The sequence below is a fragment of the Dermacentor silvarum genome, chromosome 2 (assembly GCF_013339745.2).
Source record: "Dermacentor silvarum isolate Dsil-2018 chromosome 2, BIME_Dsil_1.4, whole genome shotgun sequence".
Classification (NCBI taxonomy): Eukaryota; Metazoa; Arthropoda; class Arachnida; order Ixodida; family Ixodidae; genus Dermacentor; species Dermacentor silvarum.
The window spans coordinates 157,075,991-157,136,938 of record NC_051155.1 but is presented as its reverse complement, the minus strand read 5'-3'; the positions used below and the strand labels follow the sequence as shown (position 1 = coordinate 157,136,938).

General features: G+C 46.5%; 3 protein-coding genes across 3 annotated transcripts; 2 read left to right on the top strand and 1 right to left on the bottom strand.

Annotated features, from left to right (window-relative positions):
* Positions 1 to 6,989: 6,989 nt before the first annotated feature.
* LOC119441148 (cuticle protein 16.8) lies at positions 6,990 to 10,394 on the top strand. Its single transcript, XM_049663119.1, has 3 exons — positions 6,990 to 7,111; positions 7,245 to 7,301; positions 9,739 to 10,394. The coding sequence occupies exons 1-3, from the start codon at positions 7,100 to 7,102 to the stop codon at positions 10,210 to 10,212; spliced, it is 543 nt and encodes a 180-aa protein (XP_049519076.1). The 5' UTR covers positions 6,990 to 7,099; the 3' UTR covers positions 10,213 to 10,394.
* A 15,150-nt stretch (positions 10,395 to 25,544) lies between these two features.
* Positions 25,545 to 30,008, top strand: LOC119441147 (cuticle protein 16.8). The gene is made up of 3 exons (XM_037705828.2): positions 25,545 to 25,740; positions 25,876 to 25,932; positions 28,562 to 30,008. The coding sequence occupies exons 1-3, from the start codon at positions 25,729 to 25,731 to the stop codon at positions 29,105 to 29,107; spliced, it is 615 nt and encodes a 204-aa protein (XP_037561756.1). The 5' UTR covers positions 25,545 to 25,728; the 3' UTR covers positions 29,108 to 30,008.
* Positions 30,009 to 48,766: 18,758 nt separating this feature from the next.
* Positions 48,767 to 50,546, bottom strand: LOC119441963 (cuticle protein 10.9). Its single transcript, XM_037706644.2, has 3 exons — positions 50,295 to 50,546; positions 50,095 to 50,154; positions 48,767 to 49,378 (listed from the first exon to the last, which is right to left on the bottom strand). The coding sequence occupies exons 1-3, from the start codon at positions 50,511 to 50,513 to the stop codon at positions 49,091 to 49,093; spliced, it is 567 nt and encodes a 188-aa protein (XP_037562572.2). The 5' UTR covers positions 50,514 to 50,546; the 3' UTR covers positions 48,767 to 49,090.
* Between the last annotated feature and the right edge of the window lie 10,402 nt (positions 50,547 to 60,948).

Below are 60,948 nucleotides of genomic sequence, written 5' to 3'. Positions count from 1 at the left end.
AAATCCTGAGTGGTAGCTTACCACTGTCGTTGAAAAGAAAAGTGTACAATTATTGCATTCGACCTGTGCTAACATATGGATCAGAAACTTGGAGGTTAACAAAGAAGCTCGTGAACAAGTTAAGGACCGCACAAAGAGCGATTGAACGAAAAATGTTATATCTAACGTTAAGAGATCGGAAGAGGGCGGTGTGAATTAGAGCACTGCATGGGGTCGGGCTTACCCGAAAGCCCGGGCCCGGCCCGGCCCGTGGGCCGGGCCGGGCCGGGTAGAGGTGTTTTTTCACGGGCTCGGGCCGGGCTCGGGCATGGCGTGTGCTTTTTGACCCGGGCCTGGGCCGGGCTCGGGCTTTCTGCGAGTTATTCTCAGGCTTCTCAACTCTGAAAAACATGTATTTTTTCGGTATGTATGTATGTTTCGAGTCGGGCTCGGGCCGGGCTCGGGCTTAAGGTAAAGTGGTGGCGGGCCGGGCCGGGCGGGTAACGTAGATTATTTCCGGGCCCGGGCCGGGCTCGGGTCTGGCCATAAAAGTTTTGATCGGGCTCGGGCGGGCTGCCCAATGTAAAAACGGGCCCGGGCCGGGCCCGGGCCGCAAAAATCGGCCCGTGCAGTGCTCTAGTGTGGATCCGAGAGCAAACGGGGATAGCCGATATTCTAGCTGACATTAAGAGGAAAAGACGGAGCTGGACAGGCCATGTAATGCGCAGGATGGATTAGCGATGGACCATTAGAGTTACAGAATGGATACCGAAAGAAGGGAAACGCAGTTGAGGACAGTAGAAACTAGGTGGGTTGATGAAGTTAGGAAATTTGCAGGAGCAAGTTGGAATCAGTTAGCGCAAGACAGGGGCAATTGGAGATCACAGGGAGAGGCCTTCGTCCTGCAGTGGACCTAAATATAGGCTGATGATGATGATCATGATGACGTGCTAGAGTGGCTGCTTTCTCTTCCGTGCCCCTTCCATTCTATGCTGAATGTAGAGCCCTGCAATTAGCAGATTGGGGCTGCGCAAGTGACGCACAGTCCTTGTGTGTATGGGTAGTAACACAAATATTGCACCTTAGAAGGCCGCTGCATTGTTTTGCTGTTCGTCCTTGACACTGGCATCTCAAACACTGCGTTGCTGATCCTGCGTATGCCAAAACAGGGTAGCTACAGAACCCAAGAGACATTTGCTTCGGCATAGGGAAGCCTCTTGAAAAATCGACAATCACAGAACACCACCAACAATCTTAAACTTCCTCCTTAGTAATAAGGAACGTAAGAAACTTGCCTTCTCGGTGAAATGATACTTTGCGCTTCAACATACTAATGCTGCTCCTGATCAGAGTACTCGAGAACAACATCCTGATTTTTTTCGTACTTGGCTGAGTTCGATTATCGAACCCACTCTTGAAAACCCATACCTGGGAATTGGTTGCGGGGAGTAGGCGATTAACCATGAAGTGTCTCGACACTTTGACCATAAGATTGCCGTCCATGTGTAGGAGATGTAAGATTAATTTCTCTTGTGCCGATGAATTGACCTTTATGCGAAAACTCAAATATTGGGATTTGGTTTAAAGAAACTTACTGCAGGTAACGTTGGTTTGAAGACAATTGGTAGACCAACAGCTTTCAAATTTCTTCTTGAGTTCACTACCATCAACGGTGCCTTGTCCATGTCGTCTCCGCTGTCCTCTGTGGAGTCATCCATCTCTTTGTCCTGGTATATCCTATTCACCGCCTGCTCTTCTGTTGCGTGATCTACAGAATGGTCATGGCGACTCCCCTCTCCTCCCTTTGGTTGCTTGAAAGATATTAACGAGAGCAGCATAAAGTGTAGCCAATGGCATTAGCCCGTCTTGCAGCTTCTTCGGTGTGCCACGCGTAGCAGGCCGCTTGACGTGCCGTTCTCGCAGGCCGGAGACCAACCATTCGTGGCGTTGGTGTATATATTAGTGTTAACGAAGCACATAACTCCCGCCAAAACATCGTATATTACATCTCGTAGCATGATCACGTTGCTACGCGTCGTCTTCCCCTGAAGTAAACCGGGAATATATGTCCTTGCTTTCTACCTTCCTCTGGTGTTCTCTTAGTCTAGGATATGCGCAACGACCCATCTACCTAATGCATTCGTTCCCACACGACAGCGGCAGCGGATAAACGACGTTAGTGGCGCAGGAAATAAAAGTGTTTCCTTTCTTAACTTCGCTCTGCAGCTTCTTTACTCATAGATGTCTGGCTTTGTAGGGCACTCTAAGACAGATCCTACCTAGCTTAAATGGTGCCGAGAACACCACTCTCAATCCATAGCGGCATGGTCAATTTTCTGAGGTTGTGTGCCCAAATTTGGGGATAGAAAAAGCTGGTGCAATGATTTCTCTGCTCCATTTCTTTGTACTCTAGTCCGCCTCCTGCCTTAACCCACTTTGCCACCATTTTCCAGGTTCTCGTTACTACAAATCCTGGGAAGCCGGCGTTTCGTAATCTTTCTGCTTGGTCAAGAACACTGGCGCGTAATTTTCGGACATATGATTTTGACAGAGCAGCTCGCTAGAACAATACATAGATAACCTAATTAACATAATAATTGCATTCTGGGTTTCACGTGCCGATACCGCGATCTGATTATGAGGCACGCCGTAGTGTGGGACTCCGGAAATTTGAACACGTGGGGACCTTTAACGTCACCCAATGCAAGGTTCACGGACGTTTTTGCATTTCGGCCTCGTCGAAATGCGATCGCTGCGACCTCGTGTTTAGCAACCGCACAGACGCTAAACCACCACGGCGGGTAGCGGATTGTTGTATTGTGCAATGCTATTTGGTAATAATGTAAAAGGGGCTTTGCATTAAAGACAAATATTGACCAGACAGTTAATCCGAATGAAATTGAACTGACATAAAACTGAAGGCTTTGTTTCTTTGGTAGTTGAGCAGCGAAATTAAGTCGCGACCCACTTTCGTTGAAATGGTTACATGAACACTAAAGAAGAACAATAAATCCACTTAGACTGATAAAATATTCTTCGAAAACTCCGTTGTCGTTAAATACACTCTAATAGGGCAATTATTAGATAAGAAAATTAGGCTCAAAGTGATTTTTTTTATTTCGCGCGGAAACCCCAACGTCCTGACTGCAGTATGACGTCACGACTTCTATAGTAAGTTTTCGTATTTGGGCCACGTTGGCTCAGTAAAAGATCGCGAAACTTGCCATATTCAGTCTTGAGCTTCTTTAGAACACAATGTAGTCAATCTTTACCACTAACGAAATAACTGGGACCTATAAGATGCTGACAAAATTTATGACATTACGGTGAGCTGGTGGGGGAACTTTAAGATGGCGTCGCCACTGGCCTTCTTTGTTTTTTGTTTCTTTCTGGCTTACCAAGTGGCTTCTCGCGGTAAAAGTGATGTTTCCGGTATTGTGGGAGGGTAATCTACTAATACAAAAGAAATAATTTTTCTATTAACTGTCCCTTTAAGAATGGCCTTCGTTCGCATGTTGGAACCTAACATTTTTTATTATCGATGCCAAATGTTAGCGGCGGACATTGTTAACCTTTGAGAATACTGGCTAAGGACTTAGTTTCATGGTCGAACTACCAAACAAACAAAATAAGAAATTTTCTATAACTTTCGTTTGAATTTCAGCCAGCTCATGAGACTATTGCAACCGGAACTTATCCCACGCCGTACCACCTTGATAAAATGTATCCAGAAGGAGAGGTCAAGAAAGATTGTCATGCGTGTAATGGCATCATTGGGATCAGACACATGCTCGCGGGATGCCCTGCGATTCTCACCAACCCTGAAGAAGAATGGCTCCATTGGAAGAAGATGCTAGAGAGTTCATCTTTTCAAGATCAGCTACGGGCTGTCCAGAGGGCCCACGATGTCGGTGAAGGGCTGGGCCTAACGGTGCCATCGTGGGAGCGGCCCGCCTCGACTTGAAATAGTCGAGCCTCAGGACTTTTGTAAATAAAAAGTTTTTACACACACACACACATGGGTGCTGGACATACTTTCCTTGAACGAAAAAGCCCCTTTAGCTTTTACTTCGACCCATTCTGAAGCACCATGACACCAAAGTAATGTGTGCGCAGTTCAGCATAGATTCCTAGATGTACGTTGAATTGTAAGCATTTGTGAAACAAAGGTCAGGATGACAACAGAATGACACAGCTGATTCCCACCACTGGAGCGCACGAAGGAGCAAACCTTGTTTCTGTGCCTGACGCAGCCCAGCAACTAAACAAGCAGGCACACCGTATGACATTGGAGAAGTGGGACACACCCGAATTCACCCAGCATCGGTTGCATTCTCTCGACCCATCTGTGCAACTGCGGCTGCTACCTGGACTACCGCGAAGTGAGGAAACAATGCTGTGCCGCTCACGCTTGGGCGTTGCATTCACCAATGCATACACGTGTTTGATTGGAATGGCTGATAGCGCCGAGTGTAATGCCTGCGTTGTCGAGGAGACTATAAAACACCTGCTGTGCTACTGCCCATCATTTAAATATTAAAGACGTTACCTGTACACAGCTCTAAATCAGCTGGATGAAAAAACCATGCACCTTGAACAAGATCTTGGAACCATGACCTCAAACATCGCAGCTACAAAAATGTACAAAAGTACTGCGGCTATTTTTGGAAACTACCGGATTGAGTGACCGTCTGTGATCCTAACTGAGTGACCGTCAGTGATAGAGCAAAAAACAGCTACCACGTCGGCCATGTCCACAGTGGACTTTCCCTTCTCCTAATCTTTCCCTCCCCTTTTCTCTTGCCCCAGTGTAGGGTAGCCAACCGGGTTTAGTCTTTGTTAACCTCCCCGCATTTCATTTATCATTTTCTCTCTACCCCAGTGTAAGGATAACTTGTTCTTGGGCTAGTTTTTTGATACCTGGTGAAGCATTGTACCACAACTAAAAACGTAAACAAAGAACACAAACGAACACAAAGGATGCCAAAGGAGTTCTTTGTGTTCGTTTCTGGTTGTGCTACAATTTCTTGATTTGTGCTACATTATATGATTTGAAATGCCCCGTGATAACAAAAGGGCAATCGACCTCTAGATCGAGTTTTCTTGTGTAAGTTTCCCTGACGGAACTAAGGGGATACTAGTGAGTGTGAGTGATACGTTCTTGAGATCTACGCACAAGATATGCAATAATGGTTGTGGCGTGAGCTCGTTTAAAGAACATTCTAATAAAGCTTCCATCTGAAAAACGCTGGCAAAAAGTGTAGATGAATACACAAGAGACACGGCCGAACTAGCAACTGAAAATTTTATTTTCGTTTTGACACATGTATATATACACAAATAACGAGAACAAGACAAACCATCGTCTTTATGCTTGTTATACCGAAAGTCTGTTTGTAAAACTGAGAAAAACCCTTCAGTGTAAGCACCGTTTCTTTCGCTTTTTCTTTTTCTTTTCCTGTTATTAGAATTGTTGGCGCACTGATACATGATTGCCACGTATCATCTATAAAATAAACATGGCTTCTAAAGTTTAGAACGTTAACTCGTCGTTACCCTTTTTTTATAAAACATTGATTACGTGAATTTCTACAGTGCTTTGGTAAATGGCGTTGTTTAACACGTAAGAACCACGAAGTTGAACTAAATCACCCACATTAGGACACTTTTCTGAAGTATGTCATAGAAATGAACCAAATATGCCACACAGAAATAAAACCTAGCAAGCTTACATGAGCCCCTTGTTTGTTAATAGTGCTGTACTGTCGCAAACAAAATTATGCTCGTGAAGCAGATTAATCTTTCTACTGCTATTTTCAACCTGGCTAAAAAGGGCTTCAGGGTTGTTGGTAACATTTTAAGGATATTTAGGAATGATTGAAATGCAAATTTTGGATCACAATTGTGAAGCCCTGCTTGACTTTTCTTGTTTTTCTTTCGCCTGAAATCACTTCGAAAATAACGGGATAAAGATTGTTACTTCGTCCCCATTGCAAAATACCTCTCTAAGGCATTCGTTTAGTTTAAATAGAAAAGACCCAACACATCTAAGGCTTATTTAATGTTCTTGCATGAACGCAAAACACTTTATATTTAGTCATGCTTATTGTGTTGATCATTTAAAGGTTTAAAACTCTGTACGCTTTCGAAACTGATTTTATCGGTCTAAAATTCAACACCTGTAAGCACTTTATATCGCCGATGATATTAAATACTCTTGTTCATTCAATGTATTGGTAACAAAATTTGCACGCCTTGTAGGCTCGATAGGACTTGTGATGTTCATGTTTTACATAACAAACTGGAATAATACCAACAGGTGGCAGCATCATTAATCCTTGTTTGCACTGTTGTTTACAGAGCCATGTAGTCTAATATAAAGCTCAAACGTAAGGTTAATAGTAACAGAGGTATAAAGCTACAGGTTGCCTCACTTTCAGTAACCACTACCTTTAAGATACCATCCGTGCATTCATGAATTCTAGAATATTCTTAGACATGCCGAGGTGAAGTCTATATCTTCCGCGCCAGTTTCAATGCGAAGCAAGTGCATTCCAACGAACGTTCGCCTCAAACTTTCCCACACGAGTCACAGGGGAAAAGTCGGCGCTCTATACCCAAGCGTTAAAATAACTTGTTTTATGCGTACATTCACTTCATGGCGCCTTAAGATAAAGCAACAATTTATACGACGATAGCTTGAATGCAAAAAAGCTTGACGAATGCATACAGAGAATGTGTAGCAAGGTCGTAGGCATCCTAGAAAATTTTAAAAGGGGGAAAAACTGATTAAAATGATTACGAAAACATTTGATATGCCGATTTTCTCCAGGCAGAGTGTCGCATACTCGTCGCATCACACCCTCACCGCGTCACACCCTAAAATCCCCCCCCCCCCCCCCCAGCGTCACCGAGAGGAGGAGGGAATGTAAAAGTACTGGCAGGCTTGGACGTGCGTATGTACGAGCGACTTGTGAGGAATACCGACGAAGGCTGTACCAGAGCGAACGCGCATGGACAGTGCAATGCGTCGAGACTACTATATAAGGTGCCGGCTCGGCGACAGTAGGCTGCCACTTCGTTTGACCACTTCGGCGAGGGAACCTACCAACCGGTCACCATGTACACCAAGGTGCTCGCTTTCGTATCAAGTTTCAGCATAATACAGTGATGCCATCGGCGACTAGAGCCGGTTAGAAAGACGGCTGCTCACCGGTGAAGTTTCTCCGTCCATTAACGATGCCGTTTGTGTCGCTTCGTTTCAGATCATCTTGTGCTGCCTTTTCGTCTACGCTGCTGCCCAGCAAGCCAGCCTTGACGGCGTAAGTACCCTTTAGCCGCTGCTCCCAACCGTGGCTAGAAAGTTAGCTGGGCACGAGGCTTTTACGGCCAGCGCAGTTAGTGATGGTGCTTTGGATATGTGGAAAAATTATCGCACAATGGTTTGGAAGTTATCAATATCGCTAGAACATATCAATGAATTCTACTTTCGTATATCTCTAATTTCAGACAGGATGTTGAAGCTGTAGTATCAGTAATCCGCGGCAGTTTCCTGAACTTGGAGAGTCCTCACACTAAACAGTGTCTCATGCACGTTTTAGGTAGTTTTTGCTCGTTCCGTGCAACATCCAGCAGCATTACGTGCTTTGCCTGTGTAGTACAACTCCTACATTTAAATGCGCTACTTGCATTTCATTTGATATCATTGGAGCGAAAGAATCCGCTCACTTTTCTTGTCTTGTTTGCTGACGAAAACGAAGGAATGTATTGCATGGCTCTTCGCTAAACATCATTGAACTCCACAGATCAACAGTCGTTCTCCTCTTATTAAACCTAAAAAATCCTAATGGTACGCGAAATTTACCACTTAATATAATCGTCCTTTCAGGCCATATTCTGTATGGAATAGAGTCAAGTTTTCAAAAGGCGAAGTTTTCTGCGACGTCGTCCTTCACGTAGTGCAGGAAAAAATCAACAGAACATTTCGGGTGGATCTGCGGTTTGGCTGCAGTCGGCGCAGCATTATTTAACGTAGGCACGGCCGGTATACAACGTTCTCGGTTCTATAGTGTATGAACAGCGTACGAAGCAATTTTGGGAACTTGTCTTCAGACAATGCAAAAGCTTTGTATACCGAGTCCAGAGAGGAGATGGGCTAAGCGAAGCAAGGGAGAACTCAAAAGCGACTATGCTGTCGGAACTTACGTTTCGTTTTTCTTTGCGTGACTAAAATTAACTGTGAAGAAAAAGCAAGCCACGTGCTGAGGCCAAGAGAACATCTAGCAGCAGTACGTGCTTTGCCTGTGTACCACGACTCCTGCAATTTAAATGCGCACTTGCAACGCACCAGCACAGGATTGCACCCAGCCCGTTATTCCGAAGGCCAGCGACTGAGGATCGCGCGTGGCACCGTTAACGGTACAGAACAGGTCTACTGCAATGCGGCAGTCTTCTTGGAGAGATCGAACGACCACCACGTGGAGAGAACTGTGGCGCGCTGGATACTTGGAACGTGGAGAAAGGACCCGATTTGACGGCGAATGCGAATTTAAAGCTTCCGCTTCTTCGAAAGTAGATTATTCCTACCGATGTATATCAACTGCAGCATCAAGTAGATGGCGTACCCTGTTTTAAAGATTTAGAAGTACTATAATAATATCCCACCTAAAACAGCCAATTATTTTTCAAAATAATTCTTAAAACAGGTACCGCCACCGAATGTTAGGACCGTTTGCATCCCTAAAGGATGCACATTCTACAGCAAGGTTTGACGTGGCCCCTATAGAAAAAGGCGCTGTACTTTGTTGTGCTACGCCGCGCAACATTTATTTGACTTCACTACTGTCCCTTCTCTTGAGAAGCATTCGCTAAGTTTCTGTGTGTTCTATATTTTTTTTGTAATGAGCTTCTCTTGATTACATCACACGCCCCGAACTTTAACTTAGTGTTTTCACTAGCACCTCCAACTGCCGGAGCCCCGTGAACTGAATACTAGCATTTCTTCAGCATTTATGAAGCGCTTGCAATTAACTACAATCCGCCATACACAAGATGAATTTTTTTCACCTTGGGTGCTACATTAGCTGCCTATTATTTTCACATTTAATGGCAGTAAATATCCTTCTGAAATAGAGAAAAATATACGAAAGAAATGAGAAACTCAAGGAGGTTAACTACAACAGAAAATCCGGTGTCTTACCTTACAATGGAAGAACAGAATGAGAAACAGTTTAATTAATGCTTTAACAGCTTTGTTCTGTTCACTACGCTATTCGGTTACACAAAGGACAAAAGCAAAGAAACTGACCACATGTGCGGCACTTTAGCAACTGTTTTTATGCTCTTTAATATATTGGAATAACTTAGTTCGCCAGGTAATGCTGGGAGGCAAGGCTTATTTACCTAATGCATCAAGTGCTTACGTGTGTTTTGTTATAGCTGATGAAGCGGGACAGTTAGACTGCTTTCACTGGCTAATTTCTTTCAGTACGAAAGTAAGCTTTGCCTATATTTATCACATACCTGTGTCAAACATTTACAGCGGAAAAGCAACTATTCCTTCATCAAGTGAGCTATAATAACATCATTAATCAGTAAAATTGTATTAGGATAATTGCACCAAGAAGAGAGAACCAATGACAATGACTTGAACACATATCTGGTACGCTGACAATAAACGAATAAATGATTTTCGCTAGTCCTTGCATAAGTGTGCGGGCGTAAAACAACAAGGGTTTGCTTCTCTATCCACCTTTGCAGCCACCACAGCCATACAGCTTCAGCTACGACAACACCGACGAGTACGGCACCCGCATCTCGCAGCAGGAGACCGGTGATGAGAACAACAACAAGGTCGGCTCCTACAGCTACACCGACCCGAACGGAGTGACCCGTACCGTCAAGTACACCGCCGACGCCGACGGCTTCCATGTTGTGGTCGAGACCAACGAGCCAGGCACTAAGACCTCCAACCCAGCCGACGCCCAGTACGTCGCCAACCCCATCGAGGTCGCCCCAACCCCAGCCGCCGCCGTCGTTGCCCAGAAGCCCGTTGTTGTGCAGGCCGCCACCCCAGTCGTTCACGCCGTGCACGCCGCCCCCTTCGCCGTCCACGCCGCTCCAATCTCTTACGCTACTGCCCACCACGTGACTCCAGTCGCTGTCTCTGCCCACCCAATTGCCATTGCTCACGCTCCACTTACCTACACTCTCGGCCGTGCCAAGAGCGCTTAGGGTGTTTTAGAATGTGCAGAGTAGAAATGTACAGGATTACAGGTGAACGCCCGTTGAATTCTGAAGCAAACGTCAAGGTATTCGAGTCGAACAAGCAGAAGTATTTTTGTTAAATTAGGTTTTCTGTTACTTTTCTTTTTTGAGAGACTTTAAATAAAAACAAACTGTTACACACACGTACTGTATTTTTTACTTGACCTCTGCCAACTCGCCTCAACCCTTGATAAATCCGGGGCTAGGAAATGCTACGTAATGCCCAGCCCAATGTATTGATTCCACTTGTGTAGAGTGACACTCTTAAGGAAACAGGAAGGCGCTGGTTTTCTACTGCTCACCTAAGGAATGAATTTACGAATGTATGTCTACAGCGTTCAATACATTTTTCATAGCGGCAGGCTTAACTTTATTGTATTAAACATCTCATCCCTATATCAACCACGTATTTAAGGAATTTCATCGAATAGCTTCAATGAGTTGCTATGGTAGTATGATTTCGGTGCGTGATTGTCTTGTATTCCTGTTGTGAACAAACGTTTTTTTTTTCCATTGGATGCTGAAAAAAGCAAAATCTTTGATAAGCTCCATGCCAATGAATACATTTCCTGAAAAGTTGTAGGTATAATTATGGAGGAGAGGTCTCTAAATAATTATGAAGGCCTTGCGCATGTATTCGTAACTTTACTCATTTAATTTAAGAAAGAGAGGTCGCATGAAGATGAAGACTTCAAGAGACCAATAGTGGTCGAACGAGTGAAGCCGCAGCATGGAGGACTAATGTTTAGACCACAGAAGTTACCTTAGCCAGCACAAGAACAAGGTTAGTTATGCTAGACAATTTATTGTTGTAAGTGTTCCAAATGATGTGAAACATCACACAAAAATGTACGCGCACTGACTCCGTAATAAAAAAATGAAGCATGTGACCAAGAAAGCGGATTTTCTTTACGCCAACAGCAATGTTAGCTAACACCTGCCACTCCACTACTATTCATGCATAAATCGTTATGACCGCATGCCCTAGTGACAAGTTTCAGTTACGTATGTTCTTTCTACCATTCCACCAGATGCTAGTTCTTTCTCAAAAGTGTTATGAAGTTCTTACTGCGGCATTCAACGCTATGCAAAGCATTTTGCAGGAAGAGGGCTTTTAGTGCTCTTTCAGAGTAAGCCGTGTGTTAACATATGGCGCAACAGTGTTTGTAAGGTGAGCAAGTGTGTGTGTGATGACAACGACATGAGGACGGTTCGACGACGACGGCAGCAACATCACCATGACGACAATGACATCTAAATGACGACGACTACAACGAAATTATGACGACACGCAATAGATATGTAATAGAAGATAACACGCGATGTTTAGAAAAACTGTCAGCCCTTCCACTGGGGCGGAGATGGAAGACCAGTGAAGCTCTACTATGGTGGGAATTATGTATTTCCAATTATTACTATTGAGATGTGATGGTGCAATAGATTATTTGAACTAAAAAATAATTAGAATTATATATGATCAGGTGGTTTTTATTTACTTAGTGCTTTATGGTCGCTACGGTACACCGCCATAGGGTATACGGCAAAGGTTGGAACTTTCTTTATAAACACATCACCAACGTCGCGCGCGTTCGGTGCGAACGCAGGGCAACACCACTGCCCTCGACCACAGTTCTGCGCGTTTTTTGTGTGACCGCACACAACCGCTGTGAAAACGTTGGTGGGAGCAAGCCCGCCAACAGCAGCGAGCGAAGGTTCATGCGGTGTATCACTTCAACGGAAACTGAGCGGCGAAAGCACAGCGCATACAAAGGTAGGAGCCGTGTAGATCGCTTTCAAGATACGGTGCGCGCGGCCGCCCGGCGCCGTGCAAAGTACAAGTTGCTCGCACAGCAGAAGCCGCAACCCCTCCCTCCCGCGCTGCCTTCCCGCTGTCCTCCTTTCGCATGGAAGATTGAGTCGCGAGTTCCCCTTGTGCCCAGTCGCAAGATACGCATTTGGTGCAGCAGCTAAACTTCCTCTCCCCTCCCTCCCTACCCCCCCCCCCCCACCCGTCTAGAGCGCTGCACGGGCTGGGGCTTACCCGAAAGCCCGAGCCCGGCCCGGCCCGTGCGCCGGGTCGGGCCGGGTAGGTATGATGTACAGGTTCTTGTTTCAAAGCAGGTCTCTGAGCAGGTCTCTGAGAAGACCGAATCAAAGGACGAAGCCGTTTGGTGGCACAGCACACAAAAACATTTAATGCAAGCAAGTATGGAAAGCAACCTTATACGTACAACCACACAAGGAAATATTCACAGCATGCTACAACTATAACTCATACCAGCATGATGACAGACTGAGAGTCAAAGCTATCTCTTTGGAGATGGTATAACGAAAACATAACCAGAGACAGGGCTATGGAGTTATGGCTACCGCGTGAGAAAGTTCGGCGCGGATGGGTGGCGGCAAGGCGGCGAGAGAGGCGGCATTCGTCTCACCAACGTTTCGGCGTTGCTGAGCGACGGGCAGGAAACCGGAGCGCAGCAGCTCTGGCTTGTAGAAGGAACGCTGGCGGCGTGGCGGCACGGGCAGTTGGAGGTGGCGTCGTGGCCAGGCAGTTCGGTGCAAACTCAGGCCCGTGGCCCGACTGTTTGCCTTCTGCCTGCGGGCTCACGAGTTCGCCGGCCTCGGGCAGCCATCCGTGGTCGGGTGGAGTGGCGACGTCCGGGAACTGGCTGGCAGGAGACCCCGGCCGGGTGAAGTCGTGGAGGCTCGGGTCCGGAACCCGACGGCCTCTCTTCAGCTCCCAGTCCGGTGGTCCTCCTTCACCCGGCGTCGCTTCCTGGAACTCTCCTCTTCCGCCACTGCCTCGTTTTTCTTCCCTCTGGTCCGTGTGTTACTTTTGAATTGGTTATCTTCGGGCTCTGTGGGCATCGGTAATTGGCCCCCGTGAGCGCCGTGGTCCTTTCCAATTCGGTGGCGCTTGGTTTGTTTGCTTTTCTTTGTGCCGTGGCGCCTCGTGCTTGACGCTCTTTGTCGTCGTTGTCATCTTGCGCTCACCTTGTTAACGTTCACACGCGCACAATTCACTAAACCACACACCACAGTAGGGCAGTTTTGTCATGGGCTTCGGCCGGCCTCGGGCACGGCATGTGCTTTTTGACCCGGGCTCGGGCCGGGCTCGGGTATTTTGACGCGGGCCCGGGCCGGGCTCGGACTTTCTACTGGTGAGCATGTAACGTGCAGCGAGTTATCCTCGCGCGTCTCGACTTTGAAAAACCTGCTGTCCCGGCGCAGCTGGAAGCTAGCAGTGCTACTCCTGTGTACTTCCCTTTTCCTCTTCCGTCGTATTTTGCGCTGTTTGAACAGAATGTATAAGTCCAAAAAGACTGAAGTCACCTCTACCCAAAGGATTCCATTGTATTCCTTACCTAAATCAATGTAATTAATGCTTTCAGAGTGGTGTAAGCGCGTTGCTAATTCTTCAAAGGCGAATTGGTAAAACGATGAGTGGTAAGATAATTCGTCACGCGGCTGAAATATGGCACGGCGTCTATCCATGATTGCACGCATGTTCTCGCCTAGCAGCAGCGCATTACGCTGCATAGAACGAGAAGCTTTCCTTCTCCATTTACTCCATCCATGTGCTGCGCTCACGACCGGTCGTGGTTGCGCTTCGGCTAGTATGTACTAGAATACCGTTGAGTGGGACGAGCGGCTGGGGCGGCGCATGTTTTGCAATGAGGCGTCCGACGTGGAAAAATACTGTGGCGGCGCTGCGATAGAAGTGCATTAGGCCGCATCAAGGTCGCGCTGTGAAAAACTGCTGGCGATACTGCTCGGCAGGGTCATTCGTACTATACATTGCGCGCTGGTATTTGCGTTCAGACCGATCAACTGGCGTTCATAATTGAATATGATATGTTTTATTGCGATAGCAATTATATGGACACTTGAACCGGATTTCTGCCGTCGGCGTCGCCGTCGCCGTCGCCGTCGCCGTGAGGTTCCCTATAGATAAAATCTTCGCCGCGCGCCGTATGCCCGAGAGGAAGCGTGCGGAGACGCGCGCTATCACGGAGAGCGAACGCACTCAATCTCCCACGCGCAAGCAAGGAAGCAGGATGATGATGATGATAAGTGGTTCGTGAGGGAAAGGGAAAGGTTGGCGCTATCTTCTGCAGCCCTTGAGGGAGCACGGCTCAGCGCCAACGGGGAGGGGTAAGTGGGAGCGAAAGAAGGGATAGAGTGGAGTCGCCATGGCTGGGCGAAGCAAAACCGGCAGGCAAAGGCGGCACGTATCAGGCCGAGATGGAAGGCCTTGGTGTGCTGCAGAGTCTGCAGGGGTGTTGTGCCAGGCCGGTCAGGCCCGGGGTGGGGTGGGAGGCCGTGAGGCCTTCCCGCTTGTAGAAATGTCCTTAGAGGCGTGCGGAGAGCCCTGACGAGTCAAGGAACTCCACGACGCCTCGAAGTGCAGAAAGGTGGTGTCGGCCGGGGAAGAGGAGATCTTCCTCCTTGCCAGAGGGGAGGCCCAGGCGGCGGAACTCCTGCAGGAGTGGGCCCCGCTGCTGGAGGTACGCCGGGCAGGCCAGCAGGAGATGTTCGATCGTCTCCGGCTCCCCGCAGGAGCAAGGAAGCAGGAAGCCAGCGCCGGAGGGAGCAAGGGGGGGGGGGGGGGGGGGCGCACTTCTCTGCCAACAACAGCGCTCGTCGCTCGCTCGCACCGTCTCTTATCTCCACACGGCTCTGACCTTTAAGTGCATTCGCCGCTCAGTTTCCGTTGAAGCGATAGACCGCACGTACCTTCGCCCGCTGCGGCGTATGCTTGCTGCCAGCGTTTTGACAGTCGTTGTCTGCTGTCATTCAGTGTGATCTCTTCGTGTTTGTGCGCGCTCACACCACGCTTGTTCATTCAGTTCGTAATAGTCGGGCCACATTTTCCAACGCACGCTACACACGCAATGCTGCCCGGATCGGCAGTGCAGCGCTACAGGTGTGTCCCTTCGCACGCGCTGCCCACGGGAAGCGCTTCTCATCAACACCGACCGTTTCACACGCGCCTTCTCGTGGTCATCGAGTCTCTCTTCATGTCGGTCTACTTACGCCGCAGCACACCTGCTTACTTAATCAGCTCATGTTTACTACAATTCATATTGCTACCAAAGCCGCTCACCTTACTTCGTATGACATTGCTGTGTTGCTATCGCATTCATTGCTTCGCCCTTAGGGCGAAACTGTGACATTTTTTAGGCTTTAAGAAGAAACTCCTTTCATTCTCTTGATTTTTTTAATGCCGCTCGGAGATCGTTTTTGGTCTCGGGCCGGGTTCGAGCCGGTTTCGAGCCTGGCCGGGCTGGGCTCGGGCCTAAGGTAAAGGGCTGGCAGCGCCGGGCAGGGCGGGTAACTGTAGATTATTTCCGGGCCCGGGCCAGGCCCGGGTCTCGCCAAAGGACTTTTGGTCGGGTTCGGGCGGGCAGTCGAACGTAAAAACGGGTCCGAGCCGGGCCCAGGCTGAAAAAATTGGCCCGTGCAGTGCTCTAGCCCCCGTACCCCCACGGCCTTTCGCGCGACGGTAGAAGTGGCGTTTGCCCTCCGCCGTGGGTTTGCTCCCCGTGACTCGCGCGCTTTCACTCGCACATACAGCATACAGCCAATGAGAGTTTTTTCCTACATCCGGACGCGATCATCGAAAACTGAGTCCTTAACAGCTTCGCCGTAAAAATAATAGAAGGGAAATTCTCTGAATAAACTGAAGTTCTGTTATTATTTTTCATCCTGGAGACGAAAATTATTAATGTTACGTTTCGTTACTAGTCGCCGCATCCTCACCCGCTTGTCACGCCGTGCAATATGTCACAGGCAAGACAGACGTATGGCGCGCCCTAGACGGCGAAGGGGGCCAAATCTACCGGCGTCAGCCCGTACCGTCAGATGCAACTACGAGGGTTCACCGTGAACGCACTCCACCCGCATCACCGGCTACCTAGCTACAGCTGAGTTAAGAAACCGAGGAGCCTCATGTTCGCCGTAGCCAGTCCTTCAGCAACACTCCAAGGCATGATAGGCCCTTTAGCCCTCATCTGCAAACCTAGAAGCAGCATTGTGCAGTGGCACAATGTAACGCAGCCGTGACCTGGCTGCCGACATATTTGCAGTGCCGGACCAAGAACTACTGACGTAGACGGGCTTAATGACGGCTACAAAATCACGCTCTATGGGAGACAGGAGCCGACTACTGTCCCATCAACGGAACCTCCCCCTGCCATGTGGATGAAGGTGAAGTCCACAAGAGATGGGCCTCAAATCGCGACAGCTGGAGGTCACTTAATGCCAGCGAATTGGACCTTTGCAATCCTACGGCACTGCTCGCGAGACGTTATCCTGGGCATAGACTTCCTGATTCAATACGGGGCAATCAAGGAGCTGATATCAAGATAAACAATGCTGGGGCGTTATTCTGCAAGAGTCTACCTAGTGGACTGTCCATATCGCCTTTTCAGCGACCGTTGATTCGCTGCTGCTTAACGTGCAGGAAGGTGCCAGCCTGTCTCCTTCCTGCACGTCAAGCAGCAGCGAATCAACGGTCGCCGACATGGACAGTCCACTAGGTAGACTCATACAGAATACCGCCCCTGTTCGCTGTATACGTCTGCACTCTGAATGCACTTGAAAATCAAGTCAGCATCCCGCTCTTCTAGAATCATAATATCAGTCAACGAACAAGAAGTCACATGTCACGAGATGCCTCATCAAGAGTGATCAATACCTGCTGCTCAACGTGAAATCTGTGCCGCCAGGTGAATCACTCATTTTTGTGGAGGGAAAGCGAAGGTGATGGTACCAAACTTATGAGGAGCACGAGGACATTAACAACGGCACGGTGCGCGCACAGATGTAAGACATTTCTAAAGACCGGCAATGCATTGGCTCTCACAAACTCTGAGAGAACCCCGCCACTTATCTCGAATGCCCAAATTCATCGATCTATGTAAATTTAAACATCCATTTTTGTAGTGCTAAGATAAAAGAAGAACAGCTCCAAAAGATTGCTACTAGGGTACAAAGGCTACTTTTCGTCTTGGTTACTGATATGACAAACATCAATTCTAAGCATCGCTTATAGAATAAAAATGCGCTCGACCACTCCGTCAAAGGCCATACAGAGTTCCGAGACGAGGACTGGAGGCCATAAAGCAACAAGTTGATGAAATGCTGCGTGTAGGAATAATCCAACCATCCAAGCGTCCGTGGGTGTCTTATCTAGTTTTAATAAAAAAGAAGGATAGAACGAAAATATAAAAAAGATAGAACGTGGAAGAAAGTTTTCGCATTGATTATAGTCGCCGGAACAAAGTCACAACATATTGCCACGAGACAGTGAAGGGGCTGCTACTGTCGGTCGGACGAAGACGACGGCGACGAAGTGGCCAGAGGCGCGCGACAGCCTTGCATCCGTCGCTGCTGCTTGTCCAAAACCTTGTATATAGCCATACTCACTCCCTAAATAAACGTTATCCCCGTAACATCTTTGGTGGAGGTGCGGGGTAAACCTGTCAACGTGCCGGCTCCGTCAACCAAGCACGGAACTTCGAAGCGGTCGCCGTCTTGGTTGCTCCGCGATGACCAGTGAAGTGTCGACGGTGCAGCAGCCACCGGCTCCTGTGATTCTTTTGCACCCACAAGACCCGGGAACCTTTTCTGGCACAGATGGCTTGGATGTCGAAGACTGGATCGACATGTACGAACGCGTCAGCAACCGCAACAGGTGGGACCCCACGGTTATGTTAGCCAACGCGATATTCTATCTGAAAGGGACGGCACGCGTGTGGTACCGGACGCATGAAGAAGATCTTACAAGTTGGGACGCTTGCAAGGCGAAGCTGTGTGAGTTGTTCGGCAGATTATTTGACCGACAGCAGGCCGCTAAAAAGGAGTTGGGATTTCGTATCCAGACGACCACTGAATCGTACATTTCATACATACAGGACGTCCTGGGCCTTTGTCGAAAAGTTGACGCACAAATGGCCGAAGATGACAAGATTTCGCATATTTTGAAAGGAATAGCCGACGACGCGTTTAATCTACTGGTGTGTAAGGACTGTACGACGGTCGACGCCATAGTTAAGGAATGCCAGCGCTTTGAACAAGCGAAGAGTCGCCGCATCACCCGCCAGTTCCTTCGGCTACCTAACACTGCCGCCACATCATCATGCGAAGACCCACCGACGCCTGTACCGGCTACAGCGTCAGAAGATGTAACGCGTATTGTCCGCCGCGAACTTGAAGCTCTAGCTCCTACGGCCGTTCTTCCAGACGGTCAGTCAGCCAACCTGCCCACCGTGTCACTCATAAAAGCAGTCGTCCGCCAGGAGTTCGCGAACATGGGATTATCATCGGCCGTCTGTTCCGTTCGTACATCCGAACGTACCCCTGCAAATGTCACCCAGAACCAGGTCTACCCTTCGCGCTACAGAAACCCGGCTGACTGGAGGACGGCAGACGACCGACCCATATGTTTCAACTGCTCTCGCGTTGGACACATTGCCCGTCACTGCCGCAGTAGCTGGTCGTCGCCTTCAAACTGGAGCACTGGATCTTCGCGTCGTCCTGGAGGCAACATTCGACGGTTTTCCCCTCGCTCTGATCCACATTTTTCCGATGCTTCCGATGCCGCCGCTCCACACTCCAGGTTTAGCCGCTCACCGTCCCCACAAGGCCGTCGATCTCGATCGCCGCGACCATACCGGTCATCGTCCCCTGCACGGCCTGGCACCTACGCTCCGGAAAACTAAGCCGTGCAGCTCCCGGAGGTGACGCTGCATCAGTGACCCGATATACAAATCCTCTGTTGACTGTATCTACGCGCCGAAACCTTCTGGACATTCAAGTGGACGACGTTACCGTTACGGCCCTCATAGACACCGGAGCGCAGATTTCAATAATGAGCGCTGCTCTCCGTACTCAGCTCCGCAAAGTGATTACGCCCGCAATTCAGAGCACAGTACGGGTCGCTGATGGCAGCTCGTCTGCCGTTCTTGGTATGTGCACCGCCCGAGTGTGCATTGCTGGCCATCAGACCATTGGTTTGTTTGCCGTGCTTGCGCAGTGTCCCCACGACGTGATCCTCGGCCTAGACTTTCTCTCGACGCACTCAGCCCTTATCGACTGCTCCACAGATGTACTTCAACTGGAGCTCCCTTTCGTCGCCCACGTACTATCGGACACTCCCAGCCGCTTATGTTCTGTCGAGTTCCTCCACCTGCCACCGCAAGCCTCCACGTACGTTCCATTAAGTCCCTCTCCTCCTGTGTGCGATGGTGAATACGTTGTTTCCCCGATTCTCGACGTGGTCCTGATACACTCTGTCGTTCTCCCGCACACTGTGGTTACCGTACGCGACAACAAAACCTGCCTGCCGCTTTTGAACTTTGGTCTTTCAACCCACGTGCTACCTGCTGGCATCGCGCTTGCCACCATGTCGTCGTTGCAAGAATGCGCGATTTCTGTGTTAGCCGTCGACGGCCCTCGAACTGTTTCCGGCTCTCTCACAGCCACCTCGTCGCTATGTGCCAATTTCGAGAAAATGATATCAGCCGACCTTTCGCATACGCAAGCAGAAGATCTTCGCCGGGTCTTGCTGTCGTATTCCGATGTCTTTGATCTCGAAAATCGCCCTTTAGGCCAGACAACAGTTGTTCAGCACTCCATCCACACCAGTGATGCTCAACCGGTTCACCGGCGCCCTTATCGCGTTTCCGCTGCGGAACGCGCCATAATCCAACAGGAAGTCGATAAAATGCTGACCAAGAACATCATCGAACCATCCTCGAGTCCTTGGGCCGCTCCTGTTGTGCTGGTCAAGAAAAAGGACAACACCTGGCGATTTTGTGTTGACTATCGACACCTAAACAAGATCACGAAAAAGGACGTCTATCCCTTGCCCCGTATCGACGACGCACTCGACTGTCTTCACGGCGCCCAATATTTCTCATCTATTGACCTTCGCTCAGGTTATTGGCAGATTGCTGTTGACCCACTGGACCGCGAAAAAACCGCATTCGTAACTCCCGATGGCCTCTATCACTTTAAAGTGATGCCTTTCGGCCTTTGCAATACGCCGGCCACATTCGAGCGCATGATGGATTCGCTTCTTCGTGGCTTGAAATGGTCAACCTGCTTGTGCTACCTTGACGATGTCATTGTTTTTTCGCCAACATTTGACAGCCATCTTCAGCGCCTCTCCACCATTCTCGAGGTATTCCGCAATGCCGGTCTCCAACTCAACGCCTCAAAATGCCGTTTCGGACGCCGTGAAATAACCGTACTTGGCCATCTCGTCAACGCGACAGGTGTCCAGCCCGATCCTGAAAAAGTTCGCGCCGTGAAGCATTTTCCTGTACCTTGTTCGGCCAAAGACGTACGCAGTTTTATAGGATTGTGCTCCTATTTCCGACGTTTTATTCGTAATTTCGCCGACATTGCGCGTCCCCTTACTGCGCTCCTCAAAAAGACGTTGCTTTTACATGGGGCTCACCCCAAGCTGCTGCCTTTTCGGCGCTTATAGATGCCCTGACGACTTCCCCTATTTTAGCACATTTTGATCCGACTGCACCGACGGAACTTCGCACAGATGCCAGCGGCCATGGAATCGGTGCCGTCCTCGCTCAGCGTCAGAGCGGCCACGACTGTGTTATTGCGTACGCTAGCCGCCTCCTGTCCGCACCGGAGAAGAATTACTCCATCACGGAACGAGAGTGTCTTGCTCTTGTCTCTTGTTCTTGAACGAGAGTGTCTTGCTCTTGATTTCGTCCCTACCTGTTTGGCCGCACCTTTACCGTCGTAACTGATCATCACGCCCTCTGTTGGCTTTCTTCGCTCAAAGACCCTACAGGACGCCTTGGTCGTTGGGCTCTGCGCCTCCAAGAATACTCGTTTTCAGTGGTGCACAAGTCCGGTCAGCTTCATCAAGATGCCGACTGTCTCTCACGGCATCCCGTGGATTCCCCTGACGTCTCCGAGCAAGACACCGACGCCTGCGTCTTGTCTATCTCGGACCTCGTTAATATACGGGATGAACAACGCCGCGACTCGGCTTTACGGTCTATCATGGACAGTCTCAACTCCGCCACACCCGACCCTTCCCTCCACTTGTTCTTCCTTCAGGACGGCACCTTATACCGCCATAATATGCATCCTGAGGGCCCTGAACGCCTCCTTGTCGTGCCTGCCCATCTGCAGTCAGATGTCCTTCGCCAGCTTCACGATGAGCCCACTGCTGGTCACCTTGGTGTCACCCGCACTTATGATCGCGTCAGGCGCCGTTTCTTCTGGCCTGGTCTCTATCGCTCCGTCCAACGATATGTCGCTAGCTGCGACAAATGCCAGCGCCGCAAGAGGCCAGCTATGTTACCTGCCGGTCTGCTTCACCCTATAGACATTCCCGCCGAACCATTCTTTCGTGTTGGGCTCGACCTTCTTGGTCCCTTTCCAACCTCGACATCAGGCAACAAGTGGGTCGCCGTAGCGACCGACTACGCGACGCGATACGCCATTACCCGTGCCCTCCCAACCAGTTGCGCTACGGATATCGCCGACTTTCTCCTTCATGACATCATCCTGCATCATGGTGCTCCTCGACAGCTTCTGACCGATCAAGGCCGATACTTTCTGTCTCGCGTCATCGATGACATCCTTCGTTCCTGCTCTACCCACCACAAGCTCACAACGGCTTATCACCCCCAAACGAATGGACTCACAGAGCGCCTGAACCGAACTCTGACCGATATGCTTTCCATGTACGTCTCCGCCGATCACCGCGATTGGGACGCTACTTTGCCGTACGTTACTTTCGCCTACAACTCGTCCCGACATGACACTACTGGCTACTCCCCGTTTTATCTCCTGTATGGACGCGAACCTTCCCTGCCTCTCGATACTTTACTTCCTGTCAGCTCAACCACCACGTACGTTCGCGACGCCCTAGCGCGCGCCGACACAGCTCGCCAGATCGCACGTGAACGGCTCACAGTGTCTCAGGCTTCCCAGAAAGCCCTGTATGATAGTCGCCACAGAGACGTTTCTTACTCCCCAGGCGCTCTCGTGCTACTGTGGTCTCCGTCCCGCCGCATCGGTCTCTCCGAAAAGCTATTGTCCCGCTACGATGGTCCTTACAGGGTGCTACGTCAAGTAACCGACGTTACGTATGAGATCGAGCCAGTCACCGCACCAGCGCTGTCTACGCCCCCAACCTCTGCTATCGTGCACGTTGCGAGACTTAAGCCATACGTAACTGGACCCTCTGGTCTGTCGTAGCAAGCACCGGGTCGGCGCTCTCGCCCCGGGGGGGTAGTGCCACGAGACAGTGAAGGGGCTGCTACTGTCGGTCGGACGAAGACGACGGCGACGAAGTGGCCAGAGGCGCGCGACAGCCTTGCATCCGTCGCTGCTGCTTGTCCCCAAAACCTTGTATATAGCCATACTCACTCCCTAAATAAACGTTATCCCCGTAACAATATATATACCCACTCCTACGTTAGATGACGTGCAAGACAGGCTCTGCAATTTTAAGCAGTTTTCGTAGATGTATCTCAAGTCTAGCTGTGGCCAAATTGAAGTGGGCGAGACGGACCGAGAGAAAACGGCCTTTATAACTTCGAAGGGTGATTCTGGTTGAATGTAATGCCATTCGAACTTTCTTAGGCACCCGCGGCATTATAGCGTGCGATCGAATAGGTATTTTTGCTCCGTAAACTTCAGACCTGTCTACTCTACTTAAATGACGTTATCCTCTTTCACGCTAACTTCGACGACCACCTGATACCACTTGGAAGAGTACTCGATGCAGGCAAGTCCTCCGGACTCATTCTTAAGCCGGAAAAGTGTGTCTTTGCTTACAAGCAGGTTCTTTTCATGGGCCACGTTGTCACCAAGCATGGAGTCTATCCACACCCGCAGAAAACAGCTGCCATCGATAAAGTGCCACAGCCCGTCTAGAAAGAAAGTGGTACGCAGATTCTTTGTCCTGTGTGCCTACAAGTCCCTCGTCAATAAATTTTCGCGCACCACACGTAGAAGCATTTCAAGAACTGAAACGACCCCTGCAGCAACATCTATGATAGTCACATCTACCAGAGGTCTCGTTATGTATGCGGTGAAGAATCTAACACTGCCGAAAGTATTCATTATTAACTCTTCCTTCAGCAAAGGAAGAAAGACAACCAGCACTCAACCGACTATGGTAGCGGCGAGCACAGTGGTTAGTTGTCGAATCGAAACTGTGTAATCAAGTCTGTCCGCTATTTGCAAATGTCACTTTAGATTCCAGAGTAATTGCTGGCGCTTACGTACATTCGAGAATGTACGACGCTATTGGCGTCGCGTGTAGGATCTGATCGGACAAGAAAGCCTCTTTGAAAAAGCAATCGCCGACAAGATTTTTAAAAAAATTTGATGCAGCATTTACGTTTTGCGCTGGGCGATACCTAGCTAGCAGTGAAAATCCGGTGACAAACTGGAAAAAAAATGTACGCGTAAGAATAATAGCGTGATGGATCTGCTCCACCGTTCCCTGATTTGTCACTCCCCACCACTTACACTAACTAAATTTTCACTTCCAGTACTGCTCGCTCTTGCATAGCTGCAGGTCCGCACTTCAACACAGAAGCAGTCCACGGCAAGGCAGCCCGCTAAGTGCGCCATCTATGAACACCTGCGCATTTGTTGCCTGAGTACTGGACCTGCAGGTTGTGTCTACCATCCACATCGCCATGCAGGAAAGGGTAACCTCGACAACGCTACGAAATATGGCGTTGCTCCAGTCGAACCCTGAAGCTGTGACCGCGAAAATTCCGCTTGACCAAGCAAGCTCCATGGGGTTGAGGGAGAGGGGAGGGTATATTGGGTATATTGGGTATGGGGGGGGCTTATGTTGCCAGTTGAGGTGCTGCACAAATGCAGTTGTCGCGACCAGAGATGGTACGTGTTAAACATATGTCGAATAAAAGAAAATCCCACCGCTTTTTTTTGAAACCTCTGGGACCATCTGGAGATTTACTTTAGAATAAATGAAAGCTAAGTTATAGGCCCCCGGAAGTCGTTTCGAGTGCATCGAGCACGCGCTTGTTTGGGAACTAAAAAGTGTGCCGTGCCGTTTTCTAACAACCTGCCCTGCACGTAGGATCAGATTACAAGCGCTTACACTCTCGCGGATGGTGTCGGATAGCCAAGAATTTCACAACATAGTGAATGTTTCTATGTGCGAAGAAGACTTCATTATTGAGCTGCGATCGTTCAAAGCTATCTATATACGATAGCGCCAAGTCGAATGGTAATTGTGCCTTAAATTTTCTCCAATGTGACACAATATTTACAAGAGCTGCCAATTGCAGCATGTGTCAGTTTCATTTCACTGCTTCAAAATACAACTTCATTTAATAAAATAACTCCATCTGTTCTTCTTCAAAACACTACGGGACAAGAAAAATGCTCTTTAATTCAGTAGTTCCCTATTGTTAGAGCCTAAGAAAACAAAGTACAGCGCTGACCAACTTCTCTTTCCTCTCCTGAGTACCATCGCCATATAGAAGTTGAATCTAGAAAGATCGTTAATTAATTATGCTACACAACTCGCGAGCAATGACGTTATAGCTGCCCTATCCGCAAATATTCAACTTCTCAGTGAATGCAAATGAGTACTAAAACTGGTTACTTGAGAGCTAATGTTCTAGGAAAACGATAAAGAATTGAAAGCCCGCCCCACTCAAACGCGCAGAGCAGAACAAAGCAGTCTTTTGGGACAAAGCGTAACAGCGTTGTAACAGCGTTTTTAGCGAACATTTAACTCTGTCTGATTGGCAAATGCTGCCACGAATATACACACGTCCTCCTTAAGCACGGCATGTCATCTGCAATTCTACACGCGCACGCGCCGGAAAGATTGGCTGCACTGAATAGTAATTCGCGCCTCACAAAAATGGTGCAGGCCGAGCTTGTTCTCGTTGCACCGGAATCCATATTATTACCATACCGATCGCGTTGCCGCCGGATTTTGCGACGACAACGGAGATAGCGAAATATCGGTATGGCGCATCTCTTGACGAAACAAGTTTCCGGGTGGAGTTTATAATACGAATCATCACGAGGAGGCACGTCGAAATGCGTGCGCGCTGCCAAAGTGCGCAGCCACTGCTGGACATCTCCCACATGTCCTCTCCACCCTTCCTCGTGACTCTGTCCTCTGGCCCTTCTTCTTCGGTAGACACTGGTGAGGCGACATGATAGCCCTGCCACCTGGAAGAAAAAAGCAAACCCTTTCCAGGCGATTTGGTGGAGGCCATTCGGTCGAGAGCATAAAAAGAAAATCTAAAGAAAATGTCCTGCTTGCTCTGGGATTCAGCAGGATGTTCACGAAGCAGGGTATAAAAACGTGCACGGGTTCAGACGAAACGCCAAACATCCTTGTGTCACGCAACGCGGAAGCAGAAAGACCTTCGGACTTTGGTCGCCAGCGGTCCTAAACAGACCACCCCGCCATATCTTCTCGTCACCATGATCAGCAAGGTGCGCCGCCCAAAATATGGACTATGCCGTTAAATAATGTGTGGTGTGTGTGCCCTAGCAGAAAAGTGTCATACTAGAAGAGACCAACGGAGCCATACACCTCATATTTGTAACGTCGCGTGTGTGCCGTTTCAGGTGATTCTCTGCGGCCTGCTGGCCTATGCAGCCGGTCAAGCCCTTCAAGGAGAGCTTGTGAGTATATAAGTAGCTGGCCTCAAGTCTCAGTTTAATGCACAGTGACATTGTTGCAAGGAGCTCAACAACCTTTTTGTTCTTTCTTTCTTTTAGTATATGCTCAAGATTGTACGGTATAAAATAGGGGGCGGGTAAGAATACAATGAAATGCGTGCGCAAAAGTATAACAGGGAAAAAAATACGTCATGCTCATCTTCGACTGACGATATCTGCTTTAGCGGTACTAAATTTGGCGTTTTCTTTTACAGCGACAGCTCCAGGCAGATAAGTAATAGTAATGAAATATTGATAAGAAGCTTTTGCGTGACTTTGCAAAATTTCAACCATATGATGATGGTCGATCCGCGATGAGATGTAGTTGTATGTTAGGGACGTAATTAGGCTACCATGCTAATACTAATTTTGATAATATTGTAAGGCAGCAGCACAGCTGTTGTCTCGTCGCCTTTATTTGGCTGAGCCACGCGCTGCACGAAGACGACGCGCACAGTGATGATGATTATGTACAGGTGAAGAAGATGAAGGATTAATATTTTGCTCACACTAATTACCCCTCGCGCGAAAGCGGCCAACCTGGCCGCTGGTTATAGCGGTGCGGTACGTCGTTGGAAGGGCTTTAGGCGCGAAACGTGGACAATTTCTGTGCCACGGCAGCGGCATCGGAAGGCGTGACAACGGGAGTGACGCGGTAGTTCACTGGCGAAGTTTGCTCTACAACAGTGTAGGGCCCTATAAAACGCGACTGAAACTTGTCGCACAGGCCAGGAACTCGAGTGGGAGTCCACAATAATACTTCATCGCCGGGGCTGAACTGAACGACGCGGTGAAATGCATCGTAGCGAGTCTTCCTATCCTGTTGACTTGCCTCGGTGTTGAGGCGGGCGCAATGGCGACACGCGGCAAGGCGAGATATTGACTGCTCACTCACTGACGCCGACGATTTCACGGGGGCATCAAAAAAAGAGACGTCGAGGAGAGAGGTCGGTTGACGCCCGTAAACTAGAAAGAATGGTGAGTAGCCAGTAGTGCGCTGTGCAGCGGTGTTGTAGGCAAAAGTCACGAATGGCAGGATGGTATCCCAGTTGGTGTGGTCAGCGTTGATGTACATGGAGATCATGTCAGAGAGAGTTCGATGGAAGCGCTCTGTGAGGCCATTAGTCTGAGGATGGTAGCTGGTAGTCGTCTTATGGATGGTGTTGCATGTGCGGTGGACGTCCTCGAGTAGCTTCGACAGAAACGCCTTGTGCTTGAAGCTCTTCGCGGATCAGAGCCCGAATCAACGTGCGCAAATCGGCATCCGAAGAAGGTCGCGTGTCACAGACGTCTGGCTGTAACCGGATGGCTTGTAGGGTATCCAGATGCTGGCAGGTCGCGATGACATCGTCTACGGTGGTGGGGTTTTTAACTGCTAGTGCGTTAAACGCAACGTGTCCAATGCCTTTTAAAATGTGTCGAACGCGATCGGTCTCGCTCATTGCCGCGTCGACGCGGCGGCAAAGGGAAAGGACGTCTTCAATGTACGAAGTGTACGTCTCCCCTGGTTGTTGCATGCGCGCATCGAGCTGCCGCTTTGAAACTTCAGAACGGATGGATGGCGTTCCGAAAATCTTCCGGACTTGGTGCTGGAAGGTGGTCCAATCGGGCAAGGCCCTCTCATGGTTAAAGAACCACGTCTTCGCGACATGGGACAGGTAGAAGGCGACGTGGCGAAGTTTCTGAGTGTCGTCCCAGTGGTTGTACTCACTCACCCGGTCATAGTTCTCCAGCCAGTCCTCGACGTCGTCGCGCGGGAGACCAGAGAATATAGTGGGGTCACGCTGCGGGGCGGTAACGGTCCACACGGAGGCGGCTGGTTGGGGGGCAGCGGGGGTGATGCCAGAGGCTCCGGGTTGCGGTACTTAGGTCATGGCAGTGGACAGGCGGAGCAAACGGCGACCCGAACGAAGCTCCAGTGGAACTCGACGTCGTAGAGGTCTAGGGGATCGAAAGCAATCTCCACCACTTTGTAAGGCAGCAGCACAGCTGTTGTCTCGTCGCCTTTATTTGGCTGAGCCACGCGCTGCACGAAGACGACGCGCACAGTGATGATGATTATGTGCAGGTGAAGAAGATGAAGGATTAATATTTTGCTCACAATATATCTTAAGATGGAAGCCGCTACACTGAGAGGAAAGACGTATAAGTTGCAAAGATATTTTCATTGATGTAAGACTAGGCGTGCAATTGTAATCGAGTATGAACCCATTGAATTTATGCAGGTTAAACTTCTGTGTCCCTACAGATGTTGCAAAGTCCTCCGTATGGATGTTTGCCATCAATATTTTGCTTCGAGATTGTTTCTACTGGAGGGAATTGCTTTTGCCGCATTAAAACATTCCGCTATCGAATATTGTAATAATGTCAGCGTTCAGTGGGTATCATGGCACACATACCAAAGCGCTCGAGCTTACCTGCTTCTTCGGATTTCACTTGACCCTCACCCAAAAATCATGGGAAAACAGCTGACAAATCACGTTTGGTTAAAGTAAGCAAGAAAGCGCAGATGTTCGCGTTCTTACCATTGCGTTTTCACCTCTTGTTTTTTTTTCTCTCTCCCCTTTTTTCTCACGTCACATCCTCGTCATAGCCGGCTTCACCATACAGCTTCAATCACGACACCACGGACGAGTTCGGCACACGCATTACCCACGAAGAGACTGGTGACGAGAACAACCACAAGGTCGGCTCCTACAGCTACACCGATCCAAATGGCATCACCCGTACAGTGCGCTACGTGGCTGACGCCGGTGGATTCCGCGCCACCGTCGAGACCAACGAGCCGGGCACCAAGACTTCGAACCCGGCCGACGCCCCGTTCCTGTCCAACGCTGTCGAGCCGCCTCCAGCCCCGCCAGCACCCAAGCCCGCCGCCGTGGTCGTCAGGCCCGCTCCCAGACCCGTGGTCGTCCACTCCACCCCTGTTTTCCACGCCGCTCCGGTTGTTCATGCCCATCCGGTTGTCCACGCTCTTCATGCCACACCGGTTACGCTGCACGCTGCGCCAGTCGCCCTGCACGCGGCGCCTATCACCATTGCTACGGCTCACCACGCACACCCGGTAACCGTGGCCGGTCACCCGATCGCCATCGCCCACGCGCCGCTGACGTACACCCTGGGCCGTGCCAAGAGCTAAGTGTCGTCCGCCGGTCCCGGGTGTCTCCTGCTTCCCGCCTACGGGTGTTACGTGGTCACGCTAAGTCGCTACTGGTTGCGCCAGCCGTCTGTGACGTGAAGATGGGACGGCGAGGATTTTGGCTGTGCTTTCTGATTGTTATTTCTGGCCTAACGTTGTTGTCTTCTCGGTCCGAGTGACAGTCGATGTGTACGAAATGAATGTGATCAAGTCACAGTTTAACCTCATTGTACCTACTTGTACTAGTTCCTGTAAAATCTTTTTTTTTTTCTAGTGCGAATAAGTGTTACCATACCCATGTTACAGGCTGTTAAGATATTGTGGGTCACAGTGACGCTAAGGACGCACTCTTTCGAAGCCAGGATATAAGGTATAATGCTTGATGAGCAGCCATATCAGCCGCAGTGTTATGCAGTAACGAATAAATTTAAGAATAATTCTTCTTGGGAATAATATAACTTACACGCATACAGATAAAAAAAGCGTGCACTCCAACGCTTTCTTTCGATTTTTTATGTTAGTTCGTGCCTGCCTGCTTCTGCGCAAGGTCGTTTAAAACAGTTGCGCGTGGTGCGAGTCGGGATACTGCCTTTATGCCTGCTACAATGTATTGACACGGCTTAGATAAAAACCTAAATTAGGATACGCTTATTGTGACACAATAAATAAGGCTTGCTAAGTTGCAGATTTCTTGAACTATTTTCCTATGCCTTTTTTAATATTATTAGTCTGTGTACGGGTTTCGTTTGTGTAAGCTGTAGATAGCTGTATTATCTGTCCTGCGCAGTTTCTTTCATGTTTGAGACCATTGCATACTTACGAACGCTTTATTCTGATTGAAGCGCCCGTCTCATTGTATCGAGTGTTCAAATTTTTAGCTTGTATTAAAAATTGATTTTTGAGTATGGCTCTGTGTGATATCTCACTTATCAATCAACGTCAAGTTTATTTTTTGGTGTAGGCTTATTTTTATTTGTTTACTCGTGTTGTTCTCTGAAATTCAGCTCAACTGATCCATCTACGTTTAAAATTGGGCTCTTCTTTTACGGTTACGAGCCTAGCTGTAGAGCCAAATTTAACCCTTATCGAATTCCTGCCTCTCAAATATGAACTTGAGCTTCCGCACAGATTCGACGAACTGATCAAAGGAAATTATCTCGAGAACCATACAATATAACGAAGCTCGTTACTTCGTTATATATATATATATATATATATATATATATATATATATATATATATATACAGGGTGTCCCAACTATCCTTCGCCAAGATTTTCAAATATGCAAATGCGCGTAGCTGGACAGAACCAAGGTAATGTTGTTTACCGTCGCTTGAAAATACTCGTATTATTTCTTGCATTCCACCTTATTACATAATTAATCTCAATTATTTATGAAATAATTAATCAACTTCTCAAGTATTATAGTTAGACGAAAACTGTCAATGATAAAATCGAAGAGCAACATAAGAAAACTCCACATACAGCTTTCTGTTGCTCAATACGTGCTACATAAAAGTATTTTTCTGAGTTCGAAAGAAGCCCGCGAATACGCTCAAGGGGCCTCGAGTGGCCAGTGGCATGGCAATATTGCGTGTATTCGTGGGCTTCTTTTACGCTAGAAAAAACACTTTTATGTAGCACGTATTTAGCAACAGAAAGCTATTATGCCAGAGTTCATGCTCAGAACGGGCCTAGAGCCTCGCCAGGTTGTGTCAGACCTTGGTATCATTTCCCAAGCGGCTGCCACATTTCAATTGAGACAAAATGCAAGAATGACCTTGCCCCGTGTATTGGAAGTACGTTAAAGATCCCTTGGTGGTCAAAATTAATCCGGTCAAAAGTCCCCCACTGCGGCATGCCTCATAATCAAATCGTGGTTTGGGCACGTAAAACCCCACAATCTAATCCAATACACTGTATACACGGTATGTGACGGCTAATAGTCTTCTTCTTTGTACTTAACGAAAGAAACCTGATAACCTTTATGAGTTGAAACTTTATAGACGAGCTTTAGGACATAAAATTGCATTTGTCGATGATGCACTCTCGGTAGTTCATCTAGACATGGACGTTTATTGTTATTTACGCGTGTATAATAGCCCCGAAAGGAAGTAAATAAAAGGAAAAACAACACTATTGTGTCATTAGGATTGATTAGGAATAAAATGTTTATTTGCGCAATAGCAATGCTATTCCTGTGCCAAGAAAACTCGGTCGTCCCAAATAGAGAGCTTTTTGGAAACGCAGTACGGTATTTCTTATGGCATAAAATTCAGAATTTCTTTCGTAAGATTTCATTCATAATTTACCAAACGAAGGGCTTTTTATTTATAAATAAAACGTCCGAGTATCATAGACAGGTAACCTCTGTTCTCTTAATTTATTTCACCCTGCATATTACTTATAGCAACAAGCATAGATTCAGATGACTCAGAATTATATTTTCAAGTTTCAATTTATCCAGGCGCAGGACTCAACCCAACTTTATTGTTGTTGGAAATAGAAACATCTGCTGAAGAGGCAGGCCGAGTTTCTGACGTTTTGGAGCGGAAGAACTCGTCGAAAACGGTACCAGTCAGCACCATTCTTGGAATAACAAGAAAGGCGATTAAGGCATAATAGGTTATTCATATCAGCTCAACGCTCCCTTTCACTCTACAGTAGCTATTTACAAGGCAGATGGGAGTGATTGCACCGTGCAGTGGCCTGCACAAACCTCGCAGAGAAGACGATATAACCTTCTTATAAATTCGTTCTTACCAGTAAGGCTTTTCACAGTTTACTGCCGCTGCCGAGTTCTAGAACTGGTCTACAGTTCCTCGGAAACCACTGACCGCTCAGGGTGAATGCGCACCACTTGCTAGCTATTTTGTGGCTACTGATAACTGCATAAGGCCTAGGAGCCAATAAAGTTAAACACTAACTCCTTTTAGACTTATAAATTATCTTAAAACTGTGTAGCATTCGCTAATTTCGCATTGAGATGTTCATTATAAATAAAAGTCAGGTTCATGTTCTCCAATTTTCCGCCGAAGCCCCAGCGCTTGTACATCAGTGCGACGCCACGAGTTCCGAACTATCTTTTCGTATTTTTTGGGAAGGGCGGCTCAGTAAAAGTTGTTGAAACTAGCTGGCATTTATTGCAATGCCAAGAAGGCAATTATTGGCTATTTTAGAACGTAGTGTAATGCATCATTGTTGATAAAATATAAAGTAGGCCCGAGCGAATGCTGTCAAATTTAAGACGTCCCGTCGAACTGGTGCGGGAACTTTTAGGCGGCATTGCCATAGCACCCGTCTTTCATTCTTGCCTCTTTTCTCGTTTATCAAGCCTCTTCACACAACGTGAGTGGCATCATCGCTATTGTAGAAAGGTAATTCATTAAAACAGAAGAAATCACTTTTTTTTCTCTTTAGTGTCCCTTTAAGGCACCATCGTCACTTCTTCATCGCCATCATGCCGCACAGATTGCCGTCGATGCTGTGCGGTCGTTGTCGACGATGATTACGTTACTCGACACTGTGTGGATGTGGTTATTGCAAGATGTGTAACGCGAAGCGAAGGAGAGATTGAGAAACAAATGAATGGTAGGGAGGTTAAGCTGAAAACGCCTGGTTTGCTACTCTGCACGGGGGAAAAGGAAATGGGAGCTAAAAAGATAGGAATAGAGAAAGGCGTTTGCCGAAGGGGGAATCAGCGCACAAAATTAAAGCAGCACACGTTGCTATCACAATCCATCTCGCAAGCTCGTTGACCGCTAAAAGCGATCCAGCAATCTGGCTGCTTTCTGCGCGCATGTCTGTTATGACCATTTTCCTAGTATATTTTGCTATGGCAGTGACTGGGTGTCCAGTGTTTTTAACGTGGCAAATAGCACCTGCATCTCAGTGTTAGAAAGTTGGCAAATGCGCAGGATATGCGAAATATTGCTTCACTGCGGCAACTGCTGGGTAGGGATGTCAGCCCATTCAGTTATGATCTAGTATTACTTGGTAAACAAGATTCCAAGCCGCAGCTGTTATAAAGAATTGCTGCGTGGCCTCCACCTTAAAGACTTGTCGAGGCTGTCAGGACAAGTAAAATGTGTATTTTTTCATAAAAAGTATACTCAAACGTCCCAAAAATTGTGGCAGAAATAACTTATATCAATGCTTTTATGTTTTTTTTTGTCTATTATTTAGCAAGTAAAGAAAATATCACGCGAACTTCAGAAATATATCAGTTCGAAACCAGCAAAGCAGTGCATGCAGCTAATATGAAAAACGTAAAGGCCATGAAATGAACAAGTTGACGACAAATATTTTCATGAACCTTTCTCATTCAAGAACCTTGTTGACATTTTTGTACATGCGCAACGGCCAGAGAAAAACCTCAATGTCACTGTCCTTCATTCCTATGTATTGCGCAGGATCAGCTGTTACGCGTAGTCTATTGTGAGTAATTGCACCGAAATCATTGTCGCAACAGAGAGTACATATACATTGCTGCAAAATATACATTAAAAATGCGAAAATGCGATGAAATATACAAATGCGAAGATACAGCTTGGTGGTATTGCGGGTGGTACAAATACAGAAAAGTACTTTGAGATTGTCTGTGGTTTTCGAACCGTCGGTGTAACTGTTCTAATACGTGGTCCATCAATAGAATGAACCCAGTATTACGGAAATATTCCTCAGCATTTTTTGATGCAACGCTCCCACGATCCTGCTGTCGGACACCGGTTCGTCGGCTGGTGATATCCACATCATTTTTTTGGCCAGTTCCTGTACTTGTGCAAAGATTTTGGAGTATGAAGCAGTCGCATTCTTGCGGTCATTTTCGATCGCCTGCTGTACCACAGTTATGTTGTCAATGGCGGCGCTCATGTCGATTTTCCTGGTCTGCAGGTTCTTTGACAGACGCAGATTCACCGCTAACACATGCTCCGCCACATGCAGGCTTAAAAGGAATGGCGGTGACAAAAGTGCCAATGCTAGACTATTTGTTGGAACGGGACTTTCGCCACTGCCATTTAATTTTATCCCCTCTAGAGCCGCGACCACTGGTTCAAACAGATTGACAAATGAAAGAACTGCCTCATGTTTTACCACCCAGCGCGTTTCACATAATCCCAAAAGTCACTGCCTTGCGGACTCAGAACACATCAAACTTATCATTTCTCGTAAAACGTGTGAGCGGTTCGGAGATTTGCGGAAAATGTGCGCTGGTGGCTTCAGCACTCCAAAACAGTTTGGGATATCTGTGATGGAACACGGTGCACAGAGAACTAGGTTGAGGGAGTGGCTGGAGCAATTTGTGTATAGTGCGGCTGGATATTTCTCGCGAAGGGCCGCTTGCACACCATAAGTTTTACCAGCCATCGAGCTGCAGCACCATCATAACCTTGGCCACCAAGATGATGCATGTTAATTCCAAGGTCTGATGATGATGATGATATAAACTTAAATTTTCGAGACGGTGTTCCCGAGCGTTTGAGCTGTGGATCACTCTAGGTGGGAGGGTCCCTCATTCCAGGAATCCACTGGCCGCGATAGCATCCCGGGCTCTGGCGACAAGACGTCGTTGTTCGTCCAGGGCCGGGGTGGAGATCTTGGCCTCCCACGTCTCGGCGAGGAGGTTCACGTCTTCAGACGTTGTATGTTTTGTAACGGCGTCTTCGGGGCGCCACGGGCACTCTAGTAGCAAATGCGCCAGAGTGTCTGGCACGGCGCAGATCGGGCAGTTGTATGTGTGTAGTGTCGGGTGTATGCGATGCATGAGGATCCCATGGGTATACGTATTGCTCTGCAGTCTTCGGAATGCGGTGCTTTCCTCTTTCGTCAGTTTTGGATGAGGTGGCGGGTACACCCTGCGTCCCAATCGGTAGTGTTGGAGGATGGCTTTATACGTGGGGGGTATTGTCTCCGTTTCCGTTTCGTCACCAGGCGGTCGGGGGTCTCGCGAGGCGTCGAAAGAGGCCCGGTTGACGTGGTCGCGGGCCGCGGCGTGTGCCGCTTCGTTTCCCTCGAGCCCCTCGTGCCCTGGTACCCACGTGACGCAGGTGTAAGGGAGTGGAGTGCTTCTTTTCTGCAGAATTTTGACTGCTTCCACCGATATTCGGCCTCTCGTGTAATTGCGCACTGCTGATTGGGAGTCCGTGAAGACTGCGACCGCGTTCGTGCTCGTGGTGGTGGCGAGGGCGATCGCCACTTCTTCCGCTGTCTCCGAGTTCCGCACCCTGACTGTGGCGGATGCCAGTTCTTTGCCTCTCGAGTCAACCACACTCAGGGCGTAAGCGGCCTTTCCCGGGTATTTGGACGCATCTACGTAGCGAGCATCTGGATCGTGCTTGTGGCGTCTTCGGATGGCATCGACTCGAGCGAGCCGGCGTCCCCGATGATGCTCGGGATGCATGTTGCGCGGTAGTTTGCCGATGCTCAGGGATTCTCTTAAGCATGGCGGTATCTTGACCTTGCGGTCCGCGTCGGAGATGTAGCGTTCTGCGTAGCCGAGGCGCGCAAGGACCGATCTGCCCGTCGGCGTGAGCTTCAGCCTCTCGAGTTGGTTGGTTTTCTGGGCTTCCACCAGCTCTTGCCAGGTGTTATGAGCACCCATTTTGAGAAGTCGGGTGGTAGATGCCACAGGTGGTAGACCCATGGCGAGCTTCGTAGCTTTGCGGATGATGACATTTAGCTTGTCGACTTCGCAATTCTTGAGAGCCAGGTACGGGGTTGCGTACGTTATTCTGCTTGTCAGTAGAGCTTGAACGACTCTCAGGGTGTCTTGCTCCTTGAGACCACTGCGTCGATTAGCTACTCTCCTTACGAGGTGTGTGAGTTGGGAGATTGTGCGTTGGAGCCGTGGGAGCGTGGCGACTCCTGATCCATCTCGGTGGAGGTGCAAGCCGAGTACTCGAAGCGAGGCGACCTTCGGTATTTGGATCCCGTTGAGCGTGACGCATGGGTCGGGAGCTTCGTAGGTGGGAGGTCTACCACTCGTGCGTGCCTTGAGTACGAGTAGCTCCGGTTTCTCAGGTGCGCAGTGGAGGCCGCAGCTATCAAGGTAGTGCTCGATAACATCAACCGCTTCTTGAAGGCAGCGTTCTTGCTCTCCGGTGCTCGTTCCTCGCGTCCAGAGCGTGATGTCGTCCGCGTAGAAGGCGTGACGCAGGCCTAGGATGTTTTCGAGAAGCCAGGGGAGCTTGAGGAGTGCCACGTTGAATAGGAGGGGCGACACGACGGAGCCTTGCGGCGTTCCCCTGTTCGGCAGCTTGAATTCCTTACTGCGTAAGTTGGATATCCCCACCGTGGCCGTCCGGCCGGTGAGGAAGTTACGGACATAGCCGTAGGTCTTTGAACCGCAGGCGGTCTCCTCGAGATTTTGTAGTATCGCTTTGTGGCTGACATTGTCAAATGCGCCCTTCACGTCGATGGCAAGGTCTAGCAGAAATTTTTTAATGGTGTCGGCGAGGGCCTTGCCACTTTGGTCCTGAATTGGCACAAAATATAAAAAACACTTCTTCGGTGTCGTTGGCATCCTTATTTAGCTGCCTTGCACAAACAGTAAGCTGTTCGATTCCAGCAATATCCTTCGCTTCGTCAGCAAGTACGGAGAACCAGCCTGCAGCGTTTCCTTTTTGCAACTAGGCGTTCTTTGATAATTTCACCAGAAATTTCTATAATTTGGCTTCGTAAATCTGGGCTTAAATAGGAGGAATTACTGGGACTTTTCAAATGGTTCTTCAGATCTGTATCTCCACAATCAGCTCGCATGCGAGGAAGCACTCTGAAAATAACGGTATTTGTAGCGGGGGCTTTGCTTAAGTCCATAAGACCACAGTCCCTGTGGCCACGGAGAGCCAGATCTTGACGCCAGAGAAAAAGGTCTGTTTCAATAATAGGCCGCTAACTTTCTTCTGTTTTCTCTCACTTTACTTTGCCTGCCCTGGTCCAGCGGATCGATCACATTGGGCGCGCTTCCTGAAAACGTTTGAAGAAAATTATCAGCTGCCAGCTGACAGTCACGGTGATGTTGAGTATTTTCGTCTGAGTGGAAGATTTCGGGCCTGCGCTTCCATTTCTGAAACGGCTTGGACATGAAGGCTAAAGTGCGCACATGTTTATAAGAAAATGAAACCCATAAAGTTCTGCTATTGAAAATCTAAAACACGCCTTTGGAAATGTCAGTGGGCCTTTCGGGTGAAAAGTTTATAACGCGATACCCACAAAGTTCCGGAATTGAAATCCATGCAGCTCCGTAGATTCTGCGGTCGCCACGAGATGCCGCGACGCGCCCACTCACCATCGAAAAGCCCTTGAAGCTTCGTTCTCAGATGGGGCTCCTTGCGTTATGTGACGCCAGATGCATGGGCGTGGCCACAAAATCCAGCCTGAGTTCGCAATGTTTGTGACGAAATGTCTTTTCGAGCGTGAAAAAGACATTGTAGAGGAAACCCAGAATGATTTCCGGTGCTGGTGGTTGGTTTGGTCGGCGGTGCACGACAGCATGCTAAAATTTCGGGAGGGGCTGAAGCCCCATCAGCCCCCCCCCCCCCCCCCCCTTGCCACGTCCCTGATGCGCACACACCGCCTGCTGCTTCGCTTGCGATGGCACGAACTAAGAAACTGCTGCGCTAAGCGGCGCAGAAAGGCAATGACGTCGATGGCCGAATCTATATTTGCTCTGGTAAGGGACACGCCAGCGTGAAGCAGAATGCCTTCGCGTGTTCGAGGCACACGCTGCAAACTCTTCCATTTGCATTTCCGAAGCTGAGCGCGTCGCAACTCAACTGGCTGCCCAAGACACTACGGAGTTGGCGCGGCAGCAGCAGCGAGCGAATTGACCCTCATGCTGCGTCTCACTTCAACGCGAACTAAACAACGTCGTGAGCACAGTTCATACGAAGCTACCAGCCCTCGGCGCTCTTTGTACACATTGCAAATTGGTTTGCAGATGAGGCCCGCGCCACCACGCACTTTGTCCACATCGCAGATCACTTTCAATATATGGCCACCCACGCGGAGTACGCAGCAGCCGCCGGTAGTAGCAGGCTAAGTCTCAGTTTGACCTTGGCTGAGCTTGAAGGTCAGATTTACGGAACCAGGCGTCTTCTCGGTTTGTACCCGGAGTAGTAGAGTTATCGCTCTAAAAAGCAAGCGCTCGAACTTGGAAACAGTAGGAATGAACGTATGTGCACAACAATCGGAGAAGCTCCGATTGTATACCATCCAAACTAATGCCGAGAAACAGCCAAATATGCAGTAGGATATGATTCCTCGCACACCAGTTTCACTCATTTGAAAGGCGAAGTCCACCTGTTTACTACATATAGCAATGAGTATGACAGATTTAGCGAAGTGCATCAAGAAAAGCATGCTTGTGCGCCTGATCTCTACGTTTGTCTCTTAAAGAAACACAAAGACTAAAGCTGCCGCATTTTCACGGCTCATAAAAATCTCGCATAATAGCACACAAAGCACCGATGTAAAAGACGCGTACCCGCCGTTTTTGCTGAGTGGCTATGGTGTTGGGCTGCTACGCGCGTGGTCGCGGGATCATTCCCGACCACGGCAGCCGCATTTCGATGGAGTGAAAACACCCGTGTTCTTAAATTTCATCATTAAAATCATCATCATCATCATCATCATCATCATCAGCCTGTTTTTATGTCCATTGCAGGACGAAGGCATCTCCCTGCGATCTCCAATTACCCCTGTCTTGCGCTAGCTGATTACAACTTGCACCTGCGAATTTCGTAACTTCATCACTCCACCTAGTTTTCTGCCGTCCTCGACTGCGCTTCCCTTCTCTTGGTATCCATTCTGTAACTCTAATTGTCCATCGGTTATCCATCCTACGCATTACAGGGCCTGCCCAGCTCCACTTTATCCACTTAATGTCTACTAGAACATCGGCTATCCCCGTTTGTTCTCTGATCCACACCGCTCTCTTACTGTCTCTTAAAGTCAGACCTGACATTTTTCGTTCCGTCGCTCTTTGTGCGGTTCTTAACATGTTCTCGAGCTACTTTGTTAACCTCCAGGTTTCTGCCCCCGTATGTTAGCACCGGTAGAATGGAATGATTGCACACTTTTCTTTTCAACGACAGTGGTAATCTCTCAGTCAGGATTTGGTAATGCCTGCCGTATGCACTCCAGCCCAATTTTAATCTTTTATGAATTTATTTCTCATGATCAGGGTCTCCTGTGAGTAATTGACCTAGATAAACGTACTCCTTTACAGACTCTAGAGACTGACTGGCGATCCTGAATACTTGTTCCCTTGCCAGGCTATTGAACATTATCTTTGTCCTCTGCATATTAATCTTCAACCCCACTCTTACACTTTCTCGGTTAACGTCCTCAATCATTTGCTGTAATTCGTCCCCATTGTTGCTGAATACGACAAAGTCATCTGCAAACCGAAGGTTACTGAGATATTCGTCGTTGATTCTCACACCTAAGCCTTCCCAGTCTAACAGCTTGAATACTTCTTCTAAGCATGCATTGAATAGCATTAGAGAGATTGTGTCTGCTTGTCTGACCCCTTTCTTGATAGGTAACTTTCTACTCTTCTTGTGGAGAACCAAGGTTGCTGTGCAATCCTTGTAGATATTTGCCAATATATTCACGTATGCATCCTGTACTCCTTGGTTACGTAAGGCCTCTATGATTACTGGTATCTCTACTGAATCAAATGCTTTTTCATAATCTATGAAAGTCATATAGACAGGTTGATTGTACTCCGCCGATTTCTCTATTACTGGTTGATGACATGGATATGATCGATCGTAAGATATACCTTCCTGAAGCCAGCTTGTTCTCTTGATTGGCTGAAGTCAAGTGTTGCCCTGATTCTATTTGAAATTACCTTGGCGAATATTTTATATAATGTTGAGAGCAAGCTCATGGGTCTCTAATTCTTCAAATCTTCAACTTTTCCCTTCTTGTGGATGAGTTTAATATTGGGAACAACCGCGCTCGTCGCTCGACCGCACCGTCTCTTATCTCTCCCACGCGCAAGCAAGGAAGCGGGAAGCGAGCGCCGGAAGGAGCGGGGGGGGGGGGGGGGGGGGGGGTGCGCACTTCTACTATGCCAACAACCGCGCTCGTCGCTCGCCGCACCGTCTCTTATCTCCACACGGCTCTGACCTTTATGCACTGTGCATTCGCCGCTCAGTTACTGTTGAAGCGATAGACCGCACGTACCTTCGCCCGCTGCAGCTGCAGCGTATGGGCTTGCTGCCAGCGTTTTGACAGTCGTTGTCTGCAGTCATTCAGTGTGATCTATTCATGTTTGTTTGTGCGCGCTCACACCACACTTGTTCATTCAGTTAGTAATAGTCGGGTCACATTTTCCAACGCACGCTACACATGTAATGCTGCCCGGATCGGCAGTGCAGCGCTACAGGTGTGTCCCTTCGCACGCGCGCTGCCCACGGGAAGCGCTTCTTATCAACACCACCGTTTCACACGCACCTTCTCGTGGTCATCGAGTCTCTCTTCATGTCGGTCTACTTACGCCGCAGCACACCTGCTTACTTAATCAGCTCATGTTTACTACAATTCATATTGCTACCAAAGCCGCTCACCTTACTTCGTATGACGTTGCTGTGTTGCTATCGCATTCATTGCTTCGCCCTTAGGGTGAAACTGTGACATTTTTTTGCACTGATAGACCAGGGTCGTATTCACATGCTTACCCTTTTGTAAGCTTTCTTAGCTATGACTTATCGTGCGAAGACTACAGCGTGACAGCATTGGAAGGCATCCAATTTATTGTCAGTGTTTGAAAGTGGCAGCAATGCCTTGTATCAATGAACGATAGGAAAATAAAGTAAGTGATGTCACGTGCCATTGCGCTGGTGGTCTACGTGTGCAGTTTATGGATGCGTCCTATGCGATGCAACGAGTTACTTTTCAGTGCAGCTACGCGCTTTCACTTTCAGGGCATCTGCTATAGACAAGACAACCTCAGCATTGCGGCGCTGCTGCGTCTTGCTGAAATCACCTCTTTCGTTGAAAAAATTTACCCCTGCGGTCGCATCCGATCCTCCGTCGGCCGTTTGTTTGCACTGAGCAGCGCCTCCTCTATATTTTCAATGCCAGTGCAATCGCTCGCTCCGCAATGGGAATTGAATTGAATAAAACCTTATTTGACTGTCTATATACAGCGTGCTCTTGCATGTCGGCGTCAGCACTATGGTCGAAAAACACACTTGTAATGGGAATTGAATTGAATAAAACTTTATTTGACTGTGTACAGCGAGCGAGAGCACGCTCTTTATAGTCAAATAAAGTTTTATTTGACTCTAAAGAAAGGCGTCTACGACTCTTCCCAGTGGCCAAATACCTCTAGAGATGTTAGGCTCCTCCATGAGGATCACATTATCTACTTGCAGACTGCGACTAGGAGGCGATGGGTATAGGTTAATCCACAGGTTGTCAACGAGCTTCTGGCGGCGTCGTAACTTCTCGCTGAGGTCACGTCGAGTAGCCTGAGCACTTTCAGCTTAGTAATCACTGTTTCTTCGATCTGGAGAGGCAAAAAACATGAGCTTCCGACCAGAAATGAGCAGGACATATTGGAGAGGGCTCACTAGCGTCCGTATACGTGTAGGTTTGAGGTCTTGAATTGATAACCTCTTTTACCTACAGCAGCACAGCCTCAGTGTGTTCGCTGTTTAGCTTGATCTTTTCCAGCACTTCATGTAAAGATACCTTGAAGCTTATGCCGATGAAGCTTGTTCTTGACGTTTCGTCAAAAATAAGCTTCATCGCTGCTACTTGCACATGACTCCGCCTTTGCACAAGCCAGTGTTACTTTACGGCTGACAGCCCGCCAAAAAACGTACAGCCACCGTCAAAAGTTTACGAACATCAGAATCTGAAAAAAAGTTGAATGCTCCCGCGTGTTGGTTACGCAGCCTGCCATTCAAATTTCCAACCAATACTTGTATATGCATGCAGAACAGTGTTTTATCATTTCACAATCTACAATTCATACTGTTCAAATATATTCACATTTTCTCGTACCTTCTTCCCGTACATAGCGGACCGTAAACCTTTGACGCCGAGTGCAAATCTAAGTGAAATATGGGACAGGCTGACTACACATATTCAAGCAGAAGCACCATTATTTTCCGAATATCCTTAAAATAACAAGGCAGTCGTCCCAAAGTCGGGACTAGTCGGTTGCTTTACTTTGGTGTGACGGTAGCAGTGTTTGATATGCTTCTCAAAGATACAGGTACTTCAAAGCGCAGCTTTCTTTTCGAACCCTTTCACCCCCCCCCCCCCCCCCTTATTCTCTCTTGATGACCGTGGCTGCTGCTGCTGCTGCTGCTGCTGCTGCTGCTGCTCCCGACGAGCCTGGCAGGCTGGTCGGCAATTCCTCTGCCTCACTTTCTCTTTCCGTCTCATAAATATCCTACACAAAGTGTCGATCAATCCAGCTTCTCGCAGAAATGTGGTCGGAGTGCGCGATACTTCTTGGACACTGTCCCCGGTCCTTTCACAAAAACTGGCTGTTGTGCATGTTTCTTGAGCAAACCATGTTCTTGTCGTGATGTCTAGAAGTCTGTTCCAGCACAACTTAAGCGTTTGCTAGAACACATGAAAAACTCTATATTGTCCACTTCGTTGCATTCAGTGCAAGATCGAGAAGCCGCATGGCAATCTTATGTGCCAACGCAGGACTATGGGCCGATCCTCTTCAACTCCTTGATTTTTCGATCAAGCTCAGCTCACTGCACTCAACCCGCTCATCTATAGAGGTCCGGCTGCATACTTGTTTCGTTGAATTTTATCTGCAGCTTTTGCAAGCTAGAACGTCCTCTCTGCCGACTCTTATTGACTGCTCTTTAGGAGCCCCAAGAAATATATCTCTTCAATGAAAATTAAGAAAAACATAAAAATTTAGATGTATACCTTCACTCTTCGCAGTGAAGTAAAGCAATTCAGAAGGCACCTCCAGCTTTCCGTTTTAATGTTTAATAAACAGCTTCCTTTGCTTGCAAATTTGCATGTATAGGATGAAGCGCAAGGTTGTGAGCTTGGTTGTGCCTGAACATTGCGTAAGCTTCCATGTTAACATACAAAAATTTTAAAAACACATTGCCGTGAGCAGTATATATCATGTATTCAAACACTTTACTAAAGCTGCGCTTCACATAGGTGCAAGTGAGTTGGAGCTGCGTATTTTTTGTTCAGGCGTAATCGGGCGCACACCTTCAGCTATGCTCACTGGGGGGTTATACTTTTATCTGTTTCACGTTTTATCACTTGCAGCTAAGGTTTCTCGCACATTGGAGCATCTCCACTCATCCTCGACTGCTGTATGCCCAGCACATCTATTACGTTGAAGTCCTGGCTTCATTCCAACGTGGCCTGCTCGATGGCACGAGACGGCTTGAAGCACGACATAAAAGTATAGTGTATGAACCAACTGAACCAATAACGAGTCACTGCATTTCTATTAATAAAATAGAGAACGTGGGTTCAGAACAACTTTACATTGCGAAACAGTATTACTTCTGTGTTACAAGCAACTGTCGCTCTTGGCCCTGTTTCAAGTGCCATTTGAAGACATTTTCTTTAAGGACGCGGTGGTGTCCCATGAAGTTACGAACCGAAACTTCAATTACAACTGCCCAAGTCAGCTCAGTAGCAGAGCGAAATTCTTGTCGATTATCATCATCTGATTAGACGTTAATCGATGTGAAATCCAAATTTTATGTAATTGTAAGGCGGTCATCTTTACCTGCGCCAAGCGAGTACTTGTCATAAGATTTGTCGAATCAATAACAGCGAGTATCACATTAAGCAACAACTATTAAGTACCATTTCAGAAAGTACGTTGCTTTGGTACATGTTGCTGCAGTCAGCCTGTAAACCAAGAGTATTTCCTTGAGAATATGATCGTAAGTTCAGGCAGCGTACATTATTCATTATCCACAGAAGCCAGGAGTGAGAAAAGCACTCGAACAGGACATGGAATTTATTTTGTATTCTTACACGCCGCTACCATGTATCGCTAAAAATGACATGTATGAAGTAAACTAAAGTTTCTGCATCATGAGCTTGCAATAAATTAACCACTTTTGGTATATTGCTCCAATGTGAAAACGCATGCGGCACCACTAGGTCTTGTCATTCGCACCGCCCTGCATCCGCTTCCTCATCAGCAATTCTCCAGTCATGATTCACTAAGGAACGCGTACAAAGAGACTTGAGGTTTGGCAACAGAGCATTCACCTTTTATAATCATGGCATGCTCAGAAGCGGCACTAAACTGCCCCGTACGCAACTCCTCTAAGGTAAGACATATAGGCGATATATTTCGTGGTACCGGAGTCTTCTAAGAAATTCTTTAAAAGTGCGTCTATTTTCTTGCTTCCTTTTTTTTGCATGATTTAAGATAATTGACGGATGGCGGAGGGCGGAAAGCAGTCTTGAACTAATGGCTTCATAGCACTTGAGTAGCGCTATGCGACCGCAAGTCATCACGTCGGCACATCGACGGCCGGGACACCGGCTGTACCACACCATACTTGTTCGCCGTCGCAGCAACCTCTCACGAATCAGGTAAGGCGCCCACGCCAAGGACGAAATAGATCAAGGACATGGCAGGCGGATGGGTAGCGGGCGGGCGGAGCAGCAAAAAATAGAGCCGCCTCGACCACTCCGTCCAGGATGTGCACTGAGCGGGATTATAAGGAGAGCACACGGCTTTCCCATACCAATGAAGCACGCGCATCGCGTAGCAGTGGTCTTCACCGGGACTTATGCTGCCGGCTAAAGAGACGATCGCGGTCAGTGATAACACGCACGTCGCGTGTCCCTGTGGGTCCAGTACTGGCCGCGACACGAACTGTGAGAAAACGAAAATTAAAAAAAAAACGCGGATTTGCTCATTCCAAGTGCCATCAAGAACGCCTCCTCTGGCCACGGGCTTCTGCGCGCACGCGAAAAGTCAGTGGCGCAAAACGTGAGATTAACCTAGCAGAAAAATGTCATTAAATTTGGAAACCAGAGAGAACGAGAAGAAATCAAATACGAGCCATAGAGGAAACTAGGCCGTGATGGCTCCCTTTGAGCGTCTGCTACCCCATGTTTTTAAATGTCGCATAATATCCACTACGAGATGAAATTTCAAATTTCCGCTGCCATGTTAGCCTCTATAATGAGTGCACACGTTATATTTTCGACAAGTTCAGCTCAACATGTACGCATTCATCTGTGGTGAAAGGCTTTTCTATCATCTCGAAACTTTACATACAGGCACCATATTCCACAAGTTTCATAGCTGAAACGTGGCAAGAGAGAAACAGAGTAACAGATAGATGTGAAAGGCAGGGAGGTTAACCAAAAGCAAGTCACTGGTACGCTACCCTACGCAAATGTTGCAGAAAAGAAGTTTAGAAAGAAAGGCGTAGGATGACGAGAGAGAGAAAAAGAACAAGAAGCACTGCAGGCGTTCACTGAGTCCGGTAGATAGCAAAATGCTCAACAATACTTCAATAATTTTGTGCTGATATATAGAGTCACGTCTACGTTGGAGCATTGTTTCTTCTGACAGCAGTTGGTCGTCGAATTCGTTGAGCACAGTAATTAATGAGCTTCTCTGTGAAACATTTGGCTGGAAGTACATGCCTACACTACCTCTCAATAACACGCGCAGCGACAGAGAAATATCCCTTGTCGTATAGAAAGTGAAGGAATGACAAGCTTCATTAGCTATTTGATCGGTTAATTGAAAAAAGGAAACACTATACGGAGTAAATATGTCGGAGCATGTTCGTATAACAAAGCACAGGCGCATACCATGACTCCTTTATTTCTCCTCTAGTACAGAAATAAATTACAACTCACAAAGTGCAGATATCGCAACCTATTCATTTCTTTAAGGCGTGAAATAACACCAGTTCTTTAATTTCAGCGAATTTCCAAAAGTCAGCTTCTTGCGGTTCTCGGTCACTCAGGTTTTTGTAATAAACTTCAGATTCTTGCGTTTGCTGAGCTAGAGGCACCGGGTTCGTTTCCTAGTCGCAGCGGCCGATTGAGGCAGAATATGATTGAATATATAATCGATGGAGCCAAACTGGAAAATGATCGGCGACAGTCGACTTGTTGCACGTTAAAGAATCTCATTAAAACAAGGTTAATCAAGAATCCTCTATTCGGGCACCTTTCATAGCAGACTAGCAACCTTGCTGCTTAAAGATAGTAAACACGAACAATCATCGCCTTCCAAATGGCAATAATTCTGGCAGCCCATACAACTCAGCGTAAAATATTGCTTAAAGCTAAACCAAATTGTTAGTCCGCACACAACATTTGAAACCCTAATATGGGTACAAGTAACATGGGTATTCGATATCGATAACGACGGAACCATGTGTTCAAAACTCGCGCTTATCATCTGGACTGAAGCAGGAAAATAAAATAAAAAATACTTAAAATTTTAGTGACTGAGCCGGCCTATGTTTAAGCCAAACACTGCTGACTTTTTTGTAAGCCAAATATTGTCGGAGCTTATTCAGATGAAAGCACTCATCAACTAATACAGAAAGTCTCATATGCCAGGAATGGTTTTCTTTTGAAGCGTGCACATCGCGTATCTCTGACCATATTACTCCGACAGCAAACTTTAGCGTGAACCTGGAGCCTAATCTATTCACAATGAATAGTACAAGCCGCTACAATATCTGAGTATTCCACCCCAGTCAAGCTTTCTAAAACCCATATTTAATCTGTTTCTTTACCAAAACGAAAACTGCAAAGTGGGATATGAGGGGCGCCATAGTGGGAAACTCTCTATTAGGTTTCACTACCTATAGGTTTCCTTTATCTGCGCCCAAAATTGTAGCACTCCGCCTCCCTCGAAATGCAGTCGCCGGCAATCGAACTAGCGACCTCAAGCTCTGTAGCACAACGTCATAGCAATTGAGCTACCGCGGCATGTTGTACCCAGTTTACCTATCGAGTCTACTGCAATTTCTGTCTCTTTTCGACGAAAATTGCAAGCACTTACTTTACTCTTGCTCGACAGTTTAACAGTATTTGCAGAATATCTGAAGCCTAAATGAAAAGTAGAACAGTTTTGTGAGTTTCCTTTTCTTTTTTTCGAATCATGTTAAGTGTCGTCACTTTACATTATGACGATTGCAGGAACTGAAATGCGTGGCTGAAGACGGTTTTTTTTTTCTGACAGCATCATGCATTAAAATCATGCATCATGCAGTGACACTTCGGTCACTGACCCTAGCATCGACTGAATACACTACCTGGCTAAACCTATCGGGCTCTCCCAACCACATCAATGAAGTTTTGAATGCGCTCATCACCCGTCGCGGTAGAACATTGACTATGGCGTAGCGCTGCTTAGATCGAGGCCAAGGGTTCGAGCTAAGCCGCGGCGACCGCATTCCGATAGCGGGGGCACGTATAAACGCTCGCGTGCCGTGCATTGCGTACACATTAAAGAACCCCAGGTGCCGAAACTTAATCCTAGTACGCATGTCTCATAACCAGATCGTGGTTTTGGCTCGTAATTCTCCAGAGCTTAGATTTAAATTTAACTTGGTCATAGCATTTGCTAATTAAACGGGCTTGGCAAGCCCGTTATTGCCCATTGCCATTGTCCCTTTTCTCCTTGCAGGCATTCGGCCATATTCTGCGATTCAACATTTATTCCATAAATTCACGTATGTGTTAGATTTGGCGGGAAAGTTTAATAAAGCTCCTTTATACTTCTCACGCCGTATTTTCCAGTATACTCTGAAAAGCGACGATAGAGATGAGTGGCAAAGGGCTGAGCCAGAATGGGAAAAATCTAATTTTTTCAGTAAGTTACCTGACACCATTATTTCGAGAAAACTTATAACTTAGCCTTGGCTTACCAAAAAGCACTATTTTGGGGTTACTATGCGGGGAGTATGTTTCGATGTGATTATGTAAACAACTTGCATAAATGTGAAAGGCGTGAAGTTTACGTTTGCCGCCGTATCACTTTAAGGCATTTTCAACCTAATGCTAACAGTTTTGTTAGTCTACTTACTACCATGCTGGTGACCTACCTAAAGCATCGGTAACATCTATGTTGCTCAGATCATATACACGTTTCCTAAATGCGCAGTAATCAAGACCTCCTGTTAGATTCTGACGGTGCCAATAGAATAGGATAATAAAAGTATTTCATGTCTATAAGCGTTCTGTATACGTTCTTTTATTTGTTGGCAAGGACGACTTGAGCTGTGTCACAAGTACACGTCAAAAGTTTGATACTAGTATTTCGTGTATGTGTGTGTGCGGGCAGCTGAACGCTTGCAGCATGTTGTTCGATGTTCCTCTCAGTGCGTTAAAGCTCATATAAACATGTGCCTGTCACTTGGGACGTACACTACAGTGGCAATTCACATCGGATATAATATTTCTTGTTTCAAATCTGCGTAGTTTATCTTTCGAAGTTTCAGTACTGTGTCTCTGTGGCACATAAGATCTCACAGTGAAAATGCAAACTAAACCGGCATTCATTGAATTAGATGCACTTAAAATATTGAGCCAGCACCTTGCTCCTTGTCAGTCACAATGCGCATAATATAATTCGAAATGAGTGAGTATAACCCGGCCCACAGAAGCTGGGTACCGTGTAAAACACACACAATGAAACCTTTTAAACAAAAAACAATAATTTTATTTTCCTCTTTTCTGTTTCAGAGGACAGGAAAAGACTTTGAACTAGAGAAGTAAGTGGAAGACTTGAGGAGCTCGGAGTTGAACATAGAAGATTCACGACAGAACATCACGTTTTCTGTGCAGTGATACACCGTCCAAACGCGAGAAGAGAAATAGCGATAGAAATTAAGGAGGCAAAGTCAGCCGCATGAGGAGCACTGAAGAGAGAGATACCAGAGGTGGAGCAGTGGCGGCAGTGAAAGGAGTAATCTTGCTTTAATTTACATAGTGGTGACTCGCTTTCGCACGAGGCGAGTAATTTAGCTCTTGGACTTGCCGAAGGTGTAGGTGACTGGGACCTCAATTGGGTTGGCGTTGAGGGTCACATCAGCTGGGCTCTCGGCCTTGGTGCCTGGCTCGTTGGTGTCGATGGACACGCGGAAGCCGTTGTCGTCAGCGACGTAGTTGGCGGTACGGTAGACACCGTCTGGGGTCTGGTAGCTGTAGCTGCCGGTCTTGAAGTTCCTCTCGTCACCGGTTTCCTGCTGGCTGATGCGGCCACCGTCCTCGCCGGTTGATTCGTAGCTAAAGGTGTATGGGTGTGGTGGCTGTGAAAATATAACGTGATGCATTAGAGAACACCCGGCAAAAAAAAGTTGAAAAAAATAGAGGCATCCTTTAGTAACCTCTTGGCGAAGTCTAGGTTTATAACACGTTTTGCGAACAAATGAGCTTTATTTCTAGTGTTTTCGTGTTGTGAGCATATATAGAGTCCTGAGCCCCCTACAAATGGGCTTTTCCTGATAAGCTTTACATTTGCTATGCGTTCACGTGATAACTGTGTAGTAAGCTTAAATATTTGTAGTTATCTCCTAGAGTGAAAGTATACATCTCGCTATATTCCAAGGATTGCTTTCATTTTTCTTCATGCAGAAGGGGTCTTGAAACTTCTGGCTGTTTTACTGTTTTTTACTCGGCTGGCAGTTAGCCTGTTTTTATTAACATTCTGTTGTTATTACTACCGGGTCTTCGTAAGAAAGCAATAAAAACTATTTGCAAGGAAGAGTATGAACATGCTTTCAGTACTGTAAACAATTTGCCAGTGATCATCGCAATAAACCTGTGCAGTATGAATGGAATCTGCTTTATGTTCAAAGACACAAATCTCCCTAGAACTATTAGGAACACCTAGAGGATATCAACCCAAAACAATTTCGTTACGCCCGCGATACCCCATGTGACGATAGCCTCATATGGCACCTACGGTTTACGAATTCTTACGAATAGGGAAAGTAAGGTTCAATAATTCAAAGCGAAAACCTACGAATTGCTCCTGGAGCTGGACCTGGGCGGCGGCGAAGGCCACAAGGCCAAGGAAGACAACCTGCGAAAGATGAACAGGTCGATGATGTGAGTTTTCTTCGCTACTCCACCAGGGTGTTCCAAAATCAATGTGGTCCCTTTCTCGGTGCGATGGCTCTTTTTCTTGTTATTTCTTTTTTGCCAACTCAATCTGCTCCCTACCTTGCACAGCATCGTCGAACGGGCTCCCGGTGTCCAATCGGCCGGATGTAAAAGGAAGATGTGGTCGGTCGGAGGCGATGGCGGCGTTTTTATAGCCATGTGACGAAGCGCGGCGCTAAGGCCATCTTCCAGAAGCGCAGCCAAGAAGGACCGGACATCACGTACGCGCGAGGGGGAAAGGAGGTTGAACGAAGATCGCGCCGACGGCGTGAAACGCATCGGACGGAGGGGCGCCCCGGGAAGCCAGTCGCATCGCTGTCCATTGCGTGTGGAAACGGAACAACCCTTTCACCTTACCTCTCTCTCTCTCTTCTTCGCCGCCTGCGCAAAGGCGCGGAGCAAAGCCGAGACAGCTTGTCCTTGAGGACAGCGCTAGCGTCCAGCAATCGGTAGAGAATATCAAGCTTGACTTAATTTTATTTTTAACGCCGCGTCGGCGCTTCCTTGCAGGACCTGTTAGGACGACAGCCTCAGCCTAGCAATGAGCCCTGGCCTCCCGGCTTCTGGTCTCTCCGCGCCCGCCGGCTGGCCGCTATCGTGACGCCATGGCTCGTCCAAAGCTGAAAAAGAGACTGCGGAATAAAAAAAAGAGACAAAAAAGAAAGAAGCACGCACGGACGTACTTGAAAAAGATCTTTTGGACCTCATGACACATGAAGATGCAGTGAAAAAAAAAAGCGCCCCCAAAAAGAAGAAGACAGAAAAGAAAGACGGAGGAGGCGAGCCACCACGAAGCAGGATTATAAGCAAGGTGTCAGGAGGGAGTTAAAATGCAAGAACGCGTTTGTTTTTTGTTGCTCTGTCGCTCGGAACTTGCAGGAAAACGGTTGCTAACATAACCCCGGCTCACTGGTGCATCTCAATGTACATAACGGTTGTGCGATGCAGGTGATGCGTGATTTGAGTTCGCGATGAGGAGACTGAGCTGGATGCCACCAGGAAAGCGGCGCCCCCGTGGTTCCTTTTAGCGCGAGGATTGCGCTGTAATAATCCACGACTAGCCTTGATTACCTGCGACGGTTCATTTCAGCAGGAAGCCAGCAAAAACAGAAAAAAAGCGCGTTCTTTGTGGGAAAGTGCCGAATAACAACTAAACGCCACAGGAGAGCACTCCGGAGCATTTAATTGAGTGAGAGTAGGGAGTTAAGTAGAGCAAAGAGTCTGCGAGTCAAACACACGAAGAGAACCCGTATTTTGAGCTCTACAGGCAGTTTGACACTAGGGCGAATGTTCGTTGTGACGTACACCATAATTGGGGTATGTTAGTTAGCTTGTTAGCTTACTCTAACATGATTTAAGGAGCGATTGATATCTTAAGGTATGAGATAAAAAAAAGTTAACCAAGGAATAAATATCAACATTTACCTTGTCTTGCTTTTACTATTTTTATTTTTTTACATGTACAGCCCTACACATAAATTGGGAGCGGGATTTTGATAGAATTTGTTTCTCTAGAGAGTATGCTTATTCGTAATCATCCCTCTTTCCGGGTGGCGGATGCCGGTAATATAAAGAACAGGAATGACTTTTTGGGTATACTAAAACGCATAACCACATCGCGGAGAGCTGTACTACGGAAGAAAACTTAATAGGCTCGCCATGACGGATTCCTTAAAATACGGCCACTTGGTGGAGGTGAGCCGTTATTCTTACAAATAGAGCAAAATAAAAAATAAACGTTTTTAATACCTAATAAAAACGCCTCAGAAGCACCTAAAAGCTTTTCAATCTCGTATTTATTACAGCGCATAATTCCATGAGCAATACGCCGATGCTTTGTACTCTATATGTATAGGGGTAGTTGGTTTGTTAGCGTGCACCTAATCTTAACAGTTTTCACACACACACAAAAAAAACAATTGAATAAACGAATGGGAACATAAGCACACAGAATGGCTGCGGACACTGTTTGAACTACATATGGCGTATAGGAATTGACACTGTGGCAAAAAATGTGGCTCTGTGGTCTTATTGCAACTAGAGTGATGTGCAAAGTTCTCAGAGTTGTCCTGCACGTAATGCTTGACAACTTTTAAATGCGATCACAACTCTATATGCCAAAATTACTTTAATGTCTTTTTTTTCTCACCACGGGCAAGTCACTCTAGGAATGGCATCTCCTTGATAGTACGTTTATAATACAGGACGTAAAAGTCAGGAGGCAATGTCATAATACTTTCTCCTTTATTTGTATATTACTTTTGTATAAATTACCGCAATGTTTGTCTATGAACTACTAACTGAAGAAGTCGTACAAATTTATTAATTTTCAACGACTTGAACCTGCAAAACAGATGGTGCACCTTGTACCGCAGAGAAAGCCATACATATTCTCTTCCAGAAAACGAGGCAGGGACTTAGAACTTCTTAACACGAGGTACAAATCTGTTAAAATTTATTAACATGAGTCCTGCTGAAAACATATTTATGGAAAACGGTATTGGGTAAATGGTAGGGGTGTTCGAATAGTCAAACTTGAATTCGAATCATGCATGAATGTCTGGAAAAGTGTCATACGGATATAGAATACTTTATCATTTGTTATTAAAGTGGAAAACGAAAAGCTTTCGTGGGGTCTGTTAGATAAAGACATCAGGCCTCTTTACAGTAGTTCATAGATGTGGGTAATGGAGTTTGAAAATAGACGTCCCTTTAACTGAGGAGCTCGCAAACTAGGAGCAACTGCTTTCAGATCTCCGGCTCACACTGTCAATGACAGTAATGAAAAAAGCAAAAAGCACGTCAAGAGATGCACGTAAAGTATTGTGTTCGTAAATGGTGACAGGACTTATTAAGCAGCACCGCATATTGTGTCAAAGAGTTGCAGATAAGGAGAGTGAACTGGGCAACTTGGTATTGATTCATGTTGAAAATTTAGCACTGGAAAAGACGAAGACAACTGAAGAACACACCACGAGGGCTCGAGGCGTGTTCTTGCTTTGTCTTCGTCTTTTCTAGCGCGAAATGATGAGACTGCAAATAAACGAATTGCGCTGCCGAAATCGAGACAACACGTAAATATATTGACTTCCGAAAAGCGAAACATTCCTATCGAATGATCGAAAATATTGAGTACACGCTATTCGCTCCGTGCGTTCACTCAGGAACTGGTGCTGTTGCGCAAGAACTGCCGCTCTCCTGCAGCGGAATCATTCGGAACAATCTTCACCCGCATCATATTCTTTCACGTCAGACTCCAATAAGTGTCGTTCAGCATTTTATTCCAATAGAAATGAACATATGACAATCCCCGAATATACCTATATTCGGAAGGTTGCCCTTAGGCATAATATAATTTATAAAATAAAAATGAAATGGCGTCACACGTATGCGAACAAGTATGCTTCATGAATAAAGACGAGCAAGTGCCACTAAATTGCCCATGTATCCACCGTCGCAAGTTATGAGTGCGGCATGCACGATGACCGGTTGCTCTGATGTGCTGCATGCGTTCTTGCTATTGTATGCTTGTAGTTTCTTCGCACACACAGGGCTCTTCACTACGCAAGCTCTCATGTTTTATGACTATGCCATACCCGCGGGGGGTGAAAACTTACCGTACTCTTTCACTAATTTTATGTTTATTTGGGTGCAGTTAACATTTGAAATATTCGAAAAAACATTTTAAAAAACCTTGGCATTTACAATAGTGACTATTCGACTAGAAGACTGAATCAATAGGAAATAAGTAAATTCTTTATTCGAAAGTTTTTATTAATCGCACACCCTTTAAATTTATAGAAGTGCCGCAGTATGCCACCCCCGGAAACGGATGCCGCGCATGCATTAGCTATGAAAATCTGACAGGCAATGCACACCGCATCTAAGGGCATACATTCATGAAACAAGTATGGCATTGCAAATGTCAACGAATTCCAAAACCATGAAGTGACTAGTACGTTCCTACATGAACCTAATCTTCATTTACCAAAATTAACGTTGTTACACTTCGAGTCATTAGCACGCTCTCATATAGCCAAAATATATGTTCAGAATTTAGACGGACGTTAAGCAAGCGTTGTTTAAGTTCAGAATTAGCCGAGATAATTTTGCTGGAATTTCTGTCAAAGCACAAAAGTTGATTTTGAACGCTAAAGGTAAAGCGACGAAGGGATTTCACCCTAGACTGACGTAATATTTTTCCAAAATGTCAAAACTTGCTCAACTCTAACATAACTTCCATAAGGGCTCGCATACCTCTCATAAGCTTGCAATTACAGCCAGGTATGTAAACGCATGCCACAGCTAACACTACGAAATACAAATGTAAACAAGAGAATGAACAAACTACTCCAGTAGAAGTGACCCACAAGAACCAGCGATTAGTAAAGGTTCACATGCACCGCTCACCGAAAACACAGCTACAGATACGTGTAACGCACGAATCTCATTTTTCTAGCAGTCCAGACATCAGTTCACATGAAGTTCATAAAAATCCACAAATAAAATAAAATTAAATCCTGTAGGGCTGTCAAGGTACATCTAGTGTTAGGGGGCATGACCATGCAGCAAATACTGGCAGTTAAGACTTAGAGAGCAACTCCAACCAAATTTTCTGAACTAGACAGGTAGTTCTGACGAAATGTTTAGCTTCAAGACTATACCTGCAGACTTCGGTCATGATGCAGTGCAACTTGCAAAGAGCACATACTTTCGTACGGACAAATTTACGCTTGTGCAAGCGGCTTAACTTATGCTGAAAATTCACTCGCTGTTCATCATATTGTGGGCAGTCTATAAGCAGATGCCCCACAACAGCGTCTGGATTGACACAGTAGATGCACTTGAAGGTTGTCTTCTTTTTCACGCTGTGTAAAAAGCGAGGTGCCTAGTTCACGTGCTCTCTTAGTTAGTGCAGACGGGTATCGATTGTACGGTCACTCTGTGTGTTCACAAAAAGCATAGTGCAAGGTCTACTCGATGCAGCAGCGACGTCCTTATTTTCTCATTGAACCACATATCTTCAGACAGTGTCCTAGGCAACTTGTGCAGACGGTATATGGCGTCCAATTAGACGATTCCCCAATGATTAGTACATTCTAGGACTAAGCATCAACCGTCAGCCAGTCGGCTACGTCGTTTAAAGTTATACCATTATGACTGGGGACCCACTAAAAAAAAAGCTTTAATACCGGGATATGGGGCGATCGTCAGTGTCTTTGCGAGCGTAAACGGTAGCGAACAGAATCTGGCATAAATAACAATACATAGCCAATGACTATAGTGAAGGATATATGACCCAACTGTTATTTGGTTCGTTGTCAGCAATGCAACTAGCGGCATGCAGAATGAGAAACAATTCTGTGGAGATAGATGACGTCTTTTGCGACAAGCTGCAACTAAAGCTTTTATTGCCTGATGGGACATAAAAGGCAGACGTGGAGCTAGCCTATGTTGCAGATACATAAGTGAATACAAATGTGATACCACCTTCCGATGAACTCATGTGGACCAGTGACGAAAGTGTTGTTTCTAGTGGATGCGGTGCTGATTTTTTATATCTTGGAATTTTGAGACCAACTCGAAGTACGGAGAAATTACAAGGAGGAAAATTTAGGCCCGGACAGAGGTGATCGACCCTGCATGGAAACCGATGATGGGAGCACAATGCGTCGCATGTACGCACAGATCATTAAATGGCAACATTCCGCAATGGATGATTATCGCGTTATGTTGTTAACTTGATGCGTCATATCCCGTTTATACTTGTCTAAAAGCTTACAACCACGCACACAGAAAGCTTCAGTTCATTGCATTTGAGCATTAAGGGAAAGCAGTTGATGAATTAATATTACAGGTTCATACAGAAGAAAGCACTGATGTAATCTCTCTCCCCGTCACTATCTGCGCTGTTTGCAGGAGTAGCGCTCTTTCTGTGCAGTTGACACGTGGTAACGCCACTTGAAGCACGTGCATTATTCGTGGTATCGCAGAGATGCACAAAATTCTTGCACTTCGACGAAATCAAGGGCACTTACAGTTAAAATGGCCAAAGACCTTGATTCAACCTGCTTCTTCACCCCATGTAAGCATGGTTTTAGAAATGGACGCTCATGTACTATGCAGCTAGTTGAATTTCAACATTACATAAATTTCACATTCTTTCCACACAAATTCCGAAGTAGATGCAGTGTTTCTTGATTTCCGTAAGGCTTTCGACACCGTACCGCACAACCTATTAGAATTTGCAATGCGTCATGTAAACAGAAAACTTAAAGCTAGTATTTGGATAAAAGGTTATTTAAATAGTCGTCAACACAGCGTAGTTCTTAACGGCTCCAAATCATATGCGGTAACCATGACGTCTGGCGTATCACAAGGGAGCGTATTAGGGCCACTGTTGTTCTTAATATACATAATAGCATCGTTGAAGTTATCACCTCTCCCATTAAATTATTTGCACATAACTGCGCAGTGTTTGTAGTAATCGAATCACGGAGAGATGGCGAAACTTTGCAGAGTTGCTTTTGCACAATATCGCTATGGTGTCCAAAATCGCAAATGAGCGTAAACTTCCGGATATGTTGCTGTATAGCATTCACCAACCGTATCCATAAATTAGAGACAGGTTACACCAATAACCATTCAATAATTAGTAACTAGTCTGAATATAAGTATCCTGATGTCTACTTTTCTGACAGCTTTAAGTGGAATAAGCACACGGAAGTTACAGTGAAAAGGGCTAGTAAGATGTTATATTTAATGAGAAGCATTTCTGGGCGAACATCTATCTATCTATCTATATATCTATCCATCCATCCATCCATCTATATATCTAGCCGCCTATGTCTTCGTGCTCTCGTGGTCGTTTCGTTAACTTGGTAGGTACCAAAATAGCATAGTATGACCAAAGTGTATGACGAACATAAATGATAGGTCATGATATGAATATCATGGCATGTGTGTCATGTAGGTCATGAAACAGCCACCTTCGTCTTGGTTTCGGGGTGTCGTCAACTTGGTTTCGGGGTTTCGTCAAGGTTTCGTCAACTTTGGTATGAAACTGGAATAGGTTCGGACAAACTGAAATACTAAGTAAAGGAAACACTAAAGGATGATGGTAGAAGTCACAGTCATCACTGATCAGCATGAAAATGCAAAAAGGGCAATGACTCTGCGAAAAAAGATTAACACGCAAAAACCACTGAAATGGGTTCGCACGTGGGTACTAAGTGAAGAAAACACTAAAGAATGATGGTACAAGGTATAGTCATGAGTATGACTCAGCAAAAACGACAATGACTGAGCTAAAAATGATTAACACTCAAAAGCCAATTAAATGGGTTCGGACATAAATGGTAGGCCATGACATGAATATTATAACATGCGTGTCATGTAGGTCATGAAACAGGCGCCTATGTCTTGGTGCTCTCACGGTCGTTCCGTTAACATGGTCGGCGCCCCGCACTGTGCTTCGCATAACATCGATTCCCACAGGGCGTGAGATCGGCCTGCTTTTTTATACGGAGTAATTTTAAGCAGGCTTCACAAGCCGTGAAACAAACACTCTGCTTTTTATATGTAAGCTATATTCTAGCTTATGCTTGTGTATTTGGGACCCTCATCAGCAGTACCTTATCAGCAGTTCACTTATCAGAACACGACCATTTTTCCATTTAGATACGTTACTCTCAATCTATTATGCATTTATACACTCCCATATTAATTATTGCATCACGTCATGGGGTAGTACGTACAGAACTCATTTTCTAGGTTTATCTCTATGCAAAAGCAAGCACTAAGAATCATCACTTTTTCTTCATTTACCCAACCATCTGCGCCATTGTTCAAGTCACTGCATATCCTGCCCGTTGAGGGCCTACATAAGTTTCACATCCTGGTTTTCCTTTTTAAAGCCATTAATAGATATAGATGTGTTAATTTCCTTCCTGAGGACATAATTACTAACAATAATATGACGCGTTTTGCTCTGTCAAACAATTTATTGTTACCAAATGCACGGGCTAATTACGGCAAGAAAACGACTACTTTCCTTGCCATATCAATTTGGAATAACCTATCTCCTCCGCTTAAGTCACCGATATCGTTGTATAAATTAAAAAAAAATGTTAAAGCAGCATGTGTTTGAATCCTTGAATCCTTAGTGATTCTGTATTGAACCTATCACTGTATATTTTTTTCTTCTGTTGCTTTTTATTCATTTATTTTTATCATTTTCTTTTTTTTCTTTGTTTCCTTTTTCTTCTACTTTTTTGTTTTCTTTTTTGCAACTCTGATTGATGTGTATGCCCTTTTTTAATATACTCTATTCATGTTGCTGTAGGAGGCCGTAATTGCAGTTTCGACTTTTGGGCCTCCTTCTGTATATACACTATGAAACATGTAATACAAATATGAAATAAACAACTTGATTGATTGATTGATAGACTGGAAAAAGTGAAAAATCAAGCAGGTAGATTTGTATGTGATAACTATAACTAATTTTCGAGTATTTCCGAAATCAAAAATCACCAGCCCTTCCCCTGTCAAGAAAATGGGGGTTGACTAAGCTTGTCGTGTGTGTATCTGACCTTCGTGGTGATTTTCTTTCTCTCTCTCCATTTGTCTCTCTCTTTCTATCTATATTTCTCTTTTTCTTTCTTTCTTTCTATCTCTTTCTCTTGCTCTCTCTTTCTTTCTAATTCTTTCCTTCTTTCTTTATTTCCTTCTCTCTTTCTTTTTTGTCCCTGGTATGTGCCATTGAGCTTGGACCCTTTGTGCACTATCACCAGGATAGGCCCACTTTTCAGCGTGACACCACCACCGCCATTACCGAAGCTTGTGAGCCTATAAAGCTTCGCTTAAAAGCACATTGTGATTGGAGCCATTAGCAATAAGAAGGTAGAAAGTTCGGCTTAAATTTCTTCATAATATTTATTATAATAATAATGCCATAATTCCCAAAAATATCTCTCAGAACTGACGTATACGTCTCGCTTCGACGAGATCATTCACGAAAACTATTAGAATACCCATTTAAAACACGCACTTTCCGTAGTTCGTTCTTTGTAAGAACAAGACAAGAATGGAACCGGCTCTCAGACGATATCGTTAACAAAACTAGTAATGAACTCTTATTCTGTTCCCTGTGATAACGTCGACATCAATAATGGCGACATGAATGGAGTTATTCTCCCGAAGTGTTGCTTAGAATGCGTGCTGATGGTGATGCTTGTACATTCTGCATGATTTCGCATAATTTCCCAGTTTTTTTATTATGTATCTTGTGCAACAATCTATTGCTATTTGTGTTACGTTGTGATCCATGTCCCTCCCCCCTGCGTCACAAGTGGACAATTGTTAAGTGTGGTTTTACAGCTAGCACGATATTTGTTACAATGCTTAGTAGTGTTTTGCAAAATCCGCTACCCAAAATATTAGTATATTGTTGCCCCGCGGAGAATACATCTTTTTTTTTGCTTTATTTGTATTAATGCGAGAAGTTTACAGGATTTTAATGCGGTTATTATTGCTGAAATAAATAGTTGCAACTTGGTACTTGATCTACGGGAAATTACAATGGCTTGAAAGAGAATATTCTCTGGGTACGAACCGTGTCTGTGCCTCAAATTTCTGCGTGGCTAAGGCTATCTATTACTGAGAACGAACTTGCGAACTAGTCATGCAGGTTAAAATTTTATGAACTCATGCATGCTATCGTAGATGGCAAATATAGCCATCTTACCATTCAGAAGTATTTTATATTCAACGCGCGGTATTTTTCACTGATTTTATATTATAGGACGGATCATCTGCGCTTATTTTATATAAAGATTGAATAAAACATGCCGTTAGTTTAATCTCCGACTTTCGAGTTGTCAGCGGAATTAAATTACTCTAATGCTCGCTTGATTTCGTGAAGAATCATAGACAAAATACCCTGCTCGTGTTTGAAAAATCACTAACCAATCGTTTCTTTAAAAGAAAGAGATAGAGAATTTCATAATATGCTGAAGCAATTGTTTCTACGTGCTTTCATATTGCCAGTATTTCTGTTTTTCCAGTCATGTCGGCACGTCGGGAATTTGAAACGAAAATTTAGTCCAGAAGCCTAGAACAAAATCAAATAATGTTTTTCTGTCCAACGTGGTATTTATTACATTCCAAACTGCTCTTCCAGACTGGAAAGAAATTTACTGCCTCAGTCAATGCTTAACCACTACATTAGTTTACTTAAAGTAAGCGCTCAAACAACCCTCCGGGTTTCCCATATAGCAAGAAAAGTATACCGTTTTACAACGGTATTTCACTTCTCAAGGTTCTGGATGTTTTTTACATGGGATATAAAGCCATAATGACTATTCAAGGTTAAATTTCAAGAACACAAAAAAAATCTTGTATAAATGGTAACTGAAGCTTCAGAAAAGGAGAAAGCGTAGGCAATGACAAAGTAGCGACCACCTAGGAAACTCCAGCATTGGAAAGCCTCGTCAGCTATGCGCGATATGTGCACCTGCAAAGAGCCGGTACTTGTACTGGCGCCTCAACATATTCCTGTGAGATTATCCGGTTCGGAATACCGCATGCGCCTTTCCTCCAGTGATTGCGACACCGAAGTTCTGCACGTTCACTGGAACTGAACAGCAAAGCAGTAAGGCCGCCTGGTTCTGTTACCACGGCGGGCGAGCGTGGCCTACTTTTTCCGGTCTTCCGC

What these genes read in the sequence shown, in the direction of transcription:
- LOC119441147 (XM_037705828.2), top strand. An exon ending in AAGCCCTTCAAGGAGAGCTT is followed by an intron (nt 25,933 to 28,561) that starts GTGAGTATATAA and finishes TCCTCGTCATAG; the next exon opens with CCGGCTTCACCATACAGCTT.
- LOC119441148 (XM_049663119.1), top strand. An exon ending in AGCAAGCCAGCCTTGACGGC is followed by an intron (nt 7,302 to 9,738) that starts GTAAGTACCCTT and finishes CCACCTTTGCAG; the next exon opens with CCACCACAGCCATACAGCTT.
- LOC119441963 (XM_037706644.2), bottom strand. Translation starts at nt 50,513, where the DNA reads ATGCGTTTCACGCCGTCGGCGCGATCTTCGTTCAACCTCCTTTCCCCC. An exon ending in GTTCGACGATGCTGTGCAAG is followed by an intron (nt 50,155 to 50,294) that starts GTAGGGAGCAGA and finishes CATCTTTCGCAG; the next exon opens with GTTGTCTTCCTTGGCCTTGT. An exon ending in TCCAGCTCCAGGAGCAATTC is followed by an intron (nt 49,379 to 50,094) that starts GTAGGTTTTCGC and finishes ATATTTTCACAG; the next exon opens with CCACCACACCCATACACCTT.